The sequence below is a fragment of the Alosa sapidissima genome, chromosome 18 (assembly GCF_018492685.1).
Source record: "Alosa sapidissima isolate fAloSap1 chromosome 18, fAloSap1.pri, whole genome shotgun sequence".
Classification (NCBI taxonomy): Eukaryota; Metazoa; Chordata; class Actinopteri; order Clupeiformes; family Clupeidae; genus Alosa; species Alosa sapidissima.
This window is the reverse complement of record NC_055974.1, coordinates 23950924-24020577: the sequence shown is the minus strand read 5'-3', so window position 1 is coordinate 24020577 and position 69654 is coordinate 23950924. Positions and strand designations below refer to the sequence as shown.

Sequence of the window (69654 nt, the reverse complement as noted above, 5' to 3'; positions counted from 1 at the left end):
CCAGTTGGAACACATGGTACTGGTTCTGTGGTTGCCCTGCAACATTGCTTAAAAAGTTGCCCCATGTACCACCTAAAGAAAAACAATGGCTCCTGAGAAGTTCAGTTGTGACTGACCTTTTGTATACCGGTATTTTTGTGTGTTTGTCTTGCTTCTTTGTGTCTGTCTGCAATGATGAAAAGAACCATTTAGACACCTTTATTTTTACAGGGCTATTCTGTTTACTTTAAACTTCTTTGAAATCATAGTTGAACAACAGGAATGAATGTGTCACACAATAGGAATGTTTTGCATATTTCAGGTGCACTCAAAAACCGGGCTCAGTACACTCTAAACCCGAACTAGAAAATTGCGTGGAAACCGATTGCCTTAAACCATTCTAGTTTTTACAAAACATAAAACTAAACATGTTTAGTTGTGTCAACTAACAACCTTATGTTGATGCTGTAGACAAATTAAGCTTACATTAGTAGTCTTTACTAAAAATCTTTAGTTCACTTAACTTATTGTTTCAGAAGTTGCAGTTGTATAAAATAATAGGTTAAAATGCATGTTAACAAATTCATTAAAATATGAACTAAGTTTTGTAGATAGGCCTATTGTTTTTTTATTTATTTTAAGATTAGGGTACTGTATTAATTTAATTGTTTTATTAAAAAATTAAAAGAAATTCATCACAATGTATAGGAATGCCTTTTATTATTGATAAAACATGAACAAACAACATTTAAACTCATAAATATTCCACATCCACTGTAGACGAAGAACCTATAAAAAAGAACATAAGAAAACAATTTTTTAGTCCATGTTCATTTACACAGTTGAAATAAAAGTTTGAATGCAACAAATAAGTGAATGGACATCGGCTAACATTAGCCAAAAGCTAACCAACATGTGCTGCTATGTTTAGCTAAAACTGTCTACAGACAGAAACACCTATTTCAATGATAAAGTCTGAATTAAACTTAGTAGCACCAAGACAAGTATATTTACACGGAAACATATGTGATATTGTTATAATCTGGCATACACACCCAATGGAAGGTAGCTACCATGAGCTAACTGTCCGAAAGACTACTAGCATGCTAACAACGGAGCTAATGTTACCTTACTTTTCTCAGGTTAATGTAAGTTAATCACGTAAACAAACATTTAGCTAACTATTGGTCAAACTGAACATAATTTTCGGTTATTTCATCAGAATTTGAATTTTTCAACAAGTTCATCAGAAAGTTCACCCACCATTTGATGTAGTAGCCTATTTGTCACAGCAGCACGAGGCATGGAGTCATTCATCTGGATTGAGAAGCAGGAGGAACCGTTGATGGGTAGAATTTTTTTAGACCCCTCCTCTGCCTTGCAAAAACATAACATTTATCGTTGTCTCTGCTTAACATGATCAGTGCACTGTATATTTCACTTAAATAGTACAATCAACTCATTTCTTTTAGTTATGACATAGAGCTTTTACAAAACACACAAATATTAGTAGTGACCACCTAACATATTTATTACAACTAAATCTGGGTTTAGAGTGTATAGAGCAAAAACAGATAATGAAATAAGTAATAAATGGATAATGAAATAAGTAATAAATAGATAATGAAATAAGTAATAAATAGATAGTAAATACTTGTCCTCTATTTACTCATCCTCCCACGAGTATTGTATCTCATACTCATTCATGCCAACGTATGCCGTTAAAAAAATAATTATGTTTTTGTCTGTCTGCAGGCAGGCATTTGCTCTGATTGTTTCTACGGCTGGTGTTGTTGCCCACTGTCCTGGTGTCAGATCTCACGAGAGATCAAAAGGCGAGCGGCCGCTCTTGCCTCCTCAAGGGCCAGCTCTTTGTCTCAAACATCATCATCATCATTACATTACATTACATTACATTACATTTGGCTGACGCTTTTTAACCAAAGCGACTAACAACATGGTAAACAGTAAGTTTTAGAACAATTCTCACAATTTTAGGACAGTTTAAAAAAAACATTAGAGTACAGTAAGAGTAAGTGCGTCGGTAAGTGCTGTTTTTAACAGTTACTTGTCAGTTTAAAAAGGCTGGTGAGTGCTAGGATCAGTAAGACTTGTTGTAAGTGTTGCTATGAGAGTAGATGTTCTCTAAAGAGCTGGGTCTTCAGGAGTTTTTTGAAAGTGGAAAAGGATGTCCCTGCCCTTGTAGGAACTGGCAGTGTGTTCCACCAACGAGGAACAACAGATGAGAAAAGTTTGGATTGGCTTGAGCGTACCGGTGGTAGAGCTAGGCGTCGTTCGTCAGAGGAGCGCAGCGGTCTGGAGGTAGTGTAAGTCTGTATGAGGGCATTCAAGTAGGTGGGAGCAGAACCGGAGACTACTTTGTAGGCAAGCGTTAGAGACTTGAATTTGATGCGGGCCGCCATAGGTAGCCAGTGTAGCTGGATGAGCAGCGGGGTAACATGTGCCCTTTTGGGTTGGTTGTAGACCAGGCGCGCCGCCGCGTTCTGGATCATCTGAAGTGGTTTCACTGCGCAGGCTGGGAGACCTGTCAGGAGGGCATTGCAGTAGTCGAGTCGTGAGATGACTATTGCCTGAACCAGGAGTTGGGTAGCATCTTGAGTCAAGTAAGTCCTGATTTTCCGTATGTTGTAGAGTGCAAAACGGCATGACCGGGCGACTGAGGCAACATGATCCGAGAAGTTTAGTTGGTTGTCAAGAACAACTCCTAGATTTCTTGCAGTCCTGGTCGGTGAAACAGACAGGGAGTCAAATTTGATGTTGATGTCGTGGTGTATGGTAGGTTTAGCTGGGATGACCAGCAGTTCAGTCTTTGAGAGGTTCAGCTGGAGGTGGTGTGCCTTCATCCATGTAGCTATGTCTGAAAGGCAATCCGAGATCCGTGCTGAAACCAGGGGGTCGTCAGGTGGAAAGGACAGATAGAGCTGTGTGTCGTCTGCATAGCAGTGGTATGAGAAGCCGTGCGAACGGATAATCTGTCCTAAGGAGGTGGTGTAGATAGCAAAGAGGAGGGGGCCCAGCACTGAGCCCTGGGGGACCCCTGTGGTGAGATGGTGAGGTGCGGATAGCTGACCAAGCCATGATACGTTAAATGAGCGTCCTGTGAGGTAGGATTCAAACCAGGAGAGAGCAGAACCGGAGATTCCCATGTCAGCGAGTATAGAGAGAAGGATACGGTGATTAACCGCGTCAAAGGCAGCCGATAAGTCAAGCAGAATGAGTACTGATGACCGAGCGGTCGCCCTGGCTTCTTTTAAGGCTTCTGTTACAGACAGCAGAGCCGTTTCGGTAGAGTGGCCGCTTTTGAACCCAGACTGATTTGGATCCAGAAGGTTGTTCTGTGAAAGGAAGTCAGAGACCTGTTTGGAGACTGCTCGTTCAATGCCTTTGGATAGGAAAGGCAGTAGTGAGACAGGGCGGTAGTTCTCGACTTGAGCAGGGTTGAGAGAAGCTTTCTTAAGTAACGGTGTTACCCGGGCCATTTTGAACACTGTTGGAAATGTGCCGGAGGTTAGCGAGGCATTGATCACATGTGTGATAGCTGGAGCGATGGTCGGGCTGATGGACTGAAGTAGGCTCGTAGGTATAGGGTCCAGCGAGCATGTGGTAGGACGGCTGCATGTCAGGAGTCTGGACACTTCACTCTCGGAGAGAGGCGTGAATGCTGAAAAAGATGTTCCAGCAGTCCCTAGAGGTTGTAGGAGTGCGGTATCTGAGTCAGATGCGTTGAGTGGGCATGTAGAGAATTGACTGCTGATTGCCGCCACTTTGTTTGTAAAAAATGAGGCGAGGGTATCTGCAGTAAGGCTGGATGGAGGAGGAGGCAGCTGAGGGTTGAGTAGCGATTTGAAGGTTGAGAAAAGTTTTCGAGTGTCTGTAGCGCTGTTGATTTTGTCATGATAGAAAGCAGTCTTAGCAGCAGTGATGCTGGCTGAGAAGGAGGTCAGGAGTGTCTGGTAGTTTTTGAGGTCGTCAGCTAGTTTGGATTTGTGCCATTTCCTCTCCGCGGCTCTGAGTTTGGTGCGCTGCGATCGGAGGGTATCATTTAGCCATGGATGAGAATGTTTGGATCGAGCTGGCCTTGTGGTAAGAGGGCACAGCTCGTCTAGACACGAGGTCAGTGTGGAGCAGAGCGAGTCAGTGGCTTCATTAACCTCCAGAGAGGAGAAGGTGTTGAGTGGAGGTAGACCGGAGGCAACCACAGAGGAGAAGTGCGTTGGAGACAGGTTCCGGATGTTGCGGCGGAACGTGACCATCGGCTGAGGAGCCGGAGGCTGTTCTGACAGGCTGACGTTGAACTGGATGAAGAAGTGGTCAGAAAGATGGAGAGGCGTCACCATGAGGGTGTCTGTGCTGCAGTTCCGAGTGAAGATCAAGTCAAGCTCTTTGCCAGCTTTGTGAGTCGGTGGGCTTTGAACCAGTTTGAGGTCAAAGGAGTGGACCAGGGCCAAAAAGTCCGCTGAGCCTGGGGCATCTAAGTGGATGTTCATATCACCGAGAACAAGAAGCGGACAGTCATGCTCAGGGATGGAGGATAGCAGAGTGTCAAGTTCGTCAATAAAGTCGCCTAGTTGGCCTGGAGGGCGGTAGATGACCAGCACGTAGAGTTTTGCTGGGGCGATCACTGTGATGGCATGGAATTCGAATGAGACATATTTGTTTGAAGGCAGTAGCGGGGTGAATTTCCATTTGTTGGAGATCAGCAGGCCCGTCCCGCCTCCTCGTCCAGATAGGCGAGGGGTGTGGGATAGTGTAAGGTTAGTGGAGAGTGCAGCCGGGGTGGCAGTGTTCTCTGGTTTGATCCAAGTCTCAGTGAGAGCAAGGAGTTCCAACGAAAGGTGGTTGGCATAGCCAGCTATGAAGTCGATTTTGTTGACTGCGGATTGACAGTTCCACAAGCCCATGGAGAAGGAGGTTTCTGTCATCATCATCAGCCAACTACACACCCCTGCTTTCCTTAAGCGAGGCTCATCTGATTTGAACTTGTGAACTTGTGTGGGTGTGTGTGTGTGTGGGGGGGGGGTTATACAAACACACATCATCACACATCGCACGCCATGTTTACCCATAATCACGAGTGCAGAAAGAATGAAAGTAGCATAATGCATTCTGTGTTTGATCATATAGTATCTGACTAAGTGTATAATATACTTCCATCAATGTGTGGATCTGTTTAGGTCCAAATAAATGCATTAAAATGTGTGTGTGCGTTTGTGTTTGTGCTTGCGTTCAGACAAAGAGAGAGTAACCTAAACTTCTGAACTTGCCGTCACTCAAGGGCACAGACACTCAACCATGTCGATCTGATAACATCTGACAATGAAAAAATATGCTCTCTCTCTCTCTCTCGCTCTCTCTCACACACACACACACAGACACACACACACATATACACCCACCAACAGCCGTCTCATGACGTGGTTGCGCATAGCAGGTGAAAACATGTACCCCAGTAGATCTCTGATAGAAGCACATCGCTAACTCTCTGAAATGTAACATATGTTTTTGATGTCACCAACACAAAATACAAATGTTCCCATAACCGTACAATTCTTGTTTTCTTTGTTATGTTTACCAATGGTTTAGGCCCCTGAATCTTTGTTTCAGATGTTTTTGTATTTGTAGTTTGTATTTGCACTATTGTCTACAAGTAAAGAATGTGTGTAATAGCATTATTTTTTTCTTTGTTAGATTTCTTGATAACACATTAGGCCCTACCCGCCCACAGTGACTTAAATAGATCATCTGTTAAGATTAAAATTCAGAATGTGAAATTGTTGTTCTAAAACGGATAGTTCCGTTTATATTAAGATTTATATTGGCTGAATCACGTCCGATAGTGTTGTAAAATCTAGCATAACCCTATAATCCTATAATCACATTTCATTCTATATTACTGCGTCACTACAAATTGATACAAAAGTTAGAGCTGTCTCGATGTTGCTTGGCAACCATTCTGATAGATTATATATATTTCTTGGTGGAAGAGTGATTATCTATGAATACATTGTTACATTTCTCGTTGCTGTGCCTTCATTTTATGAAATCTTGCTAGATATATGCAGTAACTGTTTTAGAAAAGCAATAAGTCACTAGGTTACACTGATTTTAGAACAGCTGTGTGTGTGTGTGGGGGGGGGGGGGGGGGGGTAGGCTTGCTTAATTGAACAATTACTAAACATCACCTCAATCAAATCCAACCTGATCTTCACCGTAATCATAAATTGCAGAGGTTTAAAAGTCCTACCATGTATTGGTTTTACCTGTATGTATACTTAAATTAAACACTGATTTCTCTAATTAGCTCATCTACCTAGCTGAGGAGCTATGCCAATTAGAATCAGCTGGTTTAGTGAATGGATGGAGCAAATATGTGGCAGGATTTTTGGGGCCCATTCACACTACAGTAGAATGTTTGGTTCGGACCCGAGTTTAATTGGACCGATGGTTCAGTGAGTTTTGCTAATGTGAACGCAGTCTTAACAAACCAAACCAGGGCCCGCTAGAAAACAGTGGTCTAGGGGAAGCCTACGCAGTGCCGGCCCTAGCCTTTTGGGGGCCCTAAGCAGAATTTGATTTGGGGGCCCTAAGCAGAATTTGATTTGGGGGCCCCCTCAACGCGGAGTCATCTGTGCTTGACGATTATTGACACAAATGTGACATTATAATGTTACATTATAAATTAATAGAGTGAGGTTATGTATTAATACAGTGACGGATCATGAACTACTGTCCCCCTGGACACAGATGCATAATGACCCTCTCCCCTTACCCTATTTGTGCAATGTGGGTACAAACGGGTGGGCGGTGGGGGGGTCTGGGGGTACTCCCCCAGAAAATTTCTGAATTTGGTAGATGTGATTTCCTGTATTCTGGTGAATTTTTGGGATGGCCAGCTGGAGAGGGGCAATACCCAAATTTGTTCAGATTCATAGCCTTTTGCTTTTTGACTTATTGAGGTAGTGACTTCACGCAACTACTTGGGCTTCAGATCCCCTTTACCTCTTGGGTTCAGTAGGCTCATTCAGTAATCCATCCTTCCTCACATGGCAAAAATATTTTGGGGCTCCCCTCTAGACTTCTGGCCCCCTAGGCTTGGTAAACCCCTGTAAAATCCCTGTATTAATATAGTTGTTATTTACACCAAACCAGTCACATTTTAACCTTAGAGGGTACTAAAATCACAGATTTATTTCAAACTTTCATATTCAAAGTGAAGCAGTAAGTGGTTTACTGAAGTTGACTTGAAAAATAACAAAAATACAACAGCATTTGTATTTGTTGTAAACAAGTATATCAGTTTAATGACTTGTTTTTCAACAGATCTTTGAACAAATCTGCAATTGTGCATTGAATAAGTAATCTTCAACTACAAAATAAAACCAAAATGGAAAAACATTAATATAATCAAAAATAAAATGTTCCAAAAAATAGATACTTATTCCTACTTCGTTCCTCGCTTTGGAACAGATAGCATTCGAACTGTAACACAAACCGTAACAAACCGTAGGCCGCCTACGGTTTGTGTTACAGTTCGAATGCTATCTGTTCCAAAATCAGGAAGTAAACTGCCGTTTACCGAAGCCCAACAGTAAGTTGCATAGGCTTTAAATGGCACTTTATGCTAATAACATACCCGACTATGTGGGCTCACCCTGAGAATCCAAGGTGGCTTAACATCTTTATAAGCCACCGGTGACGTGACTGTGTAGCTTCAGAACCCCCCTGTGTCAGTATACAGTAGTTGTGAAAAAAGTACACACACTCCTTGGTATTCTTTTTTGATATCCTTTTTTGAGTTTATTTTCTCATTTGGCTGATAACGTTTCGACCTTGCGGTCATGCATACATGTATTGCATGTCAGTATACAGTAGGCCACTTCTGAGGGTGATGTTAAGAGCACAGGAAAACAACACTTCTGGAAGTCCAAAAGTGTATGTAGGATTATGCATAGCCTAATTCATTATTTTGACATTTAAGTAATCATCTGAGATTGGCCTTCACAAAAATTCCCAGAAGCGTGAGATTAAAGAACCTGGTAACATGTAACTTCCTGGTAACACCCAAAGGTCAAATTACCATAGCTCTAGATTCCATCCATTTTAACGATTATGAGTTTTGAGATAAATTTGGCCAATGTTTTTTTTTATCTCTGATTTACAACAGTCACTGTAAATCTCGATTTGAGTTTAATTGGATGTTTATAGTCGTTGCACAGCCTGATAGACAGTCTGTGCAGCGACTGTGCTGTGATAGACTCATGGAAAAACACACTGCATTGTTTACTTTAGTGACACTGGTTCTTCAAGGTGGATAAGTCAATTTGCTCTCTCTCTCTCTCTTTCTGTGTGTGTGTTTTGTGTGTGTGTGCGTGTGTGCGTGTGTTTGTGTGTGTGTGTGTGTGTGTGTGTGTGTGTGTGTGTGTGTTTCTTGATTCTTGCTTCTCTGGTATTGCATGTCTGAAAGTCGTGGCACTGATATGGTGGAATGTTTGTGTGTGCGCGCCTGTCAGTGAAACAAACCTTTCCTCGTATCGAGACATTGGTTGAGCACATTGTTTCCGCAGCTCCACTTGTGAGGTAAGGTACACCATAAAATTGGCCTGAAATTCACTGACTGAATGAAATTTAGTACTAGTACAGCATACTACTGATCTAGTTTATGTTACAAATAAAAGAAAATGCAGATGACATACTTGTGGTATTGAGTGGTATTGATGTAAAATATCACTCTTAATTTCAATTATATAGATTCTGTAATAAAATAAAAAATATTATAATTGGACTTAACTGATTATTAAAGGAATTACCAATCAGTAGCAAAGGAAGTCATTTCATTTAAGTGTTAACATGATAGACTTGCGTTTCAATGTTACATTTTGGTGTAAGTGTATTGAATACAAGAAAAGCATAACGTCCAAATAATCTTTTTAACCATTTCTGTTTAAATATTACATAAAAGACATCAAGTACACATACTGTAAAAAGTTATCTCAATTTGATTAGTTCTTCTTGCAGCTGTACACAGATCTTACTAAAAGCAATACAAAATGTGACATCTATAGCTGTACTTCATGCTTTATTTTACATTGCTTTTAGCATGTAGTATTTTTCTATTTTACATGAAGCCCTTTGATGGTTAGCGTTAGCCTAGCCACAGAGGCCTCATCTTGAAGGGGTCCTTTTTCCTATGAGACTGATTGAATTGAGGGTGCCGGGTAATCTTTCATACGCTACATACAAATTGAAAGGGAAAAAACTTGAAAAAGTTGAAAAAGCTCAACTGATGATCTCTTCAAAGTCAAACTAGTTCCAGTCATTCTTAGATGTGAATAGAAAAGAAAGTGAAGCTGTCTGCATTATGATCCTTTCTTTGTTCTGTAACATCCCATAATAGCCCATAAATACTCTCGTTGTTTGCTTCATCAGGTCATCACCATGGCGAATAGGGTGGTTGTGTCGCAGCCTGGTAATATGAAACCAACGTTTGTGCCTGACCAGTGGAACACCGGCCTCTTTGACTGTTGTGATGACTTTTCGTCATGTAAGTATGCGCGTGTGTGTGTGTGTGTGTGTGTGTGTGTGTGCACATAAGCATGTGTGTAGGTGTATGGGTGTGTAATGAGTCACAACAGAGATTTATTTAGTTGGGAAAAGGTTTGCATTTCTGCTTATTTTAAGGGCTTATGATTTAAATGTGACAAGGGATTTCAGGTCAATTTCCGATGTGATTGTCTTCATTGCATTTTCTTGTTTCACTTAACATAATGAATGTGTGGGAGGGCTTGTGATTTATATGTGACAAGGGATTTCAGGTAAATTTCTTGTGAGCAGGGATGTAGTGGAGGCTAAACGCAAGTACTGTAAACACAGTTTATCCACCTCTGAAATTTCAGAAATGGAGTTTATCCACCTCTTATTAGAGTTTATCCACCTGTCAAGAGTTTGCAACTTTAAACATTAAATAGTCACACTGTATTATCCACATTCACAATATGCACACTCATCAACACTTTAGGAACCATTTAATACTATTGAGATTGTTAAAAACATTGGACAATAACCTCCACCATCATCAAACATGTTCTGAATGCCTTTTTGAAAAATCCAATAGCGCATAGCGCAGTCCACATCACTGTGATCACAGAATTCATAGTTTACTCACATCTTATTTTACCACTACATCTCTGCTTGTGAGTGAATGTATCATATTCTTGAGTCAGTTTGTGTGTTTGTTCGTTTGTTTGATTGATTGTTGCTAGGCTGCTACCATTACTGGTGTTTCTGGTGCATCGCCTGCAAGACGTCGGAAAAATATGGCGAATGTCTCTGTATGCCTTTGGTGGACTTCCTGGGTCTCGGAGGAAGTGTTCCAGCTTTCGCCATGGCATTGAGGTCCGACATGCGCGAGCGCTACGGCATTCGTGTAAGGACAAACAGAGTTTAAAACAATCTGTTATTCAAGAGTTAGTTATAGGAGGATACAAATAGTATCGTATTAATGTGGAAAACAATTAACAGGCACACACACACACACACACACATACACACACACACATACACAAACACAATCCCATAGACGCACACACACAGTTGTGTTGTTGATGTCTTGTTCTCGTTCCCAAACAGGGCACTATGGTGGAAGACTTTATGTTCTCTTCCGTCTTTCCAGCCTGCGTGTATTGCCAGATTTCGAGAGAGTTGAAGATTCGAAAGCAGGCCGTCACCTTCATCAATACCCATCACAGATCGGCCACCCTCCTATGATCCTCCTCCTCCTCTTCGTCATCATCATCATCATCATCAGTATAGCATTCAGTGTGATTAACCTGATTACCTTAAAACCGGATATACGGTAATCTGTCTTCAATTGAACAAATACTAGAAGGAGTACCGTCACACCGGGAAATTAACATTCTAAAGAATATCTGAATTCAACATAGAATTTTAGAACCTTCAATTGTTGCGGAACTTAGAATGTTCAAAAACCTACACCTTTAAGGGTTAAAAAGGTCACCTACTCATTTATTTATACATTTAACTGATGCTTTTTTTATCCAAAGTGACTTATAGATGGCTAGTCTCCATAGAGTAGCTTGGGTTAGCCTTGCTCAAGAGCTCAACAGCGGCAGCCGGGAATCAAACCCACGACTTTTGTTCCTAACCACGCTACTTATCACCAGCCCTATTCATTCATACGTAGTTCTTGTCATTGTATTCTATACATTAATATACAAAATGGAATAAAATATGACATTGATAGAGGATTTAATTGCTAGTGTAAGAACTAGCAGTTCAATTGCTATGATAGAAGATTGTTGTCTCACTAGTATGCCATTTTCATCATTATTCCATGGCAAATGACTGTTTTATTGCTGACGGTTATGTAAAAAGTAATGTTGAGTTTTTGCAATACCTTGCAAATGACTGTTGAAATGTAAGTCATGATCATCTTTAAACTATTTCATGCATATCTAGTCATTTATTGTGTCTTTTTGTGAGATGATACCCACAGAAAAAAATATGTCTTTTTTTTACAGAAATAAATCACACTTTATCAGGAGATTACAGAGAGATTTTGACCTGTTTCTCCTAAACCCCTTTTGGAGGGGAGATTAAGAACAAAATAATAAATCGATCTAAGATCAATGCAGTAAAAGAAAAATACTGGATCGCAAGATCATAAGTTGAACTTAAATCTGACTTAGCCTGAGACAAGATGAATGCTATTTTTCAGGAGCTGAAATGAAGACATTTTTAACGTCTCATTGATCAATGTTCCTGTCGTATTGATAATTAGACTAGCTAATAGGCTAAGTAGTAGACCCTCTATTATGTGATTATGTGATCCCGATCCTATATTATAATATTGTATTAATTTTCATTGGAGTTCGTATTTCAGAGATCATAATTACAAGTAGCCTAAAATATTTTGTCATTTGAATATCTGAAAATATTTTATATTGATTTTTTTTTTTTTACTTTTTTAACACTTTCCTTTAATGTCATGATTACATTGTATCGTGGTATGCAATTCTTAGGTGCCTTTCACTTTAAGAAGGAGAGGACCGTATCCGTGTCCTTGTCTTTATTATTTGGAAATTAGGCGTGCAAACCAAACAACTTGAAGAGGACCTCTCTTGGATCGCAGAGGAGTGTCATGCAATGTTCATTTCTAGTGAGCACTGCACAAATGCACAAATGCACAAAAGCCAATGGTGAATCACTTAATTTCATTGCTTAGATTAGAGACATTGACTTGAGAGATGCAAATCAGCAGATCAGCTATTATTATTTGTTGACATCAAACCTGAAGAGGAACACAATAAGTTTACTCAACTGCTGTTCTTACTAACTTGACGCAAGGCGAGGAGAGGGACCTTGATTAATTTGCTTAATTATACTAATAATATGTTTACGCAGCGTGCGTAGTGCGCGTATAGGGTGGTACGGCTCTGGGCCGTTATGATTTGTTTTACGCCTCAACCCTTGCTGTAACTCTGTGTTAGGATTGCTCAGCTATTAAATCCGGGTCTCCGGTGTGTCAGTCCGAAGCTCTACCACTAGACCACAAGTCAGGTTGTAAAGACCCAGTTGCAGAGACAAGTAGGATTGAAGCAGTTTACTTGGCAATGAGACAAAAAGGCAAAATCCAGACAAAAATAGTCAACAGTCCAGCAGGTCAAAAAATACAATTCCACAGCAGCAAAAAACAAGTTTTGAGGTAGAAACAAAAACATAACATCAGATTAACAAGGTCAAAAAGAACTCACGAAAACCAGACTTGATCTTGAATTAGAGTTTTGACTAGGCGAAATGACGTTAGAGATATCTGTATTGCTATGCAAATTAGGCCCGCATCCCACTTTAGGCGGGAGCAGAGCGTGTTGTTGTTCAAATCATCAAATCACATAGCACCTGTTAACTGTTAACTTTGTAATTAGCACTAATTTCTCTTTATCTAAATCGTCTAAATCGTCTTTTTAATGCTGCAGCCTATGCAAGACAGGAGCTGGCAGCAAGAATTGATGATTCAATGTTGCTTTGATTTTTTCGATTACAGCCAACACCATTATGAATGGAGTTTCCTGTAGATGGTGCTGGTGCATTTAGTAGCCTAGGCCTACTAATTTATGTAGGCTACGAAACAGAGATCAAGCCAGTTGATAACGTGAGAATTTAATAAACCACACGGTGTCCCTGAGTTTTAGTTATTTTAGATGTCAACAAGACATTACAGCCATGACTGCTTATTCTTCTTCCATTCATAGAAATAAGGAAATTATGTTGTCGATTATGTTGGGGAGGGGAACTTAGCCTACGGACAGAGAAAGTAGATAGGCTCTGCTACGGAACTAAAGAGCAACGTCTTGCACAATAATTTGCACTAGTCATAATGACGTTTGAGATATCTTCACCTTTCATTCTGCCTAGTCAAAACTGAATTAAAGATATATGCACTTGCCATTTTAAGATGTGTGACGAGTTGAATGTTGTTTTCAATGACTTGATGACAGATATCTGTAATTCAGTTATGCCTAGTCAAAACTAAATTACAGATAGGCTATCTCTATCTGACGTTTCGACTAGTCACAATTATGTTACAGATATCTTGAATGACAATTCCAACTATCCAAAATGTAATTGCGACTAGTCAGAAAGACGTTGATATCTACAATGTTAATTCCAGATAGTCAAACTTAGCGGGTAAATGTTAAAATCGCTTGCCATAGAAGCCTCAAATAGTTCCCGGAAGTTAACAATTAATAATAGCAGCAGTACAGTTACAGCAGTATAGACTGTTTGTAGCCAACATTTCAGACTCAGATTTATATTCCTTTGCCTCAGTAAAGTAATAGTAGGCTATCAATAGCCTAATTATAATAATAAACGATGTATGTATCGACTATGACTTTTCTGCTGCTCAGTCTTTATCAGTTCCTCATCAAATAAATTAAAAGAGGCTAAAAGCCCGATAAATGTGCCACACGTAATAGCCGAATATAAAATAACCCTTGCCTATCCCATTTCAATTAGGCAGCACTACACCACCACGAACAAGCTGTCATTAAGTTTTTGCGTTTAGTAGGCCTACAACTTTTATGACGTGACGTTTCTTGGGCATTTAGCTTCACCATCACGTCAAGTTGTAACGTATGCGCAATGCTCATCTAGGCTATGGATTTAAGTGGCTTAAAGGCAGCAAAAGTATATAGTGCAACTGCTTCCCCAAAACAATTCCTCCATAACTGTGTATTTATACAGTGGATAACTTTCAGTGGACTAAACAAAAGGTAAAGATTTTTTTATCACAAGGCTAGCTAGTTCGTTATATGGCGAAGCATATAGCCAACTTTGTTTGCAGCAGTGAAGTTGAGTTTGTTGTTAACATTGTTGGTAACTGTCAGGGAATTTAACCCCAACATATAGATACAAGAACCACAACACATAGTATGGCTTTGCCCACAAACTCTGGTACCAAGAGGAGAACCTGCTAATGTAAGGCAGAATTCCTCACATTATCAGTCTCTGACTCTGCAGCCCAAAAGCTGTGTCTTTTATTGTACAGATGCACACAGAAAATAGAAAGCAAGACATAGCGACTTCATTGTGACATATCTCACCCACACAGACACAGACAGGGTGCAGTTCCTGTCTGTCTGGGTGCACACACGAGTACTCTCTGTTCTTAGAACTCAGCACAACAACATTTAACTTGAACTCTCTGTTCTTAAAACTCAGCACAACAATATTTCTGCAGGGCTCTCAAGTTTTGAGGACAGGCAAGAGTGACATTCCCCGTCGACAATTCCCCCCCATCCGGGGGTTAAAGGGGTGGCTGGTCAGACGGGTTGCGAGAATGGGGGTGTTTCATTAATAATACTACAACTTTTTGTTGCTGTTTAATAATATGCCTTCAGATGTTCCAGAGGTTGTTTCGTCCGCCGCTCATGGTCCTCGAACCCGCCACCTCAACACACCGGCATGGGAGTCGAGCGCTCTAACCACTGAGCTAAAAGCCCAAGCTTCCAACTCAGCAGTTAGACTCAGCAGTTAGAGCTGTTCTTAAGGTTAGGGGTGTGAGGATTTACACACGCAACTAGCATCACCAGCTAGCATACACCAGCCCCAGGTCGGTCAACAGTTGATCCAATATTCAGTCCCTCAAGGAATTTGCGATGTTGCGATCGCAACAATTAACGCAAATTCAGCAAATCCTCGTGAATTCTGGGCGACCTCGCAATTTTGTCCAAACACTGCAACTTTTTCGCAAATTTGACCAATCATGACAATAAATAGAAGGCTAACGTTAATGATCTGCTTTACTTGCATCTCTCAACCTGGTGTTGCTAACCTGCCTAGGCTATGAAAGTAAGTTAATTAAGGCCTACTTGGTTTACTGACATTTGAGTAGGCTACAATATGCAACCCATTGGCAAACGTTTACACCTGGAGATGTCCTTTTAGCTCGTGTCATGTTTGCTAGCTTGTGGGCTCAGTTTGTGTCGTGCTACCAAAATCATAGAAATTAATAACATCGTAAGAAATGTACCTCTTCTATGATCCAAGAATGATTTCATACAAGTTATTTTTTAACATTTATTTTAACTAATGACATAGAAAACATCCCGAATTACATCCACATAATTGTAATGCACTATGCAAAGTTATTTCCAGTCGTAGCCGAACACAGTGAGATGCATCATGGAACCATGGAGACGCATCTCGGCGCAAAAGGAAAAAACATAGAGGAAAACGAGCCGGGGCCCGTAACAGATTGAGGAATAGAGCTCATAGGCCTCCACTGCCTAGCATTCTCCTAGCCAATGTCCAGTCTCTTGTGAACAAGATGGATGAACTAAGAGCGAGGATACAGTTTCAAAGAGACATCAGGGACTGTAACATTCTATGCCTTACTGAGACATGGCTAACTGAACTTGTACCGGACTGTGCCATCACTCCGGTGGAGTTTTTCTCTGCTGCTCGCTCTGACAGGACTGAGGAATCTGGAAAATCGAAAGGTGGCGGTGGTTGCATCATGACGAACAGCAAGTGGTGTGATCCTAGAAATGTCACCGTTCTCTCAAAGTCCTGCTCGCCTCATCTAGAACATCTAGCGATCGTCTGTCGACCCTTCTACCTGCCCCGTGAGTTTACTTCAGTAATATTCAACGCTGTCTACATTCCTCCACAAGCCAACACAGATGCTGCGGTTTCAAAATTGCAAGAAGTGTTAAATAGACAACAACACACGCACCCTGAAGCTGCGTTTATTGTGGCCGGTGATTTCAACTAAGTACATCTGAACCGGTCCATGCCTGAATTTATTCAACACATTCACTTCCCTAGTCCCTGGTGACAACACACTGGATCACTGCTACACACAGTTCAAGAACAATTACAAAGCTAAGTCTCTACCAGCTTTCGGAAAATCAGATCATGCCGCTGTTTTCCTACTGCCTATGTACAAACAGAGAAGTCAGAGGGACCCCCCAGTGACGAAGGAGGTCAAGCGCTGGACTGACCAATCGGAAACCAGTCTACAGGACGCCCTTAGCAAGGTTGACTGGGAGATGTTCAATTGCTGTACAACATCTACACACATGACTGCAAAGCCAACAGTAGTCAGATGACACAGTGATCTTAGTAACAACAATGAACAGCTCTACTTGGATCAGGTTGATGAGGTGGCACAGTGGTGTCAATCTACAGCTTGACACTGAATGTCAATAAAACCAAGGAAATGGTAGTGGATTACAGAAGGCAGCAGCAGAACTACAGTTACACCCCACTAATGATCAGCGGGCAACCTGTAGAGAGAGTCACAAGTTTTAAATACCTTGGTGTCCACATTACTGAAGACTCCCTGCTCTACAAGATATCTATTCCAGAAGAGTACTCCCAAGAGCCCAAAAGATCCTGAAGGACTCTTCTCGTCCTAACAATTGATTATTCCTACTGCTGAAATCAAGAAGACGCCTATGTAGTCACAAAGCCAGAACGTTTTTATCCCCAGGCCATCTGAACTCACACTATACTGACTTTGTACACATTCACTCCTCAGCACTCTCAAACATTTCCCCACTCTGAACTCACACTATACTGACTTTTCACTCATTCACTCCTCAGCACTCATGACCCCCTCACACACACACACCTACATGACTTTTAGCACTTTTACATCCCTCTCCCTATGCTACAGACCTTTTATTTATTTTCTTATTTCATCACACGTCAGAACACACACACACACACACACACACACACACACACACACACACACACACATCTGACTTTCTCCAACTTTTGCACATCTCCATAGAACTTTTTATTTATTATTTTTGATTTCTCCTCCATCTATCTACCCATGTCCTTGATTGCCTAGCCTTTCTGCCCCCCACCCCCACCCCCATCCCCAACACACACAAAAAAAACACACACTTACATCATCACTGTCATCACCACACATACATACAGCACACTGCTTGCTACAGTAAGCCTCCTCTACATTTTGCTACACACTGCCCCTCCCCCCTACATACACAGCACATTGTCTTCAGGATCTTCTCCAACACACATCCTCTACATACTTACAGCACACTGCCCCCACCTACCCACACACACTACACACACACAGTCACTGCTCCACTCCCCTTCCGCCCACACACACATCTTCACTGTCATCACTCACATACATCATACATACTCTGCTTGCAAATAGTAAGTCCCTTCACCATACACTGCCCCCCCCCTCCCCTACCTACACAGCACATTATTTCATCAGGAAGGTTCTCCAACACACATCCCCAACATACTTACAGCACACTGCACCCCCCCCCCCCCCCAATACACAGCACATTGTCTCATGAGGAAGCTTCTCCAACACACATATTGCACACTGCCCTCTCCCCACATACACAGCACACTATCCCATCTCCCTTGTCATCCCCCCAACACACACACCAAGACCCCTGGCAGTTGGGTTAGCCCCTTGAGCCGTGGATCTGCCCAAGGTTTCTTCCTTGGTAAGGGAGTTTTTCCTTGCCCCTGTCCGCCCCCCCCCCCCCCCCAATCCCAATCCTCCCCCACCTTTCTTATGCAGCCCTTGCCACTTAATCTACTAAACCCCTCTTCTACTGCACTTTTTACCCCCCCCCCCCATAAATGCACAAATAGGCTGACACCAGACATAATTTCACTGCATTTCTTACTTCCAGTAACTATATGCATGTGACAATAAACTTCCTTGTATCCTTGTAATCCGACATGAACATGTATTTTCTTTGAGTTAACAACTGCTTTAAAACCTTTGTTTGCTGCACTTCTGAAACGATTTGGTAAGAGTGTAATACACTAATTTAAAACTTCACTGCTAGTTACACTCCTGCTGAAAGTCGTCAGCGAACCCTTTCTACACCCACTCAATCTCAAACAACAAAGCTACAGTAGGTTACGCTGAGGCTACGCTCAGGTTAAGTCTTAGGCAATATTGTTTTGGTGCAAATATACACGGTTTCCGACTAGCTGCAACATTGCTATTTTGGGTGTGATGTGTTGTGTTTTCTTTTCCACTGATATTCAAACAATGCCATTTACGGGTAGCCTACTGGAGAGGAACAGACATGCTGGCATTTCCAGTTAGACCAGTGAGGAATTAATGTGTGTGTCTCTCTCTCTTCTCTCTCTCTCTCTCTGTCTCTCTCTCTCTCTCTAAACATGTAACTTGACACAAATCTTGTCATGTGATCAGATTATGGTTGTGTGGCACATACTCGTTTGTAGAAATATTCAGCCGGGATCCACTCTTCAGCCACCTGTTTCTCAGTGAGGTAGGACATAACTGATAAATAACAAAAAAATATATATATAATAAACCATAGATAAATTAGTCTCCTGATGGTTGATTTAATGTTGCATCAATGTTGCGTCAGGAAAGAAGAAACCAAAAGCAACATTTTGTGATACTGATATTCACTTGCCTAGTGTTTACTAATAGGGATATGTTAATTTTAACAATAATTATGTGGTAATAATCTCTTTGGTCTACACTTCCTCGTGTCGACGTGATAATAAGAAAATGATAATTAATCATATAAAACTGCTTGCTCTAGTGTTTGATATTTAGTCAGTTGACAGATAATTGGATGTTACCTTTACGATTATGTTGAATACTTATTTGGTTATTTCCAAAAGCATATGATGACTTGAATGGATATGAGATATTTATATATCAGCAACATTTTCCTTTTACTGAGTATTACTTGTTTGCTGAAATAGCACTGGAATTAAGTATCTGCACACAAGTGTAGCTGTCATCCTGACATGTGCAGACTAGCATGTGTGTGTGTGTGTGTGTGTGTTAGTGTGTGTGTGTGTGTGTGGCCACACAGTGTGGGGCATGCACAAGACAGTTCTTCATCTTCAGTGTTCTTAGTCCACTGCCTGAATATAATGGCATTTAGATGTCCCGTCATTGTTAAGAAGGTCATGTAACGGCATTAGCTGCATTGTCAATTCCTATTGTACTTGTGTGTGTGTATGTAGTCATCCATTAAGTTCATGTTAGAGGACCTTTTGTTTATGTTAGAGGACCTTTTACATCTCTTTCAGTCAGACTATTCCTCTATTATATTTTGAAACAAACAAGTGGATAATAAGGATTTTTATTGAGCTCACAAAGTGCAAATGTTAGTGAACAGATAATTTGCGCACACACACACACACACACACACACACACACACACACACACATTACTGTAGTACTCAGCTATATAGTCTGACACTGGCACAACCCATCTGGCAAGCAATGGGATTGATTGATTCATTCATTCCTTTTATTTGGCAATCTGACAATTTGACACAACAGTAGCATTCCACGATACATTAAAGCATTCCACCAGAGAGGGTTCAAGCGGAGCTAGTAATCAAGGATCTTTGATTCCACCATACATTAAAGCATTCCACCATACATTAAAGGGGAACTTGGCAACTATTTCAACGTAATAAACCCGTTTAGAAATCATTTGGATGGTTAAATGACCTGTTCCAGTGAAAATGGTGACTTTCCCCGCGGCCCCTAGCGTCCCCAGGCGGAAAACTAACCTTGCAACATTGAGACTACTGTCCCGGAAAGAAAAATGAGAAACAAGAAACTCGTTTTAAATCGTGTTTCTTACCTTGTAACATCCACATAGTTCTGCCGAACTTATGCTAACCGTTTCGCTAGCTTGTAAACAAATCCATGTGCTTTATCGTTACCTTTTTCCACAGTTTGAAATAGCATAATGCACAATTTATCCAGCAGAGGGGGAAATATAGCTAGTCCTGCCAAGTTTCCCTTGGAACAAAAAAAGTGTGGATAGCACAATAAATCTGGCTTATATCTATAGTGTGGTTACTATTTATTTTCATTGTGATCATTTCCATTGTGATCATTTCCCCTTCGATGGACTCTGAGACACGAGTTAACAGCATGGTTGTTTTGTGTCTTCCTCCATCAGGTCGTCGCCATGGCAAATAACCCAGTGTTCATGCAGCCTGGTGTCTATGAGAAGACGCTGTCTCGAGACTGGAGCACAGGAGTCTTCCAGTGCAGTGAAGACATTGAATCGTGTGTGTGTGTGTGTGTGTGTGTGTGTGTGCTATAAAATCATGTGTTTCAAAATACCAAGAACAGAATGACATGGCATCACATCTGTTCAATAGAAGGTTGATTAACAGACAGAATATCAACTTTATGAAAAAATGACATTAGAATTATGAAACAATAACAGACCTAAATATGTATTAAACATACGTATAAACATGTTTGTTTAGTAGCCAAACAGGAAATATTTGTCAGGTATATGTTTATGTTTGTTTATGTTTGTCATATTTGTCATGTTTAGGCTGCTGTGGTTTCTGGTGTTACTGGTGTTTCACCTGCCAGACAGCTGATGAGTTTGGAGAGCTCAGTTGTCTCCCCCTAGTGGACATATGCCTTGGCGGTTGTGTAAAACCAGTCACCATGTCAGTGAGGGCTGTTATGCGCCGACGCTACGGCATCCAGGTGAGGACAAACAGAGCTGCAGGGCTATTCCAAGTTTGCGATTCAGTCACAAAGCAGGGTAAGGTACCTCAGAGTAGTTCCTGTGACGTAGGGGTAAACCTTCTAATAGAGGAGGCCTGTACCTTATTAAAACAAAGTCAGAGGGCTCATCTTTCAGGACATTTACCACTTACTGTCAGTTAACTTACCCAAGCACTTGGAATACTTCCCTGGTAAAATCAACGATAGCAAATCACTAATCAACTCACATGAGACTACATGAAGGAAAGAGTTACAGTATCGCCACTCTGTCTTTTGTGGTGGTAGGTGTTGCACATTGCACACACACACACTCCCCAACACACACACACACACACGTGATTTGCCTGCATGATATTTAGGAGGGTAAGGAAATAGAAAGGGAGGAGAGTGGATATGATTTATATAATTTGATTGGCATCGTGTCCTTTCTCTTGTTCTGTCCCAGGGGACCCTGTGTAATGACTGTGTGTGCTCAGTCTTCTGTTCACCATGTGTCTGGTGTCAGATGTACAGAGAGATGAAGAGGAATGTGCAGCCAATCACATTCGTCAACACACGGCCCCGATAGGACGCCTTCACTCATCATCATCATCATGTTTATTTGAATACTCCTATGCAGAATGTTCATATAAATGCTCATGTTCGTAAATACTGTACACTATCACTACTCATAAGCCATGATCAAAACCTTGAAGCAAGAATAGAAAAAGAAGAAGATCGTAGAGGAGGACTGAGATATGTTGATACTCATCCTAGTATAAAGACTTGAGGTGAATTGGGCCTGAACTTTTTAAGTCACGGAGAGACAGGTGGACCTGATCACAATATGTACTGCCCCCTACTGGAGGGTACAGGTAATTATTTTCTCTAAGCTTATTTTGGCATGCAGTGTAAATTGTAGCATGCCCAAGCAACAGATGCCTGATGGTCCGAGATGCCCCTGTTTGTTCTCTTAAGAGCTGCCTGTGTGGGCATTGGAACATACAGGTGCATATAAAAAATAGAATATAGCAAAAAAGTCCAATGCCCTGAAAGATTAAAGGCTCAGGAAATCATAGCTGGTATTTTGACTTAATTAGCTGATTAGAGCTCTTCTCAAGTCAACATTTTTGTATATTATAAATTCTTTATTCTAATAGTTTGAGATACTGTTTTTTTTATTTCCATGAGCTGTAAACTGTAATCATGAAGATTAGAATAATCAAGATTAAAACAGAAAATTACTTGAAATATTTCACTTGATGAGTAATGAATCTAGATTATTTGAAAGTTTCACTTTCAAGTGTGTCAATAAGTTTATGTGTTTTTTTGTTTGTTTTTTTTGTTTAAGCAGCAATTACTGTAAAGACGATTTGCTCTTGGGGTCCCCCTACAGTTGAGAAGCGTGAACAAACTAAATATGCGTCTTGCAACAAAGTAACATAACTCCGATATAATATAGAGGGAATGCAACGACACCAGTCTGCAGAAAGAGATCTCTGTCTCTCTCTCGCGTTCACCCTATTAAGAGTTTCTGTGCCATCAACATGATTTTGGAAACATTATTTTAAGGTAAAAAAAATAACTTTAGACGGCCTTTAACCAAACATCTGAGTCGACCACATGTGAGAATCACATGTCAGAAACACTGGACAAATCATTTCAAATAATTTTTTCATCATTGTCCTTTGGATGGATTGTGTGTATAATCAATTACTGTTGCACAGCACATGATGACCATCGAAGCATGATATATTACTGTTTGGTGACGGGGTGGATGAACCCCTGCACTGGCTTCTCAGGGCCTGACTTACCCTTACGAAAAAGAACTACAGCAATACTATAGTACTAGATCCATTCAACTGCATAAAAAACATATGCTTTCCTAAGGTATTTCCGGTGGCACAGATAACTAATGACAAACATAAACAGAAAAGTTTTAATGTCAACATTTTGTAGGACATTACGCTAAAGTCCAATTCATTTTCATTTTAAACTATCTCTGTTTGTTTTGAATGTTTCAACAGGAATCCTTTGAGGAACAGGCTGAAATATAGATATAATATAGTTATCAGAATAAAGGCTAGATGTCTTATGGTGGAGTCTCTAACGCCATCACCGGCGGCCATCTTGTCACAGGCAAGCTATCTGGTGGGCTCTGTGCAGTATTAACTCCCTCTCGCTCTCGCTCGCTCACCCTGATGTAAGGTATATCTCTTCTTCTGCTAAAGGCAGAACAATGCCCCCAGGCTATAACAATGACACCTTCAGGTCACTCTACCTGTCATTACAGTGCACCATTGAAACACAATGTTATGAGTTAGCGAGCTGACTGTGGCAAGATGGCCGCGAGGTGCGGACGTCGACCTCCATTGGCCAGCAGCGCGGACGAAACATCTAGTCTTTATTATATATCTATGGCTGAAATAGTCTATAGTAGGCCTATGGTAGTGTATAATATGTCTATGATGTTCTGTAGGCTACTGTCTATTATATCTTTACCCGTTACAGTGCTCCTGTAGTACTTCTATGCCCCAAAATACTATAAGATTCCTACAGTATAATATCTATTAGTATTCCTTAATCGCCGGCAGATCGGGCTGGGTTTACCCAGTCTAAGTATTCCTATAAGATTACTGTTTGAGACGACCCTTACTGGCACAACCAGGCTGAAATTGTAATAGCATTCAAGATTATTTTTGTTCATACATTTTTGATGCAATAAGAACTCAGAAACTGCTTCATTTCCAGGGCCATACCATGTTAAAACAGCTTAATTTCCAGGGCCATACCATGTTAAAACTGCTTCATTTCCAGGGCCATACCATGTTAAAACAGCTTCATCTCCAGGGCCATATCATGTTGAACTCCCCCTCCCCACTGCCAGAGCAATACATATTATCATTCTGTTCTGACCACACTCTTAAAACAACACAACTTGCATTGCTTTTAACACATCTCTGGGGACAACACATTCGTTACAGTATTAACACCTACCTATTTATACTGTTTTTACAAACTTCCGTGGTGCAAAAAATTAGTGCATTAAACACTTTAGCCTCCACTCAGGTTACTGCGTGAATGTGGTATGTAGGCTTCAAGCCTTGTTGTATGTCCTTTTTATGTTGCCTACTTGTACACCTAAGTGGACAATCTGTTTCAATTGAAATAGTAACATAGTTTGTTCCAGTATGAAGGAAGTTGTTCTGTTTGCCTGCAATAACTTGATTAAAAGATGATGTACATTCAGTCAAAAGTCACTGGAGGGTACTAGAAAATTGGCAGGGACTTAATTTGCCATTTACTACCCATTTTGACTTACTGTAGAACCGGTGCATTCCATTTGAAGAGTTTGGTTCCGGAACGCTATATCCACTATTTTTATGAAATTTCATAAATCATTTCTTTCCATTTTGTTTTCCAAGTAATTTCAGTACAACTGTAATAGGGTTTTGTTATTTGATATATCTTTACTCAATCAAAACAACACAACTGCAATTTGATTGATATTACCTGAAATTCACAATTAAATAGCCTGACTTTTTAATTTTTTTAAAAACTGAGATATAGCATTTTGGAACCAGACTCTTCATTTGTACTCGGAGGTCGCAGTTTTCCTGCTCAAAGTCAGCAACACGCTCCCTGATGTCAGAATTCCCACTGAGCAAGTTGGGGGAATTTCACATAGACAGTAAAAGAAATGGACAGAGCAACACCATAGGACTTCAATAGAGACGTGAGGTGGAGCCAATTTGAACCCGCTTCCCGTTGGAGAGCTGATGTGCTGCGAATCCTCAGTGTCAGTTGAGTGACAAACACGTGACGTTAACCAACGGACTGAAACACAGTAAGTCATCTGGTAGCCGTGCTAAGAAAATTGATAACATGCAGCGTGATCCAAAGTTCGAGTGCAGCTTTTGGTAGGTACTTTGTTCTGAGTAGTGTCAACCCAACAATACATCACTTAATTGTTTTTTTCCTCGATGCTTTCCTAAATAGTTTACCTGTGAAATTTCCCTTAGGCTGCATTCATGTTTCTTATCCAGAGAATACAGTTACTTATCTCATGTGCGACTGAAAGTCGCATGCTCATGACATCATTTATGTCCTGATTGATTGATTGCAACCCTGGTTATATCTGGTGGGTAAAATAGCAGTCATTTTCAGGGACATCTAAGTGTGAGTATGTATGTGTGGGGGGAAGGGGGGGGGGGGGGTCAACTCAAAAACAGTTTCAATAAATGTTAATAGTATTATAAGAGGTGGGTGAGAATTCAAAATGATATTCTTTCATAGGGTTCATAACTTGTAGCGGTGCCCCTGGTCTTTCATACAGCTTCTGCTTCTCTAATGGGTCCACACACCTTTATGGGATACTGTCTGGACAATTGTTCTGTGTGAAGTTTGACAATGATGAACACAATGCAGACCCAATTTTGACCACCACTTCTGAACCTCCCCTAGGTGGTATTATCCTGGCAGCGGATGAAGTGAATCATTTTTCTCTCCCTTCCCTTTTGGTTTCCTTGCCCTCCTAAATCTCATGTCTCAATGTCCTGTGTGTGTGTGTGTGTGTGTGTGTGTGTGCTTGTGTGTGTGTGTGTGTGTGTGTGTGTGTGTGTGTGTGGGTGTGTGTGTGTGTGTGTGTGTGTGTGTGTGTGGGTGTGGGTGTGTGGGTGTGTGTGTGTGTGTGTGGGTGCGTGTGCGTGTGCGTGTGCGTGTGCGTGTGCGTGCGTGTGCGTGTGCGTGTGGGTGTGGGTGTGGGTGTGTGTGTGGGTGTGTGTGGGTGTGTGCGTGCGTGCGTGCGTGCGTGCGTGCGTGCGTGCGTGTGTGTGTGTGTGTGTGTGTGGGTGTGTGGTCTGGGGAAATGGATGTGATCCTAGCTGGTTTGCCCCTGCTTTACTAGGTCTCCTTATCAACCTGTGTCCAGAGGCAGGAAACATAAGCACCTCACAATGCAGCGATTGTTCCCCCTTTCCTCCTCACATAACTCTGTCCTTAGGTAAGGACCAATCCTCCCTCCATCTATAGCTGTTGCTATTTTAATCTGGCCACTAGAGGGAGCTCCGACATTTAGGAGCAACCGGACAAGATGATGAGTGAAATCCTTTCCTGACATTATCCAGCAGAGGGAGCAAGAAAATTCTCTCTCTCTCTCTCTCTCTCTCTCTCTCTCTCTCTCTCTCTCTCTCTCTCTCTCTCTCTCTCTCTCTCTCTCTCTCTCTCTGCCTAATTAAACTGATTCACATGATTTTCCATTAGTCTTTACTGAATGAAAGTAGATATGAATTTAATAATGGAAGGAATGGAACTTCATTACTACTTTGCTGTACACTGTAGTAGGCCTACACCATAATAGGTGGAGTTCTGCAGTAGAACACCGTAATAAGCAGAGTTCTACAGCAGTACGCTGTAATAACAAAGATCCTTCATTACTCTCCTTCAACCCTCTCTGATAATAAGCAGAGTTCTAGTGAGAGACATGTGTATAATTTGAAAAGTGTACAAAAAAATATACAAACAAACAGTCTCACAAAGACGGAGAATCTGTGCGTAAACAGGTGCATCTCAGAACAGACACAGGTAATCACAGCAGAAAAGTAAACTGGAGCGCTCGGTCAATTAAGCAATTTAGATGTGGAGCAAACAGTCTGACATTTTGACACAGCAGGGTATTTCTTAGTCAACATAAAGTCTTTTTTGAGCCATCATGAAGGCTCTTTAGTTATTTGACGATAATGCTGACTGACATTTTTTGGCATGAGTTATGCTAGGAATGATATATTTTGAAGAAGTGATGACATGACAGCAGCCTGAGTCTATATATGATGTTTGGAAAACTACTTTCTTTCTTGATTCCAATAACATGTATCATATTAGTTTGGAGAATTTGTATTACGACCAGAATTCCCAGTGAAGCAAATCTTAAAATGCTAACAAGGGTACACCTAATCAGCAATCTTTTCAAATCTGTTGATTAAAACATATTTAACATTCTCTTGAGGCTCGTTCAACCAGTAGCTGATACAAATGATCTGATAACACACACTGTGTGCCTTTCTACGTGCGTATACCATGCACGTGTGCGACAATACGTGTGTGTGTGTGTGTGTGTGTCTGTGTGTGTGTGTGTGTGTGTGTGTGTGTGTGTGTGTGTGTGTGTGTGCGTACGTGCTTGTGTGTGTGTGTGTGTGTGTGTGCATGTGTGTCTGTCTTTCTGTGTGTATGTGCGTGTGTGTGTGTCTTTGTCCTTCTGTGTGTGTCCATGTGCTCATATTTTGACACTCCACCTGCGCGTGCTCCATATAAAAGTCGTCTGCACTGCTGCACCAGTCAGTCTGGTGTCTCTCCACGCCTGTCCTCTCCTATTCTTTCCTCAGTGCAGGACCCAAACTCAGGTACGCCTCAACACCTATCTCTACCCTTTACTGCCTCCACTGCCATAGCACATAGGAGAACATCATCTACTGTACATATATATACTTTACTGTATTACTATATTATATCTAATCTTTTTATTTTGCTTCCTTCATTTTGCGTAACTTGGCTATTACGACCTTACTCTCGTAACCATGTCAAATATGTTTGCCAATTTTGGAATATAAGTTTGTCGGCATGCTCTGTATTGAAATGGTTATTTTTAATGCTGTTTGAGTCGAAAGCTCTGTGTAACAGGAGCCATAGAGTTTTTTTTTTCATCACATCGAATAGCTGTTGATGTTTTTGCGGCATTTCTTCTTTCTTTCTTTTTTTCATTTTTGAGAGAGCTTCCCATTGCATTTGGGATAGTTGTTCCCATTAACTTTCTCATTCTTTTAAACTTTCAAATTCACCGAAGGCATTTGTGTTTGCAATAGTGCAGGGAACTGTGTGTGAAATATGTGTAATACTCTACAGTACAGTACAGTTTTACAGCACTAGTTTTTAAATTAAGAAGTGGTTAAGAGATTGAATGAATTGAGGGGGTTTAAAAGCAAACTAACATGAGTGCCTATGTGTGTTGTTTACCCTGAACAGGTCATCGTCATGGCGAATAGGATGGTTGTGCAGCAACCTAAGCCGGTTGTCATGTCAGCCGGTGCAGACCAATGGACCACCAGTATCTGCGAGTGTGACAACGTGAATGACTGTGAGGGTCTTACTCTGTCTGCTACTTTGCTATCTGCTCTCTGCTGCTTTGGCTATAGGAAATAATGACACAGTGTTATAACAACACAAATTACTTTTGTTCCTATTGTTTTGACACAACTGCAGTTTTACTGGTATTACGCAATAGTAATGCGCAATAAATAAATTAATTATGAATATTCTTAAGAATGGAGATATTGTATTTTGGAACCAATCTCTTCAGATAAATGTTGAATATTAAATAATATAAAACAACAACATATAACTTAACATAACCTTCTTTGAAAGTAGGAAGATCTATTCTGCACTTAGCTTAAGGCTGAAAGCCATATTCACAAACTGTCGTCTAGCCTTTTGCCAGTCGTCTAAGCACTCTCTATGCATCTGAGCGATATCTCTTGTTCCTTGTTGTTGTTGACTTGTTTGTATTTGTGTGATGTCCAGGCTGTTTCTCATTCTTTTGCCCCATGTGCTTCGCGTGCATCACGGCGCAGGACCACGGCGAGTGCATGTGCATACCGCTCCTGGACGGCTATGGACTCATCCCCCCTATCACGCTCTCAATGAGGGTCTCGATGCGACGCCAGTTTGGAATCAATGTAAGTGTCAGGAATGCGTGCAGACTACACCTCCCTCTGAGAGGGCAAGTCTGGCATCACATATAGAAAGTCCTACCAAATGTTTTGTAGACAAGGGGAAATTTAAGTCAATATAAGCCACTTAGAATAAAAGAACCTGCTATATACTTACTTTTTATCTTTATGTCTCTCTGAAAATGGACGCCGTCTGTAATGACTGTATACCTTCTTCACAAAATCTGAGTTGTGAACCTGTTTCTGTCCAGTCTGGTAATCTAGTGAATCTGAAACTGTCTCTTTCTTTCTCTCTCTCTCTCTCTCTCTCTCTCTCTCTCTCTCTCTCTCTCTCTCTCTCTCTCTCTCTCTCTCTCTCTTTCTCTTTCTCTGTCTCTCTCTCTCTCTAACAGGACACCATCTGTAACGACTGCATATACGCCTGCTGCTGTGGGCCCTGCTCCTGGTGCCAGATGAGGCGAGAGATGAAGGCTCGCCTGCATCCCGTCACCCTCATCAACTACCGGGCACAGTAACCATGGCAACTGTAGATGTCCCCCAAAATCCCCCATCCGTCCCCTGAGGCTGTCAGAATCACCTCCATCACTCCATCACCTTTCGCCTAGGTCCCGCCCTCTTCCTGCACTCCTCATCTGCTTGTGGTCCAATCAGGTGTCAGTGTGGAACTCCAGACACCCGTCACTCCAGTCCCTGATCTCCTATCAGCTGTGTCCACGGAGAGCCGAAAACCAGCTAGTATCTATGTCCTGGGATCAGAGCATGTCTAGGGAGTGGCTGTAGGTTGCAAGAATGCATCACTGCTCACATATGAAGACAGAATTTGTATCAGCAGATCATGCAATGTATTGTTCAGATTGTTCAAATGATTGTGTGTAATTTTTCTGTTGTTTTTCTTTTTCTTTTGTTTGTTTTTCTAATGTGTTTGTTTGTTTTCTAGTTTACTCATATATTTTGTTTCATTCTGTCAGAAGCAAACAGTGCTGCGTAGTTGTACAGAGCTAAATGAATGTCTTCTAATGTCCTAACTGAGTGTAATTTTGTTTCTGAAAAAAATAAATAAACCTATTTTCTCCAAAATCACTTCCTTCCTCAGAGCAAAGTAACTTCCTCACCTATTGTTTAAGTCATGTGCAACATAGAGAGAGAGAGAGAGAGAGAGAGAGAGAGAGAGAAAGAGAGAGAGTGTGTGTGGTGTGTTTGTGTGTGTATGTGTGTGAGTGTGTGTTTGTGTGTGCGTGCGTGTGTGTGTGTGTGTCTGTGTGTGTGGGTGTGCGTGTGCATGTGTGGTGTGTGTGTGTGTGTGTTTGTGCGCGCTTTCTCTGGGTTATATTGTTTGGGACAGGAAGCGCCCTTCATCCATCCAGAGGCCAATGTTGTGGTGATTTACTCTGCATCCAGTGCAGCCCTCAAAGGCATAGGCAACAATGTTTCCAGATGTTACCTAGCAACACACAAAAAACAAACCTACAACAAATAAAAAGAACTCTCACCAAACGTCCAGATCCTTTTGTGGACTGTTGATATGATGTCCCCAAACCTCTATAATACACAACAGGGCTGTATGTTGTTTTGGCTTCTTTCCAATTGCACATAAACTGCTCTTTAAGTGTTTCTAATCTTGAAAGATACAAATCAACTAACATTACCTCAAATAATCAAGACCTTGATTGCACTATTTACACTACCAGTCCACTTCACAATATTCTGGTTTCCAATGATGAATGGGGCACATCATATTGTCAAAGTTAGAAATAATATTTTTTTTTATTGAACAATAATAAACATAATGTTGGCGGACAATGTTCCTTGAAATTATTCCTAGAATGAGAAATGCATTCACGGCTGGTCAGTAAACCAGAAGTCATCAATTTTCACATCAAGTTATATAACAAAATAATGTAGGCCTACAATTCCTGACCTTTTATAAAATACCAGTACGCCTCATTTTGATTATACCATGACACAGTGGTTTGGGCTCCTGTTCCAGGACACAATGAAGTAATACTGTATCTTAACCAGGACATACTGATCACCTGTCTTGTTTGTTTTGTCTTCCAGTAAGCATTCTTCTAGTAATGAAAATGAGATGAGCCTGATAATGGCGTCAAGGCTTACGCCCAGTGGCTCATGTAATAAGTGTCTTTTATACAGAGATGTGCAAAATATGTGCCTTCCATGGCCTGATATATTTTTAAATAATTTTGTCAATAATGCTATGTGTGTGTGTGTGTGTGTGTGTGTGTGTATGTGTGTGTATGTGTGTGTGTGTGTGTGTGTGTGTGTATGTGTATGCGTATGTGTGTGTGTGTGTGTGTGTGTGCGTGTGAGTGCCAGTGGATGTGCGTTTGTGTATGTGTGTGTGCGTGTGTTCTAACTGAACACATGGGGGCATGTACGTATGTGTGTGTGTGTCAGAGTCTCAGGCACAGTCACTGTTCTTCCCCCTGTATAAATAGTCCCAAACTCACACACCTGCGCTCAGACTTGCTCATCACCTCCGTCTGTGTCGGTCCTCTTGGAAACCAGCAACCAACCCTCAGGTAAGAGCTACAAACTTATCCAGATGGGGGAGCTAAAGCTATTCTGAAATATACCCAACAACGCTTTTCATTTTTAACTAGTATGTCTCTAAGTTTTAACTATTCAGTATTTATTTAGTAACATGTATTTTGTAACATACATACAATACAAAAACACACGATAAACAATAATAATTTCTCCAAGAATAAAATGTTTTTAATGAACATAAAGTTAAAGTTAAAACAGAATCATACAGCAAGTTGACATTTGGTAAACATATTAATGTATGAGTTAAACATTATGATCATATTAACATGTTTAACACTTTCGATTATATTTAATAATTAGCTTATTATATTTATTACTTATATTATTATTATTATCACTATTATTATTATTTAATAATAATATAATAAGCTTTATTATTTATTATTATAATAACTAATGATAATTACTACCGTTATTTTCAAAAATGAAAGAAAAATGACTTTATAAATGATTTTGCTTCTAGGTCAAAATGTCAAGTAAGATGGTGATCCAACAGCCCAAGCCGGTCGTCATGGTCGCAGGCTCAGACCAGTGGAACTCCAGCATCTGTGAATGTGATAGCCTTCATGAATGTAAGCACTCCTTTAACATTGTAAACACAGAATGTGCCTATTAAAAGCGTTTGTGGGCCGTGCACCCAATTAAAAGCACATGCAAGTTTTTAAAGAGCACTGAGAAAGCCCTTCAGCTTTTTGCCCTTGATAGTCTGCAGAATCTGAATTACATCGTCTTTGGAGTACCTCAATTGCTGTTGCTTTACTACGCTTAAGAAAACAAAAACAAATGGAATGGAAAAGACAAACATCACCATTCTTGTCCATGTATATCTTTGAATAACTGTACTGGTGTACACCCCCTCTCTCTCTCTCTCTCTCTCTCTGTAAATGTGTAGGCTGCTTCTCTGTGTGGTGTTTCCCCTGTTTCGCCTGCATCACGGCGAGAGATCACGGCGAGTGTCTCTGTCTGCCACTACTGGATACTTTTGGTATCATCCCTCCAATCACGATGGCTATGAGGGTCTCCATGCGCAGGCGTTATAATATTGACGTAAGTGCAGAAATGCCACAACTTCAACAACCTGCTGCTGTTCACATCTCTAAATATCCTGTTTGTGTGCATTATTAATCGTACGGGGCTGTTGCAGCTTGGTATTGAATGTAAAATTGTATGAAAGCACATCTGAATATTTTAGCCTAAAAATGAAAGAATATCAAAGAGCCGTGAACACGGAAAGTTCTAGAATGTTTACTCCAGGTCTATAATGGAACCTGGCAAAACTGCTAAAGAGTGGTCAACATTAAGACCTCCAATATCAATATCAATAACATATTAATAAGGGTACTAAAAATGATATCAGTATCAAAATCAGTGCACTGGACACTCCTTTGAGAAACTCAGAGTTAAAACCATGTCTTTGTTATAATTTATATTGCCTAGTGCAGTAAGCATAATTTCTGTGTCTCCTTGTTCCAATAGGACACCATGTGTAATGACTGTGTATACGCCTGCTGCTGTGGGCCCTGCTCCTGGTGCCAGATGAGGCGAGAGATGAAGGCTCGTCTGCATCCTGTCTCCCTGTTCTGCAACAAGTCAGGTTAATGTACATGTGGCCACTGCCTCCTCCTCCTCCTCATCATCATCATCATCATCATTGTCTTCATCAACATCCTCAATTATTCCAGTCTTCACCATTGGCCTCAACATGATAATCATCATTGTTCAAATCAAATCATCATCATCATCATCATCATCTTCATCCCTTCCCATCTTCATCATCATCATCATCATCATCATCATCATCACATGCTGAGGACGCTTTGCATTCTTTTCTGCTCAGGTTCACATGTCTGTGAATTCCACCCTTCTAAGAACTCTTATTGACCATCGCATCTCAGTGAGAGAAAAAAAAGAACCATCGCCATCGCTGTCACCATTAATCATTTGTTCTCTCCTGTCACCACTGCTGATCTCCTATCAGTTGCCTTAGCATTCCAAAGCACCTGAAGGCCAGCCAACCTGAAAGCAAGCCACTGCTGCTCGATCAGCCATTAGTCAGAGAAGGGGCCAAGGAATGAAGGTGCTGTGGTCTGATTCCTAATTGCTCATGCGTGAAGACTAATGACTCTTTAAAGGGACTGTCTGTAGCCATTCTACTGTCTGTAGAATTCTGTGGCCATTAAGAATTCTGTAGAATTCTGTAGTTCAACTTAAAGGTGCTATGTGAAGATTTCTGTACCTACATACGGTTCCTTTAAGTTTGTGATGATACTCTCTTCCATTGACTTGCATTGTACATATCTGATACAGCACCATTATTGAGATACAAAGTGGTGCTACACGAGAGACAGTCCAGGGCTGGCTGGTTAGCACGCTAACTTTAGTGGATATCTGGGCAACACATTAAATAAGAGCTATTTCTAGGTAATTTTGAATATACATAAAAACTACACATAGCCCCTTTAATTGATCTTTTACACTAACCACCTCCAAACTCTTTGTCAATGTAATTTAGAGGCGACTTTATTTTTGCTGCATGCATACACATACCGTTTTAAACAGAAGGACTGTGGACTTTTATAAACAAAATCTAAACATGCAGTATGACCTTTCTTCACTTCCTTAACTATATTTCTATCTTCTTTATCGCCCTCAACTATCTTCACCTTGTTTACTATAATCATTGCAACCGTTTCTGATGCCCACAGACTATTTCTACACTCAAGTGCATAGTGACCCTCTCATAGCTTCCTCTGTTCTGTTCATGAACAGAAGTGGAGTATGATGCGCATTAGTCTGCACTGGTATAAGCCATAGGCTTCTTAAGCAGCTATGCACTAGCTCATAGTGGGATCATAGCAACATGACAAACTATGGAGAGAAATGAAACTCCTGTCAGTTTGTAGTTACTGATGTTTGTTACTATGTATTCATCACTGTGGCTTGACTTGACTTGAATCCCTTGAGATGACCAGTGCATGTTCAGTTTTTTTCTGATTTGTGGTAAGGCAAGTTGCTTCATGCACTGTATTTATTGTGAGCTTGCTTTGTGATTTTGTTTGTTGTTTTGTTGTAAAATAAAATCTGATTGCAAAAAAAGATTCTTTATGTGCAATTAAGAATGTGTTATTGGTTCTGTAGTAGTTGAGATTATCATGTAGGCAATACTGCTCAAATTGTTGACTTGTTGGCTCTGTTCCAAATGGGAAAAAACAGTTGCTGTTCCAAAGCGATCAAACTCTATTTTCATGCCTTCTAAGATACCTTCGAACCACCCCATAGCAGTTTTTGAAGGTAGCTGCGATGCATGCTCTATGTTGCCTATTACCCACAAATCTCTGCGGCAACTCTCTCAAACAGCTGTGAAAAGTGAACACAGATAGTGGATGAAACTCTTACGGCTACTGCTTGTATTGAAATGTCATGTTTGGCATTTTTTGCTTACATTTGTTAAAATCCCCTCACTTGGTAGCACCTTGGGTTGATGGATTAAACACTTTGTTTATTTTTTCAACGGCAAATAATGGTGTGCGAGTTTTTTCTTGATTGACTGTCAAAATCTAGTGAGAAATAAACACTGTCTGATTATACCGTTATAATATATATAACCATTAATAGCATCTGGTCCGATTTATGTGCCGTCTGTCAGAATATTCTAATATTAGTTTGCTAGCTTACGTAGCCTAGTTTAACGTTCTTACTGTGTGCTAATGTCACATCGTAGTGTCAACGTTATCTTGAAAGAACATTCGAAACCATCATTCCTAAAATTTGCCTTCACCCCAATGTCATGTCTTATGAGACAGCGCTCTATCATGGAAGGGTCCATTTTGGAATGGACCCTTAGTCTACCCACATTTGTGAATCTTGATTTTGTGTTTCTTTTCTTGAACAAAACAGAAATTCAGCAACAGTAAAGTGATGGGAACAAACACTAAAGTGAGTATTGCGTACCGACTGTATTCGTGTGTCTTGTGTGTACTGTAGGCCTATTGTATTAGGTGTTAAAGACTGATATGGCCCCGCCCACCAAGTACTGCATCTTCGCTTAATTTTATCTCACTGAGATACTAGGCTCCTCTCAATGTGCTTACATTTTCCTCAGCCACCAGGATGGTGGGCCAATCAGCAATGAGAGGGGATGACGTTAGTTTTGAAACTGAAAGTGGTTGTAAAATGTAGTAGCACTAGTAACACTTAAAAACAAAAAAAATGCATTCGGAGGAATGTGTATATTTATATAGTAAAGGTAAATATATTGTTACCTGACTGAAGGTGTGGTTTATTATCAGTTGGTCTGTAAATTAGAAAGTAATATTAAGAATCAATTTGATTGGTTAGGTAGGACCAAAGCCTACACCATTACGATGCTAGGAAATTAGGACATTTCCCAAACATTTCCAAATGGTGAGTACCCAGACTCTCTTCACAAAGTGAGTGAGTCTGGTGAAATAGTTAACAACCTCCTTGGAAAAACAAGATGATTTACCTCAAGGGGTTTATCCTGCTAAATAAAAAAAAGTCAAATTGACAAAAAAAACACACACACACAAAGAAAGAAAACTTATATCTATGGCTCAAAACAAAAACAAAATATGTGATTAGTGATACATAAAAAGTGTGTGTTTCAGTTAATGTATGTAATGTATAATTTATTGGGAAAACCACTGCACTGTTTAACAATAGTTGATGTTTAACAAGTAAAGTTCATGTGTGCCACATCCAAGGAAGTAAATGACAAAAATAAGAAAAGGACAAAGTGTCCTGAACAACAGACTCTGAATAGGCATGCAATATACTGAAATAATGCCTGGCCTTGTCAGTAAGGTTCAAATAGTGCAACAATGTAGAGTGTGTATCTGAAAAAATGTGGGTGTTTTGGCCTTCTGCAACTTTTTTAAGCCACTGGCTTGTGGGTGGAACATGACAATTTGCTCTTACAATGAACTATAATAACCACAGAAACTTTTTTGTGCACTTTGGCCAACTAGGAGGCAGGGGTAAAAATGACACTTCTGTCTAGTTTGACCCTGATATACATGTCATTGTCATGAACTCTGTTCACCTTTACAGATAAAGCTGCCGATCTGGTGAACCTTGCCCTTGTAGAAACATACATAACAAGAGCATTTGGACAGAGCGGACAGAGTTCGGATTGTGTGTTGAATTTGTTTCAGGACGCAAAAATCAGGTGAGTGGTTAAAACTGCATCAGTTAATGTTTTTTTTAGGGGGGGGGGGGGGGTTTGACAGCAATAATTTAAAAAGAGCTTTCTGGGAGATATATATAAGGAATCTCTGGAGCTTCTAACCAAAGGCTGGGCGAACGTTCTGAGAGCGTACCACCTATGGGAGGGTCTGAGACTAATATGTGACCATGAGTTAGCATTCTTTTTACCCCCATTCATTCAACAGCCATCATTAACAAAAAGCTTTTCGGGAGAGATATATAGACCCTTTCAACAATAAAAACAAAAACAATGCTTAAACGTTCTATTTGGTTCCCAATCTACTTCCTCTGCATTAAGATAACATATGGAATGTTAAAACGGAAGCCTTGTGGGGCCAACTATGATGCTGATAATGGAACTCTCTTGAAAGGGTCTATAAGGAACTTCTGGAGCTTCTATCCAAGGGGGTGGGGGAACGTTCGGAAAGTGTGCCCCTTTCCAGGAGGGTCTAAGGCTAATACATGGCCCCAATTGATTTCAGCATCACTTTGATATCATACAACTTCACATTTGAGGAATTTTAAGGCTTTTATATGATCATTAATTATTTCCAGAGAAATACCACACTGCACGACTGGATCCATTATATCCATTAATAGAATTAATAGAAAATAGCTTAATTTATTCAATAGCTTATGAATATGATGGAGCCAGAGTTTGCATGAACCAGTCTAAGCTTTTGAAATTCCTATACTTATTGCTTTTTCTGTTTAGCATACCTACATAAGTGAGCAGATACCAATTATCTTTTGCCTTACACAACGTCAAGTACTTCCTTTAAGTGGTGATGGAAGGCTAAATTACAAAAAACTGTACAACTTTATAAGCATGTCCACTTCTGGCCTTCAAAGGGCTGTTAAATATCCTGCACCTTCTGTGTCATTAAGTTGTGTTCCTGTTTTAGATCATTGAGTAACATGGCAAAGAAAAAAAGGCCTGCACATCCAAGTTAATCTAAGTTATCTGAGTTAATTCTAGTTAATGGAAAGTGAAGTCAGAACATTGGGATGCTACTACCAAATATATAAGTGTTTTTTGTTTGTTTGTTTTGTAACATTCAGCTATATTCTCATTTTCCCTCTAGGATGGTCTGGACAAGTGTGGCAGCCCTTATTCCACTGATACTCTGTGGATTATGTATTCTGCCTGGAGAATGCCACCCCAAGAGCAACATTCTTGTGGTTCCTGTTGATGGCAGCCACTGGGTGAACATGGTGGTGATTCTGAAAGAGCTTCACTCCCGAGGTCACAACCTGACGGTCATACGCTCGCAGAAAAGCTGGTACATCCCGGAGAAGTCCCCCATCTACACCTCCATCTCAGTGAAGTCTCTGGTGGATGAGTTTGACCTGAGCTTCTATGATAGAATGCTACGGCGCCACCTAGAGTACCGGAAGTCCAGCCGTCTCCTGCGCACCATCTACATTCAAGCAGACATGGGTAGAATGATGATTGATGGGCACGACACTCTCACGAGATCCGTCAAGCTCATGTTTGAGGATCACGCCTTTATGGCCAAGATGAGGGATACCAAATTTGACCTGATGCTCACAGATCCTGGCCTGCCTATGGGTGTCTTTCTCGCCCGGCGCCTCAACCTTCCGACGGTCTTCAACGTGCGCTGGATAAACATGGGAGACAGCCACTTCACCTTTGCTCCCTCCCCGCTGTCCTACGTCCCCATCACAGGCTCCGAGCTGAGCGACAAAATGGACTTCTTCGAGCGGACCCTGAACATGTTGGTGCACATCAGCCAGTCGTTGCAGTATTATTTCATCATGGAGCCGTCTTACCGCGAGCTGTTTGATACCTACTTCCCGCCGGGAACAGACCTGTTGTCCATTGAGCTCGCAGCAGACTTGTGGCTTGTCAGGGCGGACTTTGTCTTTGAGTTCCCCCGGCCCACTATGCCTAACGTGGTCTATATCGGTGGGTTCCAGTGTCGCCCAGCAAAGCCTTTGCCTGAGGACTTGGAGGCCTTCATGCAGAGCTCCGGAGAGCACGGGGTCGTGATCATGTCTCTGGGAACCCTAATTGCAGCACTCCCCAAAGAAGTGACGGAGGCAATTGCGGCAGTTTTTGCCCAGCTCCCTCAAAAGTTTGTGTGGAGGTACATAGGGGAGCGGCCGACCACTCTGGGCAACAACACTCTGCTGGTGGACTGGTTCCCCCAGAACGACCTCCTGGGTCACCCCAAGACACGGGCGTTCGTGGCTCACGGAGGCACTAACGGAATGTACGAGGCCATCTACCACGGTATACCCGTTGTGGGGCTGCCGCTGCTCTTCGATCAGTTCGACAACGTCCTTCGGCTACAGGTGCGAGGGGCGGCACGAGTCTTAGAGGCCACGTCACTGACCCCTGCCGAATTCAAGGAGGCGTTGCAGGACGTCCTGGAGAACCCTTCCTATCAGGAGGCAATGCAGAGGCTGTCGCGCCTGCATAGGGATCGCCCGATAGAGCCACTCGATAGTGCCACCTTCTGGATCGAATATGTCTTGCGGAACAAGGGAGCAGGGCATTTGCGCTCAGAGGGCTACCACCTTCCCTGGTACGTCTATCACAGTGTGGATGTCATTCTGCTGCTTCTGGCTTTGTTGTGCCTCAGTGTTTGGGTGTTCATCACTGTCTGCAGGTTTATGTTGCGCTTGGTTTGCAAAAGAAAGACCAAGGTTGAGTGACAAACGAAAGGCACTGCAGAATGTTTTGAATTTTCTGAATTATACTGTATATTCAAAATGCAACGTTTGAAAATGTAAACAGAAAATACGCGAGAAGTATTACACTGATTACTCATTATTTGTGCAAATTATGCATGGTTCTCACTTTCAGTGTGGAAGACATCAATTTAATGGAACATCTGAAATCGGGTATAAATGAGTGCCTTTCATGTATTTAAACCGGAACAGATAGTTGTTAACGACATGGTGGACATTTTAGCTTAAATTGTCTCCTGAATAATGAAATATACTCTGAATGCAATTGAAGTAAACCAACCTCTCAACTTCTCCGAAACAAACTGATCTAAAGTTGTTCTCAACCGGTACCATGCCTGTTACTTTACATTGTGAATGAAGTCAAATGAAGTTTGACCTACTTATTAAATAGGCCTGTCATAACAATAGTGTGCCTAATACTAATATCATTGTAACAAAATAGTCTTGAACCCTGTTAGCAAGTCTGTGTTTTGTCCCCCTGTCTACCAGTTAAAGGAAATACACCATGCAATACCACACACACACACACACACACACACACACACACTGACCTATAAAGGCTTGCCCTCTGTTGTTTAACACCACATACTCTCAACCATAACACTGATAGAACAATAATGCATGATATCTCACTGTTATGTGGTAGTTTGATCTGTGGTTTACTACACTGAATACTATTAAAACTATGCTGAATGTTGCAATTATTTGTTTTTCTGGATGTTGTTTTTCCTGATTCTTAAGCACTATGTATGCATTGTTGACACTAACAGTAATAAGCATGCCATGACTTTGTCTATTAGTGTATCTAACTGTGTGGTCTGTCTCTAGTGACTTTTCGATAAAAGCCAAACCAGTATTTCCTGCATTTTAGCTTTTTTTTTTGGTTAACTGGTTGGGAGGCGTGCGTTCTTTTCCACCTTTCTTCTCCCCCACCCTTCCCGCTGGGTTTCCAGTAGATTTGTCTTAGATTTCATTGTTTTATCCCTTCTATTCGGGGAGGATGTTTTTTCTGCTGAGAACCAGGTCTGTCTGTGAACAACAGCACAATGGCGATCTGTCAGCACAGACCCTGCATCCATGCCAGTCGGGTGCAGACCTCAGACGCCCCACCCCTGTCCCCATTGTTTACTTCTGCCCCCAAAATATCTACCGCTGCTCTTATCTCATGGTCTGTCCACACGTACAAAAAGACGTTTTTTTTTCTTAAACTGGCTTTATAAAATTTAAAGTTTAGAAGGAGTGTGACCAAATTGGACCATGCCTAAAGCATCAAACTCTTGTCAGGTAACTTATTCCCACCCTGCCTGAGTGCAAACCACAGCACTTGCTTGAGCCCTCACCATCAACCCACTGCACCTCGGAAAGGGAGTCGAGAGTACTAACAATTGAGCTAAAAGCGGCCTATACATGTATATATATATTGAAGATTCATGATATGCTCTTCCCTGCTTTCATACCAACACTTCTCTTAAAGCAACACCAAAGAGTTTTTTTAAACCTTAAAATAATGTTTCCAAAATCGTTTCAGTGGTTTATCAACTCGTAACAGGGTGAACACAATTCTGCATTCGCTTTGCGGCCCTCTATCGGCTATAACCGCACTATGTAAGTTTGCCAGATCGGGTAGCGGATCTGTAGTTCGATGGAATGAGACATACGAAACTACAAATTTGACTTGCATGATGTCGCAATACATCATACTTTCATAAAATCATGCAACATATTCTACCTTGTCTGTGGACATCGCAAAGCCGGAGCTGGATAAACAAATAGCGTGCGTGCGACAAAGGAAAAGTTCTTTGGTGCTGGGGAGTGAGGTTTACTAACGTTCCACTTGCACACCTATGCTAGTAACCGTTACACCCCCCTAAACTTCACTCCTGATCACGGCACCAATGTAACTTGCGCCTGGACTCGAACCTGCAAATAGCAGCATCTCGGGATCGAGAGTTAAGCGTGCCGACAATCGAGCTAAAAGTGGAGCGACCTATATGTATATATATATATATATATTGAAGATTCATGATATGCTCTTCCCTGATGAAAGGGACATGCCTGCATGTTACTCTCCAAATGTGAGGTAATGTATAGAAAAGAGGGTTTCTGTGTGCCCTACATGGCAAAAATAAAAAAAAATTCAAGATATCAGACACAGAAACAATGCCCACATTGAAATACAAGAAGCTAACCCCCCCAGAGTTGCATAATGCCCATGTTAAATGGGGATACCTGATCGAAACATTTGTCCAAGGATTTTAATTCTTGTCCAGCCGAGGCCTGATAGTTCATGGAACAATCTTATCCTGTTCCAGCTGGCCATAAACAGAACACCATAAACAATACCACAACATGAAGTCTGGCTGTGTTCCAAAAAAGAACACCATAAACAATACCACAACATGAAGTCTGGCTGTGTTCCAAAACTGAGCAAGGTTGACTGACTTTGGTTCCCACCTGATCACAGCAGACAGGACCACTTTGTATGGAACACTACAACAACACACCAAACATGCAGGGCCCATGAAGGTCATTTCATTATTCCCATTAGTTCATCTTTTTCCAGGCACATAGGCCCATAGAAGCATTTAAAGAAGCACATACTTTAGGAGTATATAATACAAAGGAAACTTGATGAAGGGAAGGTGTACAGCAGACAGCTCACCGACGCCAACATAAGTGTGGTGCACACCGCTTTTGATGTTTGATTGCTTGTTAGTTGAAAATTCCAGTGTTGGTGCTCGTCGGCAAGTGACAGAAAGTGTCAGCACACTTAGGTCAGCGTCTATGTATGGGGGCTTTAGTCAAACCTACTTAGAGGAAGAGACAGAAGGAGAGAGCTGGGGAGTCTACACTGCAAAAAATTAAATCTAACCAAGTGTTAATAATCTTATATTAAGATCAAAAAATCTATTTGGTATTGTTTTTAGTATGAAAACACTTACCTAGCGCTCTCTCGAAAGATCATTTTGACTTAATTTAAGAAGACTTTGACTTATTTTAAGGAGTCTTATCAATACAAATTTGCTCAACGCACTGGCAGACAAATTTGCTTGTTTTTAGGACAAATTTGCTTAACGCACTGGCAGACAAATTTGCTTGTTTTCAGGATGAGATGTCTTAATTTAAGAGAAATTTGACTTATTTTAAGTCAAATGATTTCATGAGAAAGAGCTAGGTTAGTGTCTTTATTACATTACATTACATTTAGCAGACACTTCTTGACCAAAGTGACTTACATATGTTAGTTTTATTACAAGGGATCACATTGTCCCCGGAGCAACTTGGGGTTAAGTGCCTTGCTCAAGGGCACAACGGTGGAAGCCGGGAACCGACAACTATCAGGCTACTGCACGCTAGCCCAGCTCCTTAACCACTACACTACCACTGCTTCTTTGCTTCTTTATACTAAAAACAATACCAACTAGTTTTTTTTTTATCTTGATAGAAGATTAATAACACTTGGTTAGAATTTGTTAGATCAGCAGTTTTTGCAGTGTAGGAAGTAAAGAGGAAAAGGGAGAGATCATGAACAGAACCAAACAATTGAGTCGTCCAGGGACCACAACGCCACAGCCCGCAGAAATGCAGGAAAAGGGGTGCAGAGGAATAGCCGCATTGCGTTTGAGATAAGCCTACACATCTTCACACTGCCATGACAACTCAAGACATACTAAATTCAATGTGTTCAATGTTCAAAATTCAAAACATGTCTGAATCGAACAGATGTGTCTGGCAGTGACAGAAATACATACATTATTAAGTATTTAGATCCGGACATGGAAGATTTGGTAGATTTGTGCATGGTAGATTTGTGCATGGTAGATTTGTGCATGGGTTCTGCAACCATACCAGCAGATTGGGGGCACATTAAGAGTGAATGTCTCCACATTAAGGCTGTTGTATTATATGCTGCCTTTCAAGAAATTCAAGAAACCTTATGTCTCCTGGGGGGTTATTAAAGGTGTGGGTTTTTGAACATTCTAACATAAGATTCCGTTCCACAACAATTGAAGGTTCTAAAATTCTATGTTGAATTCAGTGAACCCAGATATTCTTTAGAACGTTCATTTTCCAACATTCCGGTGTAAGGGTTAAAGAAAAATGAAAGAGGTTTGAGACGGACATCGGCTCCTTTCATCATCAAGCTCCCTCACATAGGAAGTATCTGGGGTTAACTTGGGGTCCTTCCCATCCTGTGAACCAACCGCCTGACTGAAATTGTTTCTCTCATTTCCATCCTACCAGAAAAGGAATGAAACCGTGTATCCTGTTCAGCATGTCCTGCTGACTCTATTTCAAGAAAGGGGGAGAGAGAGAGAGAGAGAGAGAGAGAGAGAGAGAGAGAGAGAGAGAGAGAGAGAGCAAGAGAGAGAGAGAGAGAGAGGGGCAGAGGCTACCAACAGACTGATGCACCCATCCTCTGGGCGTCCAACAGAGGCTGCAGAACTGATAGCTGATAACGAGCTGACGCACTTCGCACTTCTTCTAAGGCTTGTTTGCAGAATACCCACTCCTGGACCTACTGCCGGGGTGTCAGGAAAATAAGGAGTGAGGCTCATCAAAGTAAGGTATGACTTTCATTTTTGCTCGATAGCTGATAGCTGGACTTTCCCAGTAGTGTGGAGATAATACTCCAGTATAATACTGTTTGTTTGTGCAAATAAGGAAACAGTGTAAAAACAGATGATGGATCAGTTGCAAGTTTTCATGTTAGAAAGATACTTGTTACAGCCTCTTGCACCCATAACTTTCATCAACCTCTCGTGGCCAGCCAAAACTAATCCTGAATGGCATCGCGCCTATTTTAGTCACAGAGTGGCAAAAAACTGGAGGCTTTTATTGTTCAGATTTACATAAACACAACACGGTGGCGGGGGGAGTGAAAATCACTGGCTTAGAGAACTTGAACGTCACAACATCCAAACACATGTGATTGCAGGCATACTCTACTCTGTGTCCCTCAGGTCATGCAGCAACACTGCCTCCTCACCCTTGTGCAGATCATTGTCTGTTGTTGTTTAAACTGGTTGTACTTGTTCATTGGTAAAACATGGCGTCTGATGCTTCTGTTGATACCTTTCCTGATACTGTACAGCGAGTTCATGTAAGTACACACTTGCTGAAGGATACAGAAGTCTAAATTCTTTGTGTTGCTTCTTAAACCCACCCCCCCCACACACACACACACACACACACACAAACAAATATGCATGCACAAAGCCTATACTTCCAACTGCATATGCTTACCCTTGTACATAAAGAAAACAGCTTATCACAGATCACACTTTGTGATAGAACGCCACAGGCTCGGCGGGATACAGAGTAGGGGGCTTGATGGCGGGATAACAATAAACAAACCCGAATGATAAAGCCTTGCCATTTAACACGTACCAAATGTAAGGTAGGGGTGAGGATTCCGGAGTAGGTTAGACCTCAGGGATCTTAACCCAGACAAGGTACACTACATACCTTTATAGACTACATACCACCTGCAATTATGCAAGTTGGTTTGCATACTACAACTTGCATACAAAATCACTTCACAGAAGGAGCCCACGTGCAGAGGAGAACATATATGTTCTAGATGGCCGACGTGATAGTGCATTGTTAGGTTATCACACCTGGAGATCCATGTTCAGCCCCCAATGTTTCACACGCAGCTGGCTGACAGATCATCTTGAGGCGTCATTTGAATACCTTGCTACGTCAACATGAGCCAGTTCTTAGAAAGCTCACCTGTGTGACTGACTGACCCAGCTGAACTCTATGCTCTTTCGTACGTCACCATCAGAACAGCTGCTACAATCGAAACGTTTGGTGCGTTTCATAATGCCAGTAGAGAAACAAGATTAGTTTGCACAGAGTGAACTAATAATGAAACTGATATTCATGTACTAAAACAATATAAAGTATTATATGTTCTTTGGAGGCTGTTACAGTAATTTCCTGTGTATTAGATGCATTGGGTATAAGCCGCAGGACAGTGTTTTATGCAAGTTAAAGGAGAATTCCGGTGTGATATTGACCTAAAGTGTATCGAAACATGATACCGAGTGTGAACGTATGTCTCATAGCCCATCTCGGCTTGTCCCCTGCACTCCAAAATCTGGCGCTAGTTAGCCGATGCTATCAACATCTTTTTCAATAGTGGTGCTTCGGCATCGGGCTAGCCATGCAAATAAATCACTGTTTTACACCCATTTACGAGGCTCAATGTATCTCCACACTTCATTGGTAGACTTCCGAGGGCCCTGACATTTAAAACGAGACATTGAGAACTTTGAAAAAGCACTGGTAGTTTACTTACAAGACTATTTATACAGACAGTATCTTCACAAAGTTTAGCGTTTGCAGCCATCTTGAATTTAGTCACGATAAGTCGAGCAACGAGTAAGAATGAACAGCTATGATAAGGGATCAGATTCCAAAAATAATTCAGTGGAAATGCATGGATTCCAGTTGCTGCTACTTTAAGAAACTGCAATCCATGCATTTCCACTGAATTATTTTTGGAATCTGATCCCTTATCATACCTGTTCATTCAAAGTTCTCAATGTCTCGTTTTAAATGTCAGGGCCCTAGGAAGTCTACCAATGAAGTGTGGAGATACATTGAGCCTCGTAAATGGGTGTAAAACAGTGATTTATTTGCATGGCTAGCCCGATGCCGAAGCACCACTACTGAAAAAGTTGTTGGTAGCATCCAAGTAAAGTGTCACTTTCCCATTTTCATGGAGAAACAAGTTCTCAAAATACAGGATGATAGTTTATGAGTTACAAGACCTATATAAAACTGAAAAAGTATATTCGAGTTTTCCCATGATGCATTCTGTTATGAAAACAGAATAGAATAATGATGTAATAATAATATAGATAGATAGATAATAGATATAGATAGATACTTTATTGATCCCCAGGGGAAATATAATGACAATAGTGTTCTCATGTTTGAGGGTTACATGGGTGGACTGGCCATCTGGTATACCGGGCATTTTCCCGGTGGGGCGACGCACCTTTTGGGCCGATAGAATAGGCTATAACGATCGGCCCAAAGGAAGGACAACCAGTGGCCCATTGGTTACATTTCCATATTGACATTCGACTGATCCAATAACAGCTCACGTCAGGCCCCACCCCTCGCATTTTGGCTCAGAGACAGGATTTTGTGAGCGCATCAAAAGTTAATCGAAGTTGCCTACACGAAATTGCGGCAGGTGCCGGTAGTGACAATAGTGCAAAAGTAACACCAATGTAGAAGCTTCAAAAATACAACATTGCAAGTAGGCTAGCATATGTCAGCAACATGTTGAAGTTCGTTGAGTTTGAACGAGGATGTAAGCAAGCATACAGAGCAAGGGACAGTGAGCAGGTGGAGAGTGCGAGCCTAGTTGAGGCTACATGATAAGAACTCAATGGTGGAGCAGGTAGGCTATGTGTGACATGCCATGCTGACGATGATGATTATGAGGACTTATTAATTGCGATAATGTAATGATATGGTAATGATAACGTAAGGCCGTGCTGTGAATAGCACGGCCTTATGTGAACAAATAGCGCAACTTAAATGTTCTAAATGAATGATTTGCAAACCCGGACAGCAAAAGAGTGTCAAATCAATGTTAATTGTTGGTCAGATTGATCAGTTTCCGTCAGATGCCCAAAATTCAACATCGATGGCATGAGTGGTGGTTGGTCTCTCAAAGTAGAGCGTCGAAAGGGTTCTATCTTGGAAGGGTTATCATGGTAAAGATGGGCTAAAAGACTGTAGACCAGTGTTTCTCAAAGTGTGGTCCGGGGACCACTGGTGGTCCGCAAGCTATCCCAAGTGGTCCGCGGGCAGACGTGGTAAAACATAATATAGATGAGTTGTTTGCAATATTGAACCAACTTGTATGTAAATCCAAACAGTTCTGCAACACTGCCTATGTAGGCTATGCCAATTTAAATCATATGAATCCTCTGACACAGTAAGCAAGGTGCAAAGAAAATTAGCAAGGCGGTTCAGTGAGTAGGCCTATTGTGTCTATTAGATAGATAGATAGATAGATACTTTATTGATCCCCAGGGGAAATTCAAGGTCTCAGTAGCATACAGACAATACACACACATTCACTAACAGCAGAAAAAGTAATTAAAAGTATATAATATAAAAAAACACAACTAAGCAATAAGTACAGTAGAAGATAAAGAATATAATACATGTACTAAAATACAAATTATACTAACTAACACTTAATCTAAATCAATTCTAAAAACATATGTATCCACATAGTGGGTGATAAATCAATCAAGAGGTGCTTACAATCACTGAGGCAGGGACTGAGCCTGTGATTCTCTGTGCATAGTAAGGTAAGTTAAGGTGCTCTGTGTGAGTGAGTGTCAAGTGCAAATGAGTAAATCCAACAGTGCAACAGTGCAAGAATACAGTATATATATTTATATATCTATATAACTATATTAAGAAAAGGTATAAGTGTGGCCACAGTTCGGCTGTGGCATGGAGGGAGGGGGTTATGCATATGTGCTAATGTGCTAATATAGCACGCAAACAGTGAGGCAGAAAGACAGTGGTAAAAAGTGGCTAGTGGACAGACAGTATCCAAACATGGGGGGGGGGGGGGTGAAGAGGCAGACAGACTATGCAGAGAAGTCTATCTCTCCTCTTCCCTTAAGTGAAGCATTGAACAGTTCAATGGCCCTGGGGACAAATTACTTCCTCAATCTGTCTGTTGTGCAAGGCAGTGAGCGAAGTCTCCAGCTGATCAACTAGCTAGGTGGTCCGTGAGGTTTTTTTTACTGGTTAAGTGGTCCTTGGTCTGAAAAAGTTTGAGAAACACTGCTGTAGACTGACAGAAATGTAGGCTACAAAACATCAAGTCATATTCATGCACAAGCCAACTAATATACAGTAACCTATATGATAGGCTACTGGAAGACATTAAAGATAATTAGTTAATGTAGCTATAATGTTCCAAAATGTACCAGCAATGTAGTATAGCCTACAGGAATAAAATATTTCCAGCAACAGCCCTGTTTATTTCGTGTTGTTTCAGTTGTCCTACAGTGATAACTGGTATAAATTACATTAATGTCTAAGACAATCTGGGTAATTTAACTCTTTACACATAGGCTTCAGTAATTTGTGGTGCTGCTGTCAATTGTAGCCTATTGAATAATTTGAAATGATACTTTACATTCAAGCAGAAACTCTTCTTTAATAAATGCTTGTTAGCCTACTTGAATATGGAGATCATGTGCTCCATGGCTACCTCTGATCAGTCAGAGTGATAGCCAATGAGGCCTACAGTACACCACTTTCAGTGCTCCATGACAGTTGAAAATATATACATAGTTAAGGAGGGTAATGCAAAGATTTTGTATTTAATTAGGTGTGCCCGACCGATTTGAGGGCCGCTTGGGCCAAATATGCCAGGGACGATTTTTGGTCCCAGTCCGCCCCTGGAGGGTTATCTCTTCTGGAGGCATAAAACTTAACCCTCTGCACTGCACTCTACCTTCTCCCAAAACAGATTGCACCTTTTCTTCAGACATTCACTTGATTGTCAAGGCTGTATCTCCCAGTGCTATATCTCCCAGCACTATCTTTTGACACTATCATCCTCTAAGCACAGACTTCCTCTGACCCCCATCCTAGCATTGGCAGTCTGCACAGCACAGACTGACATCCTATTACAGTCTATAAAGAGAGCGCCATGAAGGAAAGTTTTAACCCAAAATGACATTAGTTCTTACCAAAGATTCTAGAACAGAGCTCTGTTCTAGAATCTTTGGTTCTTACTCTTGCACTGTATTTCAGTCAACCAGAACTTAAACACTCCATATTGAAAATTCCTGATATGTTCATCAAGGCATTATCCCTAAAACCAGCTAATTATAGCATGCCAAGAGCCAAGAATTTGGCTTACAGTAGTGCTACTTCAGTTATATATGTATCAAAGTCAGGTGCTCTCGGCTAATTGTGGTATTTAGCGGGTCAGAGCCGAGTAGAGAGGATGTTGGTGACAACTAAAACAGAGTTTGCTCGGGGAACTGGGCCAAACAACGGCCTGTAAATCAACAGCATACGGCATCACACTATTAGCTAGGACACACTGGCCTCTGCACTTTTGCATTCACAATCTATACACAGCTATATGTTATTACACTATATACCACATCTTACACGTGTATATGTCCTTTAGTGGATTTGTAACCCCGATGTATGTTTGCATTAGTAGCCTATGAGGCCTGGGACATTTTATCCATGGAAGGTGTTGTTAGTTCCGGGTTCTACCTTTTGTTTAGCCAGTAAAGTCAGAAGGTCACTTTCCCAAAATGATGTATATCATATTACTCTTATATACAAATTAGGGGATATTTTTATAGCTCAATAAAGGCTTTTTACTTACAAATATCCTCGAGTGCCTCAGACTCACTACTAAATTTGAAATCGTGTTGGATCTCTAAGCTGATGAGCACCAGAGGAGTACTAATTTCTCTACACCCAAGCATCACTCCTGGTGAAAGTCGTTTGTGGATATTTTTATATGCCGCCATCGGGCACCATATGATGATGTTAAAAAACTAGGGCATGTTTAAAACTGAAACAGACATCTTTTAATGATTCACAACAAGCAACCCAGGCAACCAACTTTTTAAACCACATACAATAATACTAAGACAATAAGGCCTTGCCTCTGTAGCGACCAACCAACAACCTTAAACAACCTTTACACTGACCACTGCACTCTGTTTTTCTACACATTCCTTCAAAATAGCTTCCGATGCCTGCAGGGCAAAGATACGGCCGGCAGTGGAAATCTGCAGAGTGGTTTTTATGTAATGTTTTGGACAATCGCCAATGACTGTCCAGCAGAGAATACACTCAACGTCTTGCAATGCATTGCACAGGGGATAGAGTGAGCCACGCAGCTTGGGAATCTGGTCTTATCTGCCAATAGCTCTTCCTTTCTTTCTTTTAATCTGCATTCTTGGTATGTATTATGGATGTTGAACAATTGTTAGTTTGTGTAGATCTATGCATATGGCCTCGGAATACTTTATGTTGTGCTGTATTGTGAAAACAATCTAATGGGTTGTTGTCCCTTGTGCTTTGCTCTCTCTTTCTCTCTCTCTCTCTCTCTCTCTCTCGCACGCTCTCAGGCGTCTTTTGGGATGGGTGTGCCTACGGGAAAAGGCACGTTGCTGCCCGTCTTCTGTGCTTTCCTCATCCTCATCCCAGGCGGCGTTGGTGGTGGGAAAATCCTGGTGTTCCCCGAGGACGGCAGCCACTGGGTGAACATGCAGGTGATCCTCCGTGAGCTGCACGGCCGCGGCCACGCCCTGACGGTGGTGCGCTCGGTGCGCAGCTGGTACATCAAAGAGAACCCGGCACTGTACACGTCCGTCAACGTGGACCCGCCGCCGTCCGAGGGCTTCAGCGCCGAGATGTTCGAGGGGCTACTCCAGCGTTCGCTACAGGTGCAGCGAATGTCGTACGTGCGCTACTTCCTGGAGCAGCAGAGCGACGTGGTGTACACTCTGCGGCTCATCCACGGCAGCGTCCTCCAGATCATCTCCACTATACTGGAAGACACCACGCTCACCGCCCTGCTGCACGAGGAACGCTTTGACCTGCTGCTGACCGATCCCGCGTTCCCAGCCGGCGTGCTCCTGGCCAACTACCTGGACCTACCGCTGGTCTACAACGTGCGTTGGATCAACACAGGCGATGCGCATATGGCCATTGCTCCGTCGCCACCCTCCTTTGTGCCCATGTACAACTCCTTCCTGCCCGCGAACATGACCCTGTGGCAACGGGTGCAGAACACTGTGCGCTACGTAACTAGCGTGCTGAACGAGCGCTACGTCTTCATGCCCATCTACGACGAGCTGATCGCGCGCCACTTCCCGCCAGGCTCCAACCTGCTGTCCATGCAGCGGCGGGCCGACATCTGGCTCATGCGGGTGGACTTTGTGTACGACTTCCCACGCCCGACCATGCCCAACATGGTCTATATCGGCGGCTTCCAGTGCAGGCCCCCTCAGCCACTTCCCGACGACCTGGAGGCGTTCGTGCAGAGCTCCGGCGAGCACGGCATCATCGTGATGTCCCTGGGTGTTCTGATCGCCACGCTGCCAAAGGACATCACCGAGGCCATTGCTGAGGCATTCGCCCAGCTCCCTCAGAAGGTCCTGTGGCGCTACGTGGGCGAGCGCCCGTCAACTCTGGGCAACAACACCCTGCTGGTGGACTGGCTCCCCCAGAACGACCTCCTGGGTCACCCCAAGACGCAGGCCTTCGTGGCGCACGGCGGCAACAACGGCATGTACGAGGCCATCTACCACGGCGTGCCCGTTGTGGCGCTACCGCTCCTTTTCGACCAGTTCGACAACGTCCTTCGGCTTCAGGTGCGCGGCGGGGCACGTGTGGTCGGTACAGCCACCCTCACCACCGCCGTCTTCAAAGAGGCACTCCAGGACGTCATGGAGAACCCGTCGTACCGCGAGGCCATGCGTAGGCTCTCGCGCCTGCACAGGGATCAGCTCGTCTCGCCACTCGACACCGCCACCTTCTGGATCGAGTACGTCATGCGGAACAAGGGCGCAGCCCACCTGCGGCCGGAGTCCTGGGACATGCCCTGGTACGTCTATCACAGCGTGGACGTGGCTCTGCTGCTCCTGGTCCTGGCCTGTATGACTGTGGCAGTTCCTGTCGTTACCTGTAGGGCTCTGTGTCGGGTGGTTTTCAAGAAGAAGAGAAAAATGGAGTAAAGTTTTTGTCGTTTTGTTTTATTTTGTTTTGTTTTAAGAAGAGGGGCTAGGTAAAGTTTCTGTTTAGCTTTCTTTTGTTTTGTTTTGTTTTAAAAGGGGTTCGGTTTTTGCTTTGTTTTGTCTTTTTTATTTAGGAAGAGGAATAAATTGTATTTCTTTTATTTGTTTTGTTTGAAATAAAAAACTATGTAATGTGGAGTAAAAGCAAATCTTAGTGCCTTCCAAGTAGGGGTGGGTTTAAAAAATTAATTCTGATTCAAAAATTAATTTCATTTATGGAAGAGCAATAAAACCCTAAATCAATATTCTATGCATTTGCTACTTCCTATTAAAATAGTGAACAGTGAGTGAACAGCACTATCTATATGCATGACTGTTCGTCAACAACTGTGATGTTACTCTGGTGGCAGTAACATTCATGTTCAGTGAGCAGGCTAAACACAGTGCATAGAGAATACGCTGTAAAATGCACAATTATGAATTGAAGCATTAGAGTTCCTACCCCCATGCAGCGTTTCACATAGTCTTGTTTGCCACAATTATCTAATCTTGCTGCTAACATACCTTGCAAAGCCCACAATTATCTAATGCTGCTGCTAACATAGCTTGCGATGCTACTGTTAGCCAAGTTAATGTTTACTTTCCACGCCAGGCAAATTAAGTGAACTAAAGAAAAATTCTGGAACACATCGATTCAGGAAATCAGTGGCGATACCCAGCCCTATTTCCGAGACGGGTTGTGTGAAACCCAAAAAGAAAGAGAGAAAGTAAGAGTAGTGGCCAAGACACATGGCCTCTGTCACGTTTGCTGAACGGCTGCATTGTGTTACTGCCACAGTTTTGTTTATGTGTTCACACTAGGAACGTCTCTGAAACGGCGATGCAGCAGAGCTGCTACTAGATTTCTAGAGATTTCAGGACATGCACTATGCCTGAGTGAAAAACGATAGATAATTTATATATATACTGTATATGTTATGTGCTGTATGTGTTTAATGCAAAATCGAATTAATTAATGTTTGTTTGAAGACACAAGTGGAGTGTGCTCCGCTTTTTAGGGTTTTATTTTCTACATAACTGGTTCAAAAATGACACTGAAGTTGAGAATGTTCTTTCCTCTGTAAGTTGACTGGATTTCCATGTATTCCTCTGTGTGTGATTAAAACTAAATGAGCTTGCATTGTTTCCTGTTTGTGTATGGGTTGACTGAAACGTGTTCTGAAGTAAAAGGATAAAAATACATGTCGCTACGCGCCATTGTCTCTGTTCCATTATCCATAAACAATTTGACTTTCAATGGCTTGCCCTGAGTACTGCATATTTTGTCCCATACTGAGTAAATGCAGGGTTGTCAGTGATGACAAGGGAGGGTGGGATTAGTTTCTTTGAGAATGAGGGATGGTTGATTTTCAATTTTTGCATTATATCGATGTAAACATTTTGTTGTTGTTTTTTTTTTGTTTGTTTTAAATGGCTGCTCTCATACAGGCTTAATCTAGGTTTCTGAATACTAGACTGTTATCAACAAGATGCTTATCTCATTGACTGTTGTCTGAAGTCTCCCATTTGTGTGGCTATCATGGTGGCTTGAGCAATGTACACGTGAATGTTTTTTACACACAGACACACACATCCATACAAACACTCACGGGTGGACAGACAAATACACACACACACACACTGAAGATAAAGACGGTCTCACCAGTCATCCAGTTTCAATCTGGGTGGCGCGTTTCAATCCGAATGGCATGCCGTCTCACCTCATTAGTATCTGGCATTTATGGGAGGTCAAAAAGTCGTCCAGGTCAAAGGAGAGCAGAGATGATTCAGCTTTCTGGGAATTTATCTGAAGGCCTGAAGGTGACCGAGGCTCTGAAATGAGTCTGCAAGCGCTGTTTAAAAACACTATTGTTTCGAAGGGAGTTGTAAAAGGGACAAACCCAAACATGGCTTTACACGAAATATGGTCAAGGCTGAATGCCAAATGTGTGTGTGTGTATGTGAGAGAAAGTGTCTGCCAGTGCTCATGGGTGTGTTTGCATGTTTTTGGCTGCGCTGATGTGTGTGTATATGAATGTGTATGTATGGGTGCATGAATTACATTACATTACATTACATTTAGCAGACACTTCTTGACCAAAGTGACTTACATATGTCAGCTATATTACAAGGGATCACATTGTCCCCGAAGCAACTTGGGGTTAAGTGTCTTGCTCAAGGGCACAACAGTGGAAGCCAGTGTGTGTGTGTGTGTGTGTGTGTGTGTGTGTGTGTGTGTGTGTGTGTGTGTGTGTGTGTGTGTGTGTCCACGCGCATGTTTGAGTTTGTTTGTGAACGTGTGTGATCGAGTGTGCGAACCTGTACATGTATGTGTGTCTGCGTGCATGAGTGGCTGAGTGTGTGTACTCTCTGTATGATGTGTGTGTGTGCTCTGTACATTGTGTGTTCTCTGTACGTGTGTGTGTGTGTGTGTGTGTCTGTTGCATGGTCCTTCTCGTATCACTCTCCTACATAATGGCCTGTGCACATGGAGGCCAGGGCTGTTTTTGTTCAGGGGGGATAAAGGCGTTCTCTCGGCCTTCAGGATGTGAGTCAGTCAGAGGGAGCAGGAGAGGACGACTTCCTGTGGCGGAAAACGATCAAAACGCCAGACAAGCTCCCCTAGTCCTGTTTCAGGCCACCGTGTTCCCTACAAGCTATTCACACAGGTCTGCCGTGCTGCAACCCTCCACACACACACACACACACACACACACACTTTTACAGACACACACACACTGTGTACTGGCTGCTAGCTATTCTGAGCTGACTCCCTCATCCTTCGAAGAGCTGGGGTAAGTGTGAAAATTTCCTCAAAAGTGATCTGTTCATGCTCATGTTGCTGTTTATTCATTCTAATTACGTTGTTTGTGGCTAATTGTCATGATTCTGTGCACTGAAGAAGTTTGAGTAAATGTATTTGAAAATTGAGTCAGTCAATTACGTTAATATAGTACAATAAACGGCACCACTTACACAAGTACATGCTGTTTGGATATTCTTATGGTCAAGGTTAGGTTTATGTGGATCATTTTACATGTGGGTTTAAGTGGGTAAATCATGTTGACGGCAAAGTTGTCAATGTGATGGCAATGTGTTACACTATGTACCCAAAACGCCAAAACACTACGAAACCACTTTGGCTAATTGCGAAAGTGAATAAATACACACTAATCACAGTATGTCATTTCATCTCCGTCTCTGTCCCTGAAGATTTTGGAAGCGAAATGAACGAGGCAAGTGACGGTTAAGGATGTAGAGTGACCTCAACTGCTCCTAAGAATAGGTTTCAGCTGACATGGAAAACTCTCCTTTGGATCAAATATGATACTAAGTAAGAATCTCCTGCAACCACAGGACCTTTTGAAAGAATCTACTCTACATTATTGATTATTTGTGACATATTGTATACTTATTATGTGACATTTCTTCTTTGGTGTTTGACTACATTTTATCTTTGGAGGTTTTGGAAATGTTTGTTAGCAGTTATATTAAACACTTCTGTAAGACAGGTTGTGATATTATGCATTGACACTGCTGTTTAAGGTCTCCTGCTTAAGGTTATGAGATAATCTATTTGATTTATATTCACTAGACTTGACTAATGGGAGTTGCCACCTCCCCCTGGAGACCGACCGAGATGGTCTGACCTACATCTACAGCCTGGCCTTCTCCCTGGGCCTTCCTGCCAACCTGCTCTCTTTGTGGGGACTGTACCAACTGGGCCGCTCCGGCGGGGGTGGCTGCCAGCTGGTCTACATCCTCAACCTGCTGCTGTCGGACCTGCTCCAGCTGCTCACACTTCCGCTGTGGATCATCTACCTGCAGAGGGCGCACCGGTGGGCGTACGGCTCGGTCGCCTGCCAGCTGGTGGGCTACGTCTTCTACGTCAACGTCTACGCCAGCGTGGTGTTCCTGTGCCTGATCGCGCTGGACCGCTGTCTGGCTATCGTCTACCCGCTGAGCAGCAGAAGGTTCCGGAAAGTGCGCGTGGCGGCGCTATCCGGGGTGGCCGTGTGGACGCTGACGTTCCTGTTCTGTCTGAGCGGGCTGTACCCGTCCGTGTTCGAGCCAGAGAGAGGGCTTTGCTTGGAGCAGTACCCCATCAGCCCACGCTACGCCAAGTTCAAGATCGCTACGGTGGCCCTGGGCTTTCTGCTGCCCTGCTGCATTCTGGGGTGAGAGGAGCATATAGTGTGTGTGTGAGATATGTAAGTGTGAGAATGTGGATGGAGCAAGAGAAAGAGTACCTGAGTGTGTGTGTGTATGTGTGTGTGTGTGTGTGTGTGTGTGCATGTGTACGTGTGTGTTTACCTGTGTATCTTTTTGTGTATGTGTGTGTGTATGTGTGTGTGTGTGTGAGAGAGAGAGAGAGAGAGAGAGAGAGAAGGAGAGGGAGTGAGAGAGAAATATATAAAAATAGAAGCCTTCACAATTTTAGATTAGGAATGTTAACTGACGCCTCATATTTCTGACAGTGATCTCTCTTGCTATGAACCCCAATACTTTGTAAGACTGTATTTGAGGTGTGTTGTCCACCTTCAAAGAAAGTCCAAATCCATATTTTTAAAAAAGGCAAATCTACTGTAAAGGCAAAGAGGAAGATAGACAGATAGACAGAGAGAAAGAGCGAGAGAGGGGGGGAGAGATAAGGGAGAGAGATAGAGAGAGAGAGAGAGAGAGAGAGAGAGAGAGAGATACTATGTGTGTGCATATATAATTGCATGTTATAAATCAACTTTTCACTGACACTGTGCACCTGCAGCTATGATACTGACACAGTGACGTGGAACTTAGAGACAATGCGCACGTCTCACCTCACGCACTTCTCACCTTAAGATCACAGGATCAGATAGATGGGCACATTCTTCAGAAATGAAGGCACATACTTTTCGCACAATCTGCACAGATAGTGATGTCCTCTGGCATTGCCTCGGCCCTGACCTGGCACAGATCTATTGGTTCTGCTTCGAATCCATAAAACAACAAATAAAAATGGTTGCGCTCCAAAATCGTTTATTTTCTTGTAATATTTTCATTAGTAGCAACAGGGGCTGCTAAAGACAATGTTATAAGTTTTTGCAGAGCAACCATTTTTATTTTGTAGCATTGTGTAAAGCACACCCGTTGTACAAGAAGAGGAAAAGCGTGGTGTTTTTAAGTACTAGGACATCTGCTTCAAATCCATACAGGGACATTTGACATACTGCACTTAACGTCAGACACATATTGCGCTAACCTTTTCAATTATTATATTCTGCCGTATTAATTTATTTATTCTGCCATCTTTATCTTTGCTAACAATTGGTGATCCCTCAGTATACACTTGCATAGGAAGAGTTGAAACACCACAGCATGTTACTACAGATTTTGCATTGCATTCCTGTATGTGGCCAAGAATCCTTAAACGTTGGCTAAATGTGGGCCAGGCCCAGGCCAGATCTGGGCCAGACTGTTTGAGAACTGTTTCCTTACTCTCGCCGTTCGGCCTCTTACAGAGTCACCTCGGCCAGGATCAGGGTCACCCTGCGCGACTCGCCGTCCGTCTCGACCCAGGAGCGCCGCCGCATCGTGGGGACGCTCGTCGTCATCACCGTCATCTTCATCGTCGTCTTCGGGCCGTACCACCTGGTGGGGGGCTACCGCTTCATGGCGCTGCTGCTGACGGAGGACCCCTGCCACCTGGAGCGCTCACTCTACCTGTGCTACCGCATCTGCTACGGCCTCACCAGCCTCAACACCCTCCTGGACCCCCTCTTCTACATCTTCCTGTGCCACAACGCCCGCCACGAGCTCCGGCGCTCCTTGCCCTGCCTGAGCAAAGGCACGAGCCCCACGAAAGGGGTCCAGTTCAAGCCCAAGGTCAAGATGAAGGTCGGCGGCGGCGGCGGCAGTGGACGCACCAGACAGCTGGACCAGAGTGACAGCGTGTAGGGCGACAGACCAGAACAGACGAGACAAGACAAAGAGACAGGCTGGGTCTCCTATGTGCTATAGATGCTTATCTACGGACACACAGCGCGAGAGAGAACTGCATGTGCATGTGCAGGATTTACTATTGACGACACCCTGGCCTCCTTTGGAACAAACCAGCGCTATCAGTGCCTGGTAACCGATTCTATCAAGATGAGTCATTAAGGCTGAGACGCTGGAACTTCATTCCTGGCATTGTATTCTATGTGTGGGCAGGTGTGGGCACGTGTGAGGTCACAAACAGCTGGGGTGACTGAGGAGTGGGGTTGTGGGCGGGGGGGGGGGGGTCAAAGAGGTGGTGAAGGGGTCTTTTCCTCTTTGTCAGTTTAGGATGGGAATACTTGTCTTAAAAATTGGGGTGGGTTTTCCATGAGTAAGCCTACTGTACACTACACAAGGATAGGCTATTTACTTTTTCTCTCAAAGGCAGACTGGCTTTCAGTAACCCCACACATTATGTGGCATGTCTAACAAGTCGAGGGCGCCACCTGCAGTCCGTGGAAGCCTTTGTCAACCTGTCGACTTCAGTGAACTGAAGTGTTTGCTAATTATGCTATTTTATCTCTGCCACATGCCGTCACAAAATTAGATACTAACAAAATGTCTTTTACTCTTCGTGTGATTAATGTTTCGTAACAAAAAGAATCAAGCCCTGCTTAAAGAATATTGCAATGGGAGAGGAAGTGAGCCTAAACGCTATGCTGACATTGAAGTCAGCTAGAACTTTGGGAAGTTATAGCTTACAACTTTGCAGTAATTTGGTCCGACTTCTGTCCCCGATTCCATGACATTTTCCATACGTCCTTCATCCTTTCTCTTGACCCTATTCCAACATTTCTACTGATTAAACAACAATGTGGTGTCTGATTCTGGCAAAACTGTCAAGGATTGAAGCCTGTTTGCCAAATTGCCATAATGCTTTGAAGTTTAAATCGCACGTACAAGCCAATGAAGGAACATCTGAGCGGAGCGTGTCGCCCCTCATCCAGTAGGCTAGGCTAGTCATAGGCGCCACGCTGTTTAAAAGATATCCATATACACCAATCCGTTTATTTGTGTGTAGCCCTTTCGATCTCGCATACAAAAGACTTAGATTGTAGTACTTTCAGGTGTATAAAAACAAAAACGTAGCCAAATCTTTTATTTCATTTTTGTATTTATTTTTTAAATGAACATATCTTATTCTCATAGCCTACCTATTCTAATTTAAGATAAAGAATAATGGGCGACATGGTGTTTTGGTAGCAGAAATTAAGGTGCAAAAAGGTGGCAAGTTCTGAAATAAACAAATATGATGTCAACACAAAATCTTCAAAATTCGTATCTATTTATTTGTGCATTTACCGCAAACGTTGTTTTTTCCATTAAAGCCAATAGGGGGCGGTCCAGTCCTGCAAAAATCAGAGCCTAGAGATAACCCAGATCTAGGGCTCTGGCAAAAATGAAGAGGTCTCAGTCATTGGATGTTATGTCCACTAAATGAATGATTATCAGTTCTGAAATGATGGGCTCACATGGTGTTTTTATCATGAGAAACATTGCTACAAACGTGTGTCTTTGTGTATTTGTTTGTGTGTGTGTGTGTGTGTGTGTGTGTGTGTTCAAGTGTTCCCCTTCTCATGGAAAAAAACTAGAATGAAGTACAAACTTTAAGCACAGAATGTCTACTCTACACTGTCATAACAAATGAAAGAAACAAGTGATACTTTTTGTCTATTAAAGAAACAGGAACATTGTCACTTTCAGATTTCTTCCTCTCCTTTACCCCTCCCTTTTTAGTCTCTTCAAATTCTAACAAATCATAGTTCCCTGTTGCAAGTCTGCATGACAAGTTGTTTTAAATTCCTTAACATCACATCACTAATGAGATTTAACTGACTGACAGAGAATATAATTTCCCCAAACTGTAATTTCCCTAAAAAATAAAAGGATGGAGGCAAGGCGCCATACGGCTTCAAATGTTTAAAACCAGGGCCATGCCATCAACATCTAGGCTCTCACGCCCAGTTGGTGTGTGATGGGCAGTTTAAGGGTGAGGTCAGCATTTAGCAATTTCACGGTGCGTTCATCCACATGGGAAAACATTTTTCCCAGTGAAAACATCATTGTTCACCTCACCTCATGTGGGAATACGAGGTGGGAAACTGGGGGAAGATTTTGCTAATGGAGTTGCCCAGTTGTGGGCTCATCATCACTTTTTGTCGTCACGTTGTAGGCTAGTTCATTTGTCATGTGGACTTTCATGTGCAACAATTTTAATGAACTTGGAGATTTGCCATTTTTGTCACTTGAAAGCTGCATATCCTTCTTTTGCAAGCACCTTACATCATATTTTTTTAAGCAAATACAGTTGTTTATTTAAGATTTAGCGTATGTTTGTTGTATCATCATGTTTTTCACACATTCCGACGGCAAAGCACATAAACACTCGCAGTGGGAAAAACAACGTAATCACGCGGACGGTCCCTGATATTCCCATATGGCCTGAACGCACCATAAAGTCTGTAAATGTTTTTTGTCACATTCAGCAATCATATCCTCATGATCCATTAGCTGTCCATTCTGTGAGCACACTGTAAAAAAAGGTCTCTGTTTAGCCCAGGCTCCGAAAAATGGAAATAAACAAAGTAGAGGCAGCCTGTCCCTCAAAATGAAACCCTGTGTGGAGTTTCTCTGGGAAGGGAGGAGAGTGCTACCTTTCTGGTGTGTTTCGTTTGGTCCTTTGTTAAAACATAATGTATGTAAATTTAAATATAAACATACATAAACAAACAAACGTCAACCAGGGATGGATTACTGCACGGGCCTACTGGGCCTAGGTCCAGGGGCCCAAGGGGTCAGGGGGCCCTGAAGCCCAAGCCTTTGCATGGAATCACTGCCTCAATATCAAAAAATCAGGATGTAGGCTTTGAATCTGATTGAATTAAAGTATTGGCCATCCCCAAAATGCAGGACCCCCAACCCCCCCCCTCCCATATATGCGACAATTAGTGGGGGGCCCTTAATACATCTGGGCCCAGGGGCCTGAAAGTTCATAATCCGTCCATATGTCTGTTCCCTGTTCAATTTTAAATATCATTATGTTGTTTATATTTATGTGTCGCTTTGGACAAAGGCGTCTGCTAAATCCAAACGGTGGTGTTCATCTCCAGCTCTGATGATGATCTCCCCCGCCCCCAGCGGCGCCCCTGGATGATGCTCAAAACAGTTGTACAAATTTGTGTCATTTGGCCAGGACAGCTGACAGTTGTGTCACCTTTTCAGGACTGTCTTTGTGTAGACACAAATGCTAAATTGTGTGTCTCAATGGGTCCTTGAATGTCAACACCAAAGTGACAGGCTGCACCTGTTATTTATTTAGGAGGGGCAAAAACTAAAGCTCAGAGGGTTTCTCAGGTTTTGACATTTTAAAAATCAAAGAGCCACGGACACCAGGGATTTCAGTTTCAACTTTCTCTGCATACCTTCTTGCGTTTCAATGACCCACTGAATGTGATAGCTATGGAGTAATTTGCACCCTGAAGAATACAGGTTTGTGGATTTATATCCTCAAGGCAAATAGAATGACTTCAACATAAATTTAACGGTGTGGTATGGCGGTATAGATGTTCCCAAGTGTAGTATACACATGGGCTGAGGCTACTCGAGTTTCTTCCACTGCACTGCAGCCTCAGTAGACCTGCACCCTTATGCAGATGAATCAGTCGAGTGTGAAAAAATGCAAGTGCAAGAAGTTGAGGGCTTAGGAAATAGTCTTGTTACCCAGTAGAGCTATGATAACCATTTCATTTTTTTTTTAAAGTGCGCAACCACAGTTTGGACCTCTGGCAAAATATGCCTCAAATTAACAGTTCAATCACTTCAATTCATGTTTTGCAAGATGTGATTTTTTTCAAGAATACAGAGTGTGTGTGTGTGTGTGTGTGTGTGTATGTGTGTGTGTGTGTTCCCATAGTGCTATGGATTCTTAGTTAGAGTGTCATGAATATGCTCTTAAAACAAATGTGTTGAAAACAACACAACTTGCATTGATTTTTAACACATCTCTGTGTCCAGATAGGGACACCACATTCGTTTTAAGAGTGTACCCTAACCTATTTAAATTTACCCTATTTACATTGCAATGTTTGGGTGTTAGTTTTGTGTAGTTAACTTACTTACTACCCTTACTCAGTGTATTAAAAATAGAGTCTAAAGATTAGACTTCCTCTGTCTGTTTTCACATTCCGGATCACTGCTTTCTTGTGTGTGTCATAATAAAGGGTGCACCAGAAGAGACCTGCACATTTCTCTGTTTATTACACTATACTGGTGAAAAAGGGAGCCAGAGTTTTGAATAGATGAGCTGTGGGGATTTCATTACATTTCTATGAAGTGACTTACAGAAGAAGAATGGTAATACAGACCAATGTCACAGCTAAACCACAACAGAAGCTTGGAAAATAACACATTTCTATGACCCTTATAGCAATAATCTTAATCTTCCATCCTTAGCCCAGCGCCCATGCCAGCCTATATGTCATAGGCAGGGTTTCTGACCTGGGCCCCCTAAAATGCACACCCACAGCAGCACCACCACCAGTAGACCCCCAACCACCAGTGAAAGTGGACTTAAAGTGAATGTGAACAGTTTGATGTTCTGCAGACCTAGGCTACACAAGCATTATATTATAAACAACTGTTTTTTTATTAGACCTATCTTGTTATCTGAATTTCGTTGTCTTTGTAGGCTACATGTACTCTGCACACTGACAATAAAGTTGAATCTAATATAATCTAATCTAAATGTCAAAGCCAGTTAGTGTGCTTTCTTTCTTTTCACTGCTGCTCTAGTTAATTTGTAAGATATAGCAAAGGCTGCAGTGACAACATGTGGACTGAAAGGAGGAGGTTGAATCATAATCGAAACCAATAGTTGTCTCAGAGAATTTCTGCTTATAGACGGGCTCTTGTCAATAAAAGCGTAGCGATGTTACTGGTACCTCGTTGACCAGTCCTTAATAGCAAAACCAATAATAGAAGCAGAATTGGCAGAGCGGCGTGGAAAGAAACCAATCCGGCTGTAGGGGCGGATCAAAACGCATCAGGGGGTGGGGTTTTTGAGGTCATTCACACCCTCTCTGTTTCACTCTCACGGCGTGCGTTTGAGGGGACGGGCGGTAGGGGTAAAAGGAGTTGCCGGGCGTTAGCAAAGCATTAACGGCGTTTGGGAGGAGGCTTTGTCGCTATCTGCCATTTCAAAACAAGAGAGTATCGCCAGTCTGCAAACTCAGTACCAAGCCGACGTATACACTTCGCCTTCAGCACAATTTACAAAGCCGGTAGCTGGGAGAATTAAGGTGTCGAAGATCGCTAATTAGCGACACAGCTAGCCGTTAGCCAACACCTTTCATAGCTAGCATAGCTAAGTTACGTTCTTATTAGCAAACAATCGTCCTCGCGACCCGAGCAGTTCTGTTTGATACTTCTGATCTCGAACAACGTCAGTATTCTATGCTATTAGCGTGCACGTTTTTCTTATTTACTGTTCGAGCTAGCGTTAGCGTTACGAGTGAGCCTGGCCGCTGGAAACGGTTTGTGGCTACCCATTGATACTGCGAACCATCACTCCCAGGTCCCCCATCACCTCTGCCCCTTTCCCTTCCACCCGACACCCTGGAAATCCACAAGCGGCCGGAGAACGGCGTCGAGCCAGCGAAGCTGGGGGTGGTTTCGGACTCCCACCTTATCGGAGCGCCGACAGAGAGGCATAGTCGTGGGGACGGGAAGACGACTATGGACGGACTGGCGGTGGAGGTCCGAGGCTCGAACGGGGCCTTCTACAAGGTAAAGAAAATAATATCCAGCAGTTAAGTTAACTGTCATTGCAACTTCGAATGTTAAAGTTTATTTGACGTCATCGGCTAGCATCATGATTTGTCTCTGAATTGGGACCTAGCAAGATATTTCAGTCGCATCATTCGCAACGAGGCCTTGACAAACGATAAGGTCGCTGTTGTGTTGATAGCCTGTTTTCATGCTCGACAGGTCAGGGTTAGCCATTGTCTGGCAGGTTTGCCATGGGCTTCAGCGGCTTGTAGCCGTACGGGAATATTAAATTGATGTGTATTCATTGATCGTAGGTTGTTGTCGTCCTGATGGCTGGGCCCGTAATTACTTTATTGGTAGCTATCCTTGCTAACTAGCCACCATGTTAATCAAGATAGCCTGTGCCCATTGATGCTCTTTACATGGCAGGTATTTATTTATAAACTGAAACTGACTCATAACATAAATTATATTATTGACTACTGTAGCAAAACCCTGTAGAGTTAGCCATTACCAAAAGGCTTATTAAATCTGTCTGCTCCATAAATAGGCCAGATTCCGCATGGCTTTGGACAGAGGGGCAGTTATATTACGGATCTGTAATGTTATGCACCCTTAATGAAGAAGTGAAAATAACATATGCTAACTTTAGTGTTGCCAGACCTCGTTGTACAACAGCCCCTCGCAGTTTCCAACATCACTTGTTTGGGATCACATGATGACGATATTTGCCAAAAATCAGGTCAATTCAGATGAACTAACATTACGTTGCAAGATCCAGTCACATGGGCTGGCTATTCCAGGCCTGTAATGCTCGACTCTACAAAAGAGACCCAAGGCCTTTTCCCCAAAACATGTTTATAGAATGAAATCTCTCCCTGAGACGTAGCATATCTGTGTAACTTGGCCACAATACAGGTCATTCTCATAACTGGAACAGAGGGCTTTGTTGCAGGGAAGGCTGGGTTTGTGTGTCTGTAGTCTGAAGCTTTGCAACACTCACTGGTGCTCCAGATTACTCGCTGGGCATTATCATTGTCCCAAAGACATTGACAGTGGCAAATGCTAAACCAGAGAGCCAGTAGCATGGAGTGTAGACTGAACATAACAGTCTGAGTACCATAAAAGTTAAGTTTCATGTTGTAATGTGAGTTAATGGTGGCTCTGGCTTTTTCGCGCATGGCCATAGCCCTGTGTGAGTGTGTTAGCTGTGAAGCCCGAAAGCGATGAGGAGCCGGAGCAGGTGTGTGTGAGCAACAGGTGATCCTAATCTTGACACTCAACACTCGACCCCCGCTCCACAGGAACACACTCATTCAACTCCACTCACACACACACACATACACACACAGAGATAGAGATGCCTGCTTAATCACTTTAGTCTAGCATGGCCATCCTGCCTGTTTACTGTTCTATCTTCTCCACAGAGTGTGTGTAATAGTGCCCAGTCAAACTGAGTGGAACTCACCTGAAAGGTTTTCCCTCCTTTCCCTGGTAATTCTCCCCTCTCCCCCCCCCCTCTCCTGCTCTTTCACACGCGGCATCTCTCTCCCTTAAGTTGTTTTTAGGTTAGCTTTTCATCTAGAGCCCATCCTTGGTATTTGTTCCGTAGATGCCACCCCCTTTGCAGTTACCCTTTCCCTACCCCACGTCCACACACTGACATCCACAAACAACACACACAAACACCTACCCATGTGTCTATTCCTTACGGGCTTGATGTCAGGCCAGTGCCTAGAAGTAGTGAGTGATCTGGTTCAGCTGATGGAGCTGTTTCAAACAAGAAACAGATTTGCTGTGCCCTGATGGGGACACTCTGGATTTGGAATGGAATAGCGGCCATTTTGTGGACCCACCCTCTTCTTTTGAAGCCGCGGGTATTTTTCTTTGCTTTTTTTTTTTTTATTATTATTTTTTTTACTGTGAACAAAAGACAGACATTTAGTCTATGACTGTGAAGTGTGCGTTGATAACACAGCCTACTTCCTAAATTTCCATGTATGTTGCTGTGTGTTGTCCCCTGTTCGCTCAGGCCGCTGGTGGTGGTGGTGTGGGGGTCTTTCCTGTCCTGTCTCCATCCCCCTAAACAGCTAGCCAGAGCAGGGTGAACACTGGGGCTAGCACACGTGTCACGGTACCACACGGGTCATGGGAGTGGAGTACGTCACCAGGCCCTCCCCATGGGCCACTCCCTTGGGGTGTCACGTTCCATTCGCTGACAAGCCAGAAGAGATGCCCCATTGGGGGTCTGAGTCGGGCAACGGAGATACCCATACTCGTCACTCCGCTATTACCTCACAGCCCACTGTGAAAAGTCCATGTGGCTGTACGGCCATGTGCTCGTGGTATACCTTTTAGTAAAAGGTCTGCCCTGTAGTGCCCTAATTTAAATGGCAAGCAAAGTCTTAAGTCTATAACTAAAGCTAATTTAATGGTAATAAGAGGCCAAAATAATCTATTTGCTAATTTGATACTATGAGCAGCTATGATCCTAAGTGGTGGATCAGCTGCTCAATGCTTCCACACGCCATGTAACTGCTTTGATTCATGCAAGAGACACGTTGAGTGACCTTCCTCTTTGCCTGTCATTTGAATTAGGGCTAGTGGTCTGAAGGGAGTGAGATGGTAGGTAATGCAATTGCTCTAGTTGGTGCTTCTATCCAGGGAACTGTCAGTAACTTCCAGTTTGAGTTAAATACTCAATGGAAAAACTATCAAGCATAGAATGGTTAAAGTTGTCGTCCAGTTCTACTACTCCTACACACTGTAGATGTATATCAGGATGAGACTTCTAGGCAGAGTCTTGGTTCATCTGTCGGTGATCTTAAGAAGCAGCTGTTGGAGTTGAATACTCAATAAAACGTTTGAACACGTACGAGATCAGAAGTGCATGCTGAAACTAGTAGTTTTGTTTGTCAGTAGTAGTGTCTATGGTGAGGTGTCGGTAGTAGCAGAGACTTTCTAATGAGACACAGCACTCAAAAAATCCTCCATAAAAATGCATGGGATTAGTTTGTAACGCCAGTATGGCAGTTGTCTACGCATATCCCACCCCTTCCGCGGCAAAACATCGACATGTGAATACATTGAGCCTATCATGTGCTGTGTTGTGAATACATTGAGCCAATAATGTGGTGTGTTGTGAAGACATGTGCCAATCATGTGTTGTGATCTCGCTGCTGGAGCAAGATTAGTGTCGTGAAGCCTTGCGCACGCGCATTTCTGCCGAAACGGATGCCCGATGAGTGCCCAAAAAGCATTGCAATATGGCTGCCGACTGGAAAGACTTGCCTAAAAGGACTTTGGTAGTAGTGTCTGTGGTGAGGTGTCAGTAGTAGTGTCTGTGTTGAGGTGTGTTGGTATCAGGTTCTCTAGACTCCTACATGCTGTAGGGACATAGCCTAGGGACGAGTCGTTCAGTGGTATCCACAGCCAGGCAGTAGTCATCCTGTTCCAAGCAGGTGAAATTTCCCCAACTCCTGGACCACACACTATCTAGTTCAGTCCCTCCTGGCTCTCTCTCTCTCTCTCTCTCTCTCTCCTCTCTCTCTCATCTCTCTCTCTCTCTCTCTCTCTCTCTCTCTCTCTCTCTCTCTCTCTCTCTCTCCTCTCTCACCCCCCAACCAGTTTTCATTGAGCTCCCTCTGTTCGCCTCTATCATCCCTTCCCTATCACCCCCACTCTTTTTTTCCATGTGTCTCCTTGTCACATCAACCCCCCCCCCCCCCCCCTTTCCCGACGTCTCCATCCCAAATAAGGCAGTGGCACACTACACACATGTCCAGATCTGTCAGTCCCCAAAACGCACACGCACGAACAGCCACACACCCACACACCCATTCCCTTCCTGCACCTTAGCTGGAGAGGGCTCTGTGGGGGGTGTTACGGCACCACTTGATAGATTTGTTGGACCCAGTGATGGACGAGGAACAGACTCCACAGGGGGAGGAGAGTTGAGGGCAGTGGGTGGGATTGGGAGTTGTCTTTCGCCTGTCCATCTCGTAATGGCCACAGACGGCCAAACTGCTATGCGTACATGCACACACACGCACTTGCGTGCGCACACACACTTGCACACACATGTCACTTTTACCCACTGTGAGTTGATTGGTTGAGGCAGGCGTGTCAGGTTAGCTTGATATGCACACGCAAACTGACGTGTGTGTGTGTGTGCAGAGACGTGCAGGTGCAAATACACACACATGCACAACTGTCATCTTGTGTACCTGTTTTGGTGAGAGGGTCTCAGTTCATGTGAGTCTTATTGGTTTGCCAGGGGGGTGTGTGTGTACGCGCACTAGCGGTGTGAAACTTGGCCAGGGCCGACTGAGCTGTCAGAAGTCTTTTGACTGGGGCTCGTTCGGCTGACACACACACACACACACAGAATCCCCCTGAGTCTTTGCTCAGTAGCTGCTGGATATCAAACAGCAAGTGTCATAGAGCCATTTCTGCTCCAGTGCCCTCAGAAATGGCCATTGCACACTCAGCTGAAGACCTCCTTCTTATCATTCAGCGCCAAAGTCTTCAAGGCTACCCCTCAAGCTGGGTCAGACACTCCAGAAATCCAATCGGAAATAGGACTTTTGAACAGAGTCAAAAATGTGACTCGTATACAACTGATTCGGGGGGTAAAAACTGCATCAAAATCGCACAGTGTCATTAAAGGTACTGTCTTCACTTGACCAAAGGGTTGGAGACGTTGGAGCTCAACAGCCAGATTACTCCCCTCCTTTCTTTGCTCTTGAAGCAACGGGTTGATTGTTCTGCGATGTTCATCTCTCTGTCCAAACCAGTTTATTTGTGTCCCAATTACAGAGCCAGAACTGTTTACGAATACCAGAGTTTGTTTTTTTTTTTTTCACATTTGAATTTGACAAAATGTATTGGCTTAGAGTCCTGGACCCTACCTTTTTAAAATCTGACCTGGCAAAGGCACAAAAACCATCTGTCCTTTCTCCTGTATTATCAAACACAATACACCAATTTATACAGCATGTGTAAATTACCTAACTTTTGTCTTCTCCTCTCTTTTCCCTCTCTCTTGTTTTCTCCCTCCTCTGCTTTCCCAGGGCTTCATCAAGGATGTCCATGAAGAAACACTCACAATAGCCTTTGAAAACAAGTAAGTGGGGGCCCTTGAGCTCAACAGCAAAGCGTTATTGGCAGGGTCCTGGTTTAGTTGCCGGCGCTCGCTAATGGGTAGAGGGTTGTTGAGTTGAACAGTTGCAACAACTGACCGGGTTTGAAGTGTGGTAGAAATGGGATGACACACACACCGGAGAGAGAGTTGTATTTTTGAATGCCCTTTATCGATTACACTACTCTTGTCTCTCTTTTTCTTCCTGCCCCCAGACACACACACATGCTCGTACAGCCCCTGATCAATCACTTCCGCTGTTGACCCCGGTCCACTTCCTGTGCAGAAGTTGGCCTTTGCTGCCTCCATGTCTCCCCTCCCCGGCCCCCACCCAGCACCTGTGTCTGGCCCAGCTGTCACAAAGCCCTTTATAGTTCACCACCGTCAGATACCCACATGCAAGACACACACACACACCTCCCCTCTACAGTTCCAGAACTACTACTTTCTCTTACTGTCGCTATCTAAACTCCCTTCATACACACACACACACACGTACACACGCACACACATGTACACACTTCATACACACACACACAAGTGCGTATGCACACACATACACACACACCTACACCTACCCCTACCTCATCGCCCCTGTCTCTCATCTTTCCCAGCTTCTGCCACCCTACCCATTCAAAATCA

General features: G+C 42.5%; 9 protein-coding genes across 24 annotated transcripts in view; all 9 read left to right on the top strand.

The window, feature by feature from the left end:
• LOC121690327 (PLAC8-like protein 1) overlaps positions 1-1869 on the top strand; it is a gene marked incomplete at its 3' end in the record, with an annotated part of 7505 nt that extends 5636 nt beyond the window's left edge. The window contains exon 3 of the mRNA XM_042070812.1: positions 1735-1869. Within this exon, the coding sequence (XP_041926746.1) occupies positions 1735-1869 (135 nt within the window). The remainder of the gene's footprint in view (positions 1-1734) is intronic.
• A 6587-nt stretch (positions 1870-8456) lies between these two features.
• LOC121689730 (cornifelin homolog B-like) lies at positions 8457-10865 on the top strand. Its single transcript, XM_042069803.1, has 4 exons — positions 8457-8577; positions 9427-9541; positions 10260-10423; positions 10627-10865. The coding sequence occupies exons 2-4, from the start codon at positions 9436-9438 to the stop codon at positions 10762-10764; spliced, it is 408 nt and encodes a 135-aa protein (XP_041925737.1). The 5' UTR covers positions 8457-8577; positions 9427-9435; the 3' UTR covers positions 10765-10865.
• Positions 10866-18542: 7677 nt separating this feature from the next.
• Positions 18543-22304, top strand: LOC121689731 (cornifelin homolog B-like). The gene is made up of 4 exons (XM_042069805.1): positions 18543-18827; positions 20499-20610; positions 20886-21046; positions 21513-22304. The coding sequence occupies exons 2-4, from the start codon at positions 20508-20510 to the stop codon at positions 21633-21635; spliced, it is 387 nt and encodes a 128-aa protein (XP_041925739.1). The 5' UTR covers positions 18543-18827; positions 20499-20507; the 3' UTR covers positions 21636-22304.
• A 5037-nt stretch (positions 22305-27341) lies between these two features.
• Positions 27342-29847, top strand: LOC121689733 (cornifelin homolog B-like). 2 transcript variants are annotated; one of them, XM_042069808.1, is made up of 4 exons: positions 27342-27444; positions 28064-28175; positions 28619-28793; positions 28835-29080. In XM_042069808.1, exons 2-4 carry the CDS (start codon positions 28073-28075, stop codon positions 28887-28889), a joined length of 333 nt encoding a protein of 110 aa, XP_041925742.1. In that variant the 5' UTR covers positions 27342-27444; positions 28064-28072; the 3' UTR covers positions 28890-29080. The 2 variants fall into 2 exon arrangements, with proteins under 2 accessions (XP_041925742.1, XP_041925741.1); XM_042069807.1 differs by lacking the exon at positions 28835-29080 and adding an exon at positions 29160-29847 and having other exon boundaries at positions 27343-27444; positions 28619-28773.
• A 1359-nt stretch (positions 29848-31206) lies between these two features.
• On the top strand, positions 31207-33235 carry LOC121689732 (cornifelin homolog B-like). The gene is made up of 4 exons (XM_042069806.1): positions 31207-31307; positions 31799-31907; positions 32228-32382; positions 32812-33235. The coding sequence occupies exons 2-4, from the start codon at positions 31805-31807 to the stop codon at positions 32932-32934; spliced, it is 381 nt and encodes a 126-aa protein (XP_041925740.1). The 5' UTR covers positions 31207-31307; positions 31799-31804; the 3' UTR covers positions 32935-33235.
• Positions 33236-36281: 3046 nt separating this feature from the next.
• On the top strand, positions 36282-39983 carry LOC121689987 (UDP-glucuronosyltransferase 2C1-like). Its single transcript, XM_042070254.1, has 2 exons — positions 36282-36523; positions 37647-39983. Exon 2 carries the CDS (start codon positions 37648-37650, stop codon positions 39241-39243), a length of 1596 nt encoding a protein of 531 aa, XP_041926188.1. The 5' UTR covers positions 36282-36523; position 37647; the 3' UTR covers positions 39244-39983.
• A 3672-nt stretch (positions 39984-43655) lies between these two features.
• On the top strand, positions 43656-53292 carry LOC121689986 (UDP-glucuronosyltransferase 1A5-like). Of its 4 annotated transcripts, none has more exons than XM_042070253.1 (3): positions 43656-43842; positions 50057-50272; positions 50442-53292. In XM_042070253.1, exon 3 carries the CDS (start codon positions 50454-50456, stop codon positions 52050-52052), a length of 1599 nt encoding a protein of 532 aa, XP_041926187.1. In that variant the 5' UTR covers positions 43656-43842; positions 50057-50272; positions 50442-50453; the 3' UTR covers positions 52053-53292. The 4 variants fall into 4 exon arrangements, with proteins under 4 accessions (XP_041926187.1, XP_041926184.1, XP_041926185.1 ...); XM_042070250.1 differs by having other exon boundaries at positions 43656-43847; XM_042070251.1 differs by lacking the exon at positions 50057-50272.
• A 1375-nt stretch (positions 53293-54667) lies between these two features.
• si:dkey-165a24.9 (probable G-protein coupled receptor 132) lies at positions 54668-59809 on the top strand. Its single transcript, XM_042069021.1, has 4 exons — positions 54668-54886; positions 55305-55425; positions 55687-56269; positions 57590-59809. Exons 2-4 carry the CDS (start codon positions 55416-55418, stop codon positions 58023-58025), a joined length of 1029 nt encoding a protein of 342 aa, XP_041924955.1. The 5' UTR covers positions 54668-54886; positions 55305-55415; the 3' UTR covers positions 58026-59809.
• Positions 59810-63186: 3377 nt separating this feature from the next.
• Positions 63187-69654, top strand: part of fxr2 (fragile X mental retardation, autosomal homolog 2) — a 31666-nt gene continuing 25198 nt past the window's right edge. For all 12 annotated transcript variants that reach the window (XM_042069019.1, XM_042069017.1, XM_042069018.1 and 9 more), the window contains exons 1-2: positions 63187-63890; positions 68945-68997. In XM_042069019.1, coding sequence (XP_041924953.1) covers positions 63840-63890; positions 68945-68997 — 104 coding nt within the window. In that variant the 5' untranslated portion in view covers positions 63187-63839. The remainder of the gene's footprint in view (positions 63891-68944; positions 68998-69654) is intronic.

Excerpts from the sequence above, each read along its gene's own strand:
- si:dkey-165a24.9 (XM_042069021.1), top strand. Across the intron at positions 56,270-57,589 it reads CTGCCCTGCTGCATTCTGGG|AGTCACCTCGGCCAGGATCA; the intron begins GTGAGAGGAGCA and ends GGCCTCTTACAG.
- LOC121689732 (XM_042069806.1), top strand. The coding sequence starts at position 31,805 with ATGTCAAGTAAGATGGTGATCCAACAGCCCAAGCCGGTCGTCATGGTC. Across the intron at positions 31,908-32,227 it reads ATGTGATAGCCTTCATGAAT|GCTGCTTCTCTGTGTGGTGT; the intron begins GTAAGCACTCCT and ends GTAAATGTGTAG. Across the intron at positions 32,383-32,811 it reads GCAGGCGTTATAATATTGAC|GACACCATGTGTAATGACTG; the intron begins GTAAGTGCAGAA and ends TTGTTCCAATAG.
- LOC121689730 (XM_042069803.1), top strand. The coding sequence starts at position 9,436 with ATGGCGAATAGGGTGGTTGTGTCGCAGCCTGGTAATATGAAACCAACG. Across the intron at positions 9,542-10,259 it reads TTGTGATGACTTTTCGTCAT|GCTGCTACCATTACTGGTGT; the intron begins GTAAGTATGCGC and ends GATTGTTGCTAG. Across the intron at positions 10,424-10,626 it reads GCGAGCGCTACGGCATTCGT|GGCACTATGGTGGAAGACTT; the intron begins GTAAGGACAAAC and ends GTTCCCAAACAG.
- LOC121689987 (XM_042070254.1), top strand. The coding sequence starts at position 37,648 with ATGGTCTGGACAAGTGTGGCAGCCCTTATTCCACTGATACTCTGTGGA.
- LOC121689986 (XM_042070251.1), top strand. The coding sequence starts at position 50,454 with ATGGGTGTGCCTACGGGAAAAGGCACGTTGCTGCCCGTCTTCTGTGCT.
- LOC121689733 (XM_042069807.1), top strand. The coding sequence starts at position 28,073 with ATGGCGAATAGGATGGTTGTGCAGCAACCTAAGCCGGTTGTCATGTCA. Across the intron at positions 28,176-28,618 it reads GTGTGACAACGTGAATGACT|GCTGTTTCTCATTCTTTTGC; the intron begins GTGAGGGTCTTA and ends TGTGATGTCCAG. Across the intron at positions 28,774-29,159 it reads GACGCCAGTTTGGAATCAAT|GACACCATCTGTAACGACTG; the intron begins GTAAGTGTCAGG and ends TCTCTCTAACAG.
- LOC121689731 (XM_042069805.1), top strand. The coding sequence starts at position 20,508 with ATGGCAAATAACCCAGTGTTCATGCAGCCTGGTGTCTATGAGAAGACG. Across the intron at positions 20,611-20,885 it reads CAGTGAAGACATTGAATCGT|GCTGCTGTGGTTTCTGGTGT; the intron begins GTGTGTGTGTGT and ends TGTCATGTTTAG. Across the intron at positions 21,047-21,512 it reads GCCGACGCTACGGCATCCAG|GGGACCCTGTGTAATGACTG; the intron begins GTGAGGACAAAC and ends GTTCTGTCCCAG.